At 32.8% G+C, this 72,089-nt stretch overlaps 1 long non-coding RNA gene across 1 annotated transcript; it reads left to right on the top strand.

Moving 5' to 3' along the window:
* The first annotated feature begins 28,271 nt into the window (after positions 1 to 28,271).
* LOC145255526 (uncharacterized) lies at positions 28,272 to 50,921 on the top strand. Its single transcript, XR_013863858.1, has 3 exons — positions 28,272 to 28,349; positions 39,347 to 39,436; positions 50,848 to 50,921. It is a non-coding gene; the product is annotated as an uncharacterized LOC145255526 (long non-coding RNA).
* The last annotated feature ends 21,168 nt before the right edge of the window (positions 50,922 to 72,089 follow it).

Below are 72,089 nucleotides of genomic sequence, written 5' to 3'. Positions count from 1 at the left end.
TATATATATATATATATATATATATTCTGCAAGACTCGATACCACACGACTAATTAATCTGTGTTCCTATTCATCTCAGGATTCTGATATATATATATATATACTAGCTGTACCCTGCCATGCGTTGCTGTGCCTCAATTTGGGGTAATGGAAAAATCTAATGAAAAGAGAAAATGTATGTTTCTTATATTCTTAGTACAGCAATCCACCCCAAAATGTAAAAAAAAAAAAAAAAGGCGAAAATGAAAAAAAATCGTACTCTTGCAGAATTGGATCCGGATCCTCGGGAGTTTCCGTCAATCATTGCTTGGGCTCGACCAACAATCAGTGGATTAAGCCAAACGTTACTAAAATGTTAAAACGCTAAATCGATTTTTTTTTTTTTTTGTATTGAAAAATGTGAGTTTTTAATTAATATTTGAGTGAGGGGGGGGTTACTATACACAGATTCGAAAAAACAAATAAATGAAAGCAAAGGTAAGGTAAATTACGTTTCTACCTAACTGGATAATTTTTTAGGATTTTCATTTAATGTAAAATGTTTAATCGGCTCGAAAAACACACAGTGTTTATCGATGTATTTAAAAAAGACAAATGGTTGCGGACTCTGTTGAATACGCTAAGTTTGGGAAAATCAGTTAAAAACTAAAAAAACCATACAAACAGTGTCAGAAATCCATCGAATATATGTTACCGTGACATAGGCTGACATATTCGGTGGGTTTATGACAGTATTTTGTATAGTTTTTAGTTTTAACTCATTTTCCCAAACTTAACATAATCAACAGTGTCTGCCACAATTTGTATTTTTCAAATACTACAATAAACACTGTTTTTCGAGCCGACTAAACGTTACATTAAATAAAACGGGTTTGTATTACTAAACACAGATACGAAAAAGTTGTCGAAAAATAAATATATAACACATTAATGTTATCAAAGGCAAGATAAGTTATTTTTCTACCTAACTGGATAAGAGTTTAGTGTTTTTATTTAGTGTAAAATGTTTAATCGTTTCGAAAACATGCAGTGTTTATCGGTATATTTGAAAAAATATAAATGGCGGCAGACTGTCTTGAACACGTTAAGTTTTGGAAAATGAGTTAAAACTAAAAAAACTATACAAAATACTGTCAGGAACTCACTCAATATATGTTACCGTGATATAGGCTGACATATATTCGGTGTTTTTTTTAACAGTATTTTCTATAGTTTCTTTTTTTAGTTTTAACTCATTTTCCCAAACTTAATGTGTTTAACACAGAGTCTGCCGCCATTTGTAATTTTCAAATGTAGCGGTAAACGATGTGTTTTACAAGCCGTATAAACATTTTACATTAAATAAAAACACTAAAAACTTATCCAGTTTGGTAGAAAAGTAACTTATCTTGCCTTTGATAGTATTTGTTATACATTTGTTTTTTGACAACTTTTTCGACTATGTGTAATACAAACCCAATAAAAACACTAAAAATTATCCAGTTAGGTAGAAAAGTAATTTATATTGTCTTTGAAAACATTTACTTGTTATATATTTGTTTTTGCTGACAACTTTTTCAAATCTTTGTGCAAGTACAAACGCAAAGGAGGTATTTTCTGTCTATTTTTATTTTTGTTACCGCGCTATTTTAAAATAGTTTTTCCAAGTTAAATTTAAATTTCACATTATCTTCTGTTTTTTTTGTATTTTTTTTACATTCCACCTCCACAATTTTCTTTAAATGGCTACTTTTAAAGGTTTTCGACTATGCTGAATAAGAAAATCTCATTTAAAATTTGCAGAGGCAAGTAGTGTTCGAGCTATAAAGACCTTATAATTCACTGGTGGCAATGAATAAACACTCCCAACCTACCCATGTTAAAAACGGCTTTCGGAATAAACACTCCTAACCTCCCCATGTTAAAAACGGATTTTGGAATAAATACCACCATTCTCCCTATATTAAAAACGGCTTTCGGAATAAACACCCCTAACATGTTAAAAACGGCTTTTGGAATAAATACCACCATTCTCCCCATGTTAAGAATGGCGTTCGGAATAACCCCCAACCTACCAATGTTAAAAATTGTGTAGGTTTACCTTTTTTTTTTTTTTAATAAATTGTTAGTTGAAAGCACAGAATAGTTACAAAGCACCATCCCCTCACCATGGTAAGAATGGCTGAAAAAATAAGGGTTTTCTTGGTACAAATTTTTCTGTATTTCACCTAATAATTTCTTTAATAAAGAAAAAGCATTCATATTTTCTTATATAAAAACAACTTCTGTAAAAACAAAAAGTGTACTTTCAATTTTGTCAAAAAAGGTTTTCTTGAAAGAAAAAAAAACAAAAAACTTTAACCTAACAATTTAAGGTAAAAAAAGAAAAACAAAACATTAATCGACTAACATATACGAATCGGACCTTATTGCCAAACAGACTCCGGCTACAATGTTGAACGCACCATTCACGTTGTTTTTTTTCCCCAAGTTAAATTCAACTTTCACAATATCTTTTTATATTTTTTTATAATTTCACGATATCTTTTTTTAAATAATAAATTGTTAGTTGAAAGCACAGAATAGTTATAAAACACCCTCCCCTCTCCATGGTAAGAATGACTGAAAAGAAAAATAAATAAATAAAAATAAAATGTGTTATTTCAGCACAATACCAAACCGCAAATTTTTTTCGAACTCCCCCTGTACTTTAACTTAACAATTTATAGTTTTAATAATAAAAAAGTTCATATTTTCTTGTATAGAAACAACTGTAAAAAAAAAAACGTGTACTACCAATTTTGTCAAAAAAAAAGATTTTTCGACTTTTATGTTTCAACTAAAAACGCACCTTCTTTAAATTAAAAAAACTGGGAAGATAAACAAATGAATTTAAAATTAAAAACAGGGGATTTTTTATTTACTTATCGAGTAAATAGAAAATGAAATATTGTAATTCGAATCATCAAATCGTAGTGCATGAAATGAATTGAAACAGGAGTTCAGTTCTACCAGAAAACAGTCCCGCAGAATCGGCTTACGAAAAATATTTTCATTTTATTTAATTTATAATTTGTGATTTGAATTTATTTTAATAACATAAAAACATTCCTCTACTCTAAGGATAGACTGTTTGAAAATTTCAATTAAATTGGTAATGTAGAAATATCGTTTTATTGATAACTAACGAACCAAGAATTAGATTTTTATATATATAGATATATATATTTGTTAAGATGGATGAAATCCGACGATATGAAAAATAGATATTTAATCTATTTTTCACACACACACACACACACACACACACACACACACACACACACACACACACACACACACACACACACACACATATCTTCTGTATAAATATAAATGTAAACGTATGTTTGTTATTAACCGATAGCCTAAATAACTACTGGTCCGATTGCTTCAACATTTTGGTATAGTATTTTCATCGCACCCCAGGGTGTTTTGATATATCTCTTTTTAATTATAGCGTTATACTTAATTTTTATTTAATAAATCAGGTAGATTTCTTTGTAACGATGTTGCCATTTTTTTTATATGGGGATATGTCACCGCCGCACTAGTCACGTGACATTGATAAGATATTAAACTTTCGCAACATTCGTTTAGGCTGTAGGATGAATATATACAGACAAGTTTTCACAAATAATAAATGACTGTAAAATATCAGTAAACCCTTTTTTTTATTATGTTTACTAAGTTTTATAGGTAGATTTGCCGTTTATTTGTACAAATATCCTTGAACCATGTAATCACTAAAAGGAACTCTTTCGATCAACACCAGTATCTCGCTTAATGTAAGCAGAATTTGTTTGCATTTATGCAAGTGAACAATATGAATATATTAGAAATGTTTCACAAATTTTAAATGGGTAAAATTCAATCACGTGATTATTGAAAATGTAATCATTTGATGAAAATTGTATTTAAATTAACCACGTGTGATCGCTTTTCTGTTATTTATTCTTCAAAAATGGATATTAGCAGCAAAGCGACCATTGTGGATCATGTTTTTACTATTCAAGAAATTAAAGACTTTAAATGGAATTTGATATTTGTTCAGTGACTAATGAGATTCCTATTCCAGTCACCTAAATTATTAAGGGTGAAATGAGTTTTGGAACTTATATCCAAACATAAATATTATTTTTACTTAAAAAATAACATTAAGACACTAAGTTATGATAAGTTTACTCGTGAAACCACCACAAACTTATATATCTACTTACGTTCTATTAGAAATTGAGCGACCCCTGAAAATCTTAAAATATTGAATTTTTGCCATTTAAAAAAATTGCAGAATCTGATAGAATGAGTTTCAAATCAATAATCTGCTGAATATATTGAAAAAACAAAAAAACAAAAAAAAAAAAAACAAAAAAAAAAAAACGAAAAGAACCTCTCCCAACCATATGGGCAATAATTTGATTTTGTGTTTCCCTTGAGTGTTTCCAATGAGAGGGATCGATTTACTAGAACGTTGTATTAGAAACTGAGCACCCGTTAAAAATCTTTAAATATTGAACTTTTTGCATTTTGATTAAATTCGTTAGTTTGCAATCGCTAATGATCCGCTCCCAAAATTGAAAAACAGATGAAATGTTACTTTTACAGAATTTGACCCGTTAATTATGGTTAAGGCTCGATCGGCAATTACTGGATTAAGCTGAACGTTGTTCAAATGTTGAAACACTAAATCGACATTTTTTTGTTTTTTGTATAAAAAATGTAATTTTTTAATTCATTTCTTGGATGATGGGGAGGGGGGTATTTTATTTTCTGTTTATTTTTAACATCTATTGACAAAAATAATTTGTCGATTTCTTGAAAAAGACTTTTTTGTATTTTCATCAATCAATTTCATCTTTTCTTATGAAATAAAACTTCTGTTTACAAGACAAAAATATAAAAAAAATGTTTACTGCCAATTTTCATCTTTTCCTGGGAGAAGACCCAAATTTTGTTGATAAAAAAAATGCAAAAAAATAAAATAAAAGTAAATAAAAAAATGCAACTTTTCTTGATATATATATATTTACAAATATATATATATATATATATATATATATATATATATATATATATATATATATATATATATATACACACATTAAATTTACAGTAGGCATTGTTATTTTTTATTTATTGTATTTTTTCCGGTTTGTTTGTTTTGAAATTCGCCTGCATCTGTTTCTTTGCTCGGCTTAATCCGGTGATTGCTGATCGAGCCCAAACCATAATTGACGGACAATCCTGAGGATCCGGGTCAAATTCTGCAAGAGTACCAAAAAAAAAAAAAAATAAAAAATATATATATGGGGAGTTCATTGTACAGGTCGGCCGATAAAAAGGGTGTTTCTTCATTATTGTAGCGAAATTCGATAGCCGAAAAGTTGATAGTTAATTAAAAACAACAATGATAACTAGTTACAATATTGATCAATTTTAACAAAAAGCAATGTTATCTACATAATTAAGTCTTCCATGGTTCAACGCAAAAATGATTTCGGCTATGTTCGTTTGTCACGTGACATATGACTTAAACACAAGGGAAATAGCCAAAAATTCTAATTTCTTAGAAAACTATTTTTTTTAATAATTAATTTGTACGAGCCTTTTTCAAGTCTCACACAAAACACACATTCATATTTCAAGCTGTCATATACATACGCGCACACAAACATACGCGCCCACGTCCACACATGTACACATATTCACGTTCGCGTACATACACTCACATTCACGTATATATACACACACGCTTACGTATACACATGTACTCACACACGCGAACACGAACACACACATGGACGACGTCACTTCCGCTTTCTAAGGAAATACACATGCGCAAAAGACACTCCAGAAGCGAGTATAAAACATGGAGACAAGTTGTTTCTAATCCTCTTTTTAGGACCAACTCTCAACTAGAGAGGTTGGGCGAACAAGCCGCCGCCGTTTCGGCGCGCACGCAAGCGCACCTCACGCCCACTTCCTACTATGTATGGGGCACGAGCTAATGACTGTATGTATACATTCTCCCTCTTTCTCTCTCCATCTACTACTGGCCACTAAGAACACCTTCGCGTAGCTGACTACTAACTGATGACAACTCTAATATCCTCTTCCTTGCCTACACGCTGGATTCTCATTTCCACTACAACACTCACTTCAATTCCCACGCGCGAACAAACAATAATGACCCAAACTTGAGATGAAAACACATTTCCTGTTCTTGCTACAACACCAGTCCTGCAACGGATATTGGTTACATACGCGCGGACATGTTATAACTAAAATGTTCATTTCTTTCAACAGCAAATAAACGACGTTTATCTTATCCATTACTTGAGTCTTTGTTTCCTTCAATTCCCATTCATTTCATTATTCTTTTGTAACGGGATTGGGGTATTTATATATCCTAGTCCCCTACAAATTTCTACCTGATCGTTTTTCGTAAAATTTAAATATCTTCATTATTGCGGCATGACAATTCAACAGATACTATTGTTTTCACTTGAAAAATCAATATTTCTCGCTACAATAACGAAGAAGCACTAAAATGTTTACGAATATTCCCATTAATTATATTCGAAAGTAATATTCTTTCTTCAAAAAAAAAAAGAAAAAAATGTGCGAAAATAAGCATATTTATTTGAATAATAAACAACAGTTTGCCAAACTATTACCTTTTTTTTTAAAACTCATCCTATAACATTTTTACATTCTTTTCTTCTTTCTGAATTATCATTAGTCTCCCATTTACTTTGTTGGTTTATTCTTTAAACAGTTTTCTTTTCAATTTTTCTATCGATTTATTTTGGATTAAACACTATACTTTCACATAAAAAGAAAATCGGCTAAATTTTTTCATTTATGAGATTTTACAGTGCGTACTCACATATATGCCGATAGTAAAATTCAACCGTTATGTTTTCCCCTCAGGAAGAATGGGCAGTGAACGTGCATTGAATGATTTAAACGGATATACCATTTTACACATCACAATTCGCTTGGCGTTTGCAATCACCATTAACAAGGCTCAGGGGCATTTTTTACATTTGTGTTACATCCACATCTTGATTGTTTCTCACATGGAGAAATATATGCTGCGTGTTCTACAGTCGGGAAAACAGACAACCCCTTCATCTGCACAGAAAAACGAACACCTCAAAATATTGTGTATCCACAAGTACTGAGAACATAAACATCAGAAACATATTTTTTTGTTTTTTGTATTTCATTCAAATAAACTGAGCCACAGTAACGCGTGGCCGGGTACAGCTAGTATATATATATATATATATATATATATATATATATATATATATATATATATATATATATATACATATACTGATGAGCTGTGAAACAGCGAAACAGTACTGTATATGGATTACTATATATATATATATATATATATATATATATATATATATATATATATATATATATATATATATATATATTTCTCTTCTTCAAAACCTCTGGCCTTGATGAAATGGAGACTAAAACTTGCTGCTATGGTTTCAATTGATCTGAAATAACAACAAGGAGAGACTTGCTTCCAAATATTTCTCATGTTATATTTCCCCTCTTTTGGAATTAGGGTACGATTATGAATATCTACAGTATTAAATAATCCTTATACACTGCGAAATTTACTTTATGTATGAAAACCAAAGAGGGGAGATATAACATATGAGAAATATTTGTAATCAAGTCTCAGATATTTTGTAATTCATATGTAAAACTAGGAAAACAAAAGGCCATGATTAAAACATTTATAAGGTGAAACTCTAATGATTCAAACTCGATAGATAACGACAAACTTCCACCCATTAATATGGGAGGGGAGATTATCATCAAAAGTGCCCTGAATTGTTAACTTAGCACCGGACTTACTACTTAGATATAAATAAGTCACTAGTACCCATTCCCCTCCCCCCGCTTTTTTTTAAATGGAGAGTAGATAATACAGTGGATGTGTTATCGGCAGCTCCAGTTACTCTCGCTTCTCCTATTTTGTCATTCAGTCCTAATTCAATGAGTGATTTTTCTGACAAAGGGTGAAGAAAAAGCTGCTTAAAGGTCGGTAGTACTTGATGACAAGTAGTCTGAGATGTCGGAAATTTTTCTGTCTCTGTCTGTCCTTGTGGCCATGTCACTAGTAAGGGTGCTGGAGGTAAACGTTTTGTCTGGGCTGACGTTATCCGCCTGATAGTCAGGGACCCGAACCTTGGATTAACCACTAAGGAGGCTGTCCAATCAGCAGGCGCAAAGTACTGGGACTGTTGTATTGCCATTTGGTGAGTGGATCTGGACCATGCAGGAGTCTCTGGTGGGGCCTCTCGATGCCATACTAGTGGGTAATTGTTGCGGCTTTACCTTTTCGTGTGCTACAAAAAAATTTTTTTTCCTGTCTTTTTCTCTCTTACTTTCCCTCTCTGTACTGCTCTAACCAAGTATACCGACCTATTCCACAAATCCCAAAACCTCAACATGAAATATCTCCAGAATAAAAACTCGATTAAACCTAGAAACCCATCTTCCAACGTAGACCCCTACTACCAGGTCTCCTTTTCCAACATCAGGGGTCTACGTTCCAACCTTCCAGAGGTTGAAACCCAATTACAGGAGACGAAACCGGACATATTATTTCTAAGTGAAACTGGAATAGGGTCGACCACTTCCGTAGATGAGTTCATAATTAATGGATACTCTAATTTAACAGCTAAATCTGACACCCAAGATCGCCATGGGCATGGAATATGTGCCTACATTAAGGATGGCTTCCCGTGTGGCAGGGATATCTCTAGAGAAGATCCTAATTTACCCTATATGTGCTTCAGGGTTGCACTTGCTAACACCACTGCATTTATATTTGCCCTCTATAGGCCCCACAACAGCGGAGTTACTATCTTTAAGAGCATATCTGAGAAAATAGACCACATACTGTCTTCACATCCCTCGGCTAACATCCACATCTGTGGTGACTTCAACGTCCATAACGTGGAATGGCTGACCCATTCAAATAAGACAGATGATGAGGGAAGATTTTGTCATGATTTTGCCATTGCTTATGACCTCACTCAGATTGTTCGCGAACCCACCCGTGTGCCCGATACACCCGGTCAATATGCAAGCCTCCTAGACCTTTTTCTCTCAACTTCCCCTCAGCTATGTTCATGTTCTGTTCATTCTCCTCTAGGATCCTCCGACCACACCGTCGTATCAGTTAAGATAAAAACGAAATGTAAGAAGCCCCCAGACGTACCCCTCCACGGTACTGTATACCGATACTCTATGGCTGACTGGGATAGTTTCCGTACATTCATATCTGATTTACCTCTGCACTCCATGTTTAAAAAGGAAGTGTCCTCTATAGTATCAGATCTGACCAAATGGTTAATTGTAGGCATAGACCAATTCATACCATCTAAAAAATTTCCAACAAAAACCTAACAGCCAGCCATGGTTCTCCCCAGAATGTGCTGCTGCTATCGCGCACAGAAATCACTTTTTCCATAGCTACCAACGTAATAGATGCACTGAGATTAAAGATGCTTTCAGGACTGCCAGCAACCACTGTAAAAGAGTAATAAAAAATGCAAGAGAGCTATATGCCCAGTCTGTTAAATCCAAGGTAGCTGATCAGCGGCTTGGTTCCCACCAGTTTTGGCAAATAACAAATAGGATCCTGAACAGAAGTGTGCGTTCTATCCCAACCATTATCAATGGACCAGAGGTCATCTCGTCAGCGTCAGACAAGGCCAAACTATTTGCAAAGAACTTTGCAGCTAATTCTACCCTATGCGACGAAGGCCATCAACTCCCCATATTTCCTCCTATAACACAGAACAAGCTAGGTAACATACAAATATCCGTGCATGAGGTCGCCAAGCTAATCAAGAACCTAGATTCCAGTAAAGCAACTGGCCCTGATGGCATCCCAATTATAGTGTTAAAAAAGCTTCAACCAGAACTTGCTCCCATACTTACGAAACTATTTAAGCGCTGCCTTAAGGAGAAGTGCTTTCCGACTCCCTGGAAGACCTCATCAGCTTGCCCTGTATTTAAGAATTCAGGTGATAAGTCATCTCCTTCTCAGTACAGACCAATAAGTCTCCTGTGTGTTATGAGTAAGTTGCTGGAATCCATATTAAATAGAGAAATAGTCAACCACATCAGCAGGAATAACCTTCTTAGTGACACACAATATGGTTTCCGCACTGCAAGATCTACCGCAGATGTGCTGACGGTTATATCTCACAGGATTAGTGAATCTCTTGACAAAGGCTGCCTTTTTAGGGCAATTGCTCTTGACATATAAAAGGCCTTCGACAAGGTATGGCATAAGGGTCTACTTCACAAGATTTCCAGCTACGGTATAACTGGAAATGTTTTCTCAATCATTAAATCATTTCTCTCCGATAGGCTCATAAGAGTAGTGGTAGATGGACAAAAATCGGAGGCCTGCAATATAAATGCTGGAGTCCCTCAGGGGTCAATCCTGGGCCCAACTCTCTTCCTGATCTACATCAATTACCTCCCTAAACACATACTTAAATCATTCGTTGACATCTATGCTGATGACATGACCATCTATGGCAACACATCAAAGGCTGTAAATGACAAAGTTCTCTCTGATTCTCTCTCCTCTGATCTCGAGCGCGTGGTTCAGTGGGGAAGATGTGGCTGGTTACCTTTAATGCATCTAAAACCAAACTCATATCCTTACATCATCAACGCTCTGATCCCCATCTGGCATCAATTGTGATGGATGGCTCTCGTCTGGGTGAGGCCCCGTGTTTTGACAAGCTTCTGGGTTTGACCTTTACTCCTGATCTGAAATGGAACACGTACATCAAGTCTGTTGCCTTGGTTGCTGGAAAGATGGTGGGATCCTTCTACCGCTCCAGAAGATATCTCACTACTGATGCAATTCTCTATCTATATAAAAGCCAAGTACGTCCAAGGATGGAATACTGTTGCCATATCTGGGCAGGAGCTGCAAAAAACAGCCTATCCTGCCTTGACAGAGTACAAAATAGACTTCGTGGCTTAGTGGGGGATGCCCTTTTCTCTACCCTGCAACCTCTCTCCCACAGAAGAGACGTTGCAAGCCTATCCTTGTTTTATCGTTATTTCCATGGCAGGTGCTCGTCTGAACTCCAATCTCTGGTCCCCCCTCGCCAATCTTTCATGAAAAACACCCGTCTAGCTAAATCCACTGTGAAAAATTTCTCCCACTCTATATCTGTGCCTAAATCAAAACGCGGATTCCATGAACAAAGCTTCTTTCTTAGAACTGCACGCCTGTGGAACCCTGTTCCGTCTGCCTGCTTCCCACCGGACTACAACTTGGATGTCTTCAAGTCCAATGTTAACAAATTCCTAATGAACCGTCCCCTTAAGTAAACACTTCATCAAATCTCCACACTAACGTACTGTACTTGCAATAACCCTTATCCCTGAGTGGCTTCCGGGCTTTGATAAGTGGTGATCACTGTGTAAAAAAAAAAAAAAAAATTCATGGCTGTAAAAAAAGTGCCAAAAATAGGCTCTGGATGATGGATGATCCCGTTTATGTGCGATCTTAAGGGCAAATGTCACATAACTCACTACACAATTCAGGACATTACCTTTCCAACGAGCCTTCATTTGTTAAATACTTCTCAATAGCCGTTGAGATTTTGGAACTTATGAAATTACCAATAAAAGTGGTATATATATATATATATATATATATATATATATATATATATATATATATATATATATATATATACACACACATGTCAGGTCATATCATATGCTACTGGTATCATGTAACCCAGTACTACGCGCCTCATGGTCGGGTCACCGGCGACTAAACTGGTATCCCCACCAGACTTGTTTGATGAGGAGGGTGGCTAGTCTCCCTGAAGGATTAAAAACAATACCTTTCAAAGGGCGAATGAACCCTTTTTCGGGGTCAACGGCCAACTAGCACTGTGTGTGTTTGTGTGTATGTATGTGTGTGTTGAAGTGGAGAGGACTTGTAGGAGAAGCAAATCTCTGATTTAAAAAACCATAAAGCGGGAGACCAGTACCCGCATTTAGCTGGTCTGCAGTTTAACTTGTTGCTGGCTATCTTGCTCTTGCTTGTTGCTGGATCTCAACATTTTGAACCGAGAGAGAGACTTAGCTGTCGTACAAAACTAACACTCTATAACATCATCTGATACTTCCTCAGGCATTTGTCTATAAAAGTGGTCCTGTGGCGATGGAAAAGTTGTGACGCGTGGAGGTTTGAAATGCTGGAAGCATGTAATAATTGATTTCAATGACCATCTTCAGTGTCATGCCTGCTTGAGCGTGGGAATTCACCGGTAGGACTTTAAAAAATCATTTTTCAGCTCATGGATTTAAGTGTCTGAGGGAGTGGTACTCGTCTGACAAGACGTTGCAATCATCAATCATATATATATATATATACCAATTTAATTTGTTGCTGAATGACTTATTTATCATTGCTTGTTTGCGTTTTCAAACGTCAGAAGGATATGTTTGTGTGTATCCACAGTCGGAGGTTAATTACTTATATAGTACGTCTGTTGAACATTGAAGAGAGAGAGAGAGAGAGAGAGAGAGAGAGAGAGAGAGAGAGAGAGAGAGAGAGAGAGAGAGACTTTACTTTCTGGGTGTCTAAGTTCACTGACGATATATAAAGGAATTTCAGCGTGTGTCTTCTAATCTTCTAGGGTGGGTATTGAAGAGTGCAGATGTGTTGCAGGTGTCAACTGGAAGAACTTCGATTTCAGTTTACCAAACCACTGTTTTATAGGAGCCTCTAATTTCGCATCGACCTGTTATTACTTTTGGAGTTCGAAACGATTTCGATTGGTTGAAAATACTTTGATTTAACACATTCTTGTGAAAACTAACTTGCTTTAGGAAGTGACGAAGAGAACGAATCCCAACGAAATGGAAAAACAGGGTAGGAATTAAAAGCATTTTTTTTTGCATTCATCCGAATCGCACTTCGTTGTAAACATCCGACGCCAGACTGCCATGAAATAAGTGAAAAGGAAAGAAGAAAGAGTAAGCCGAAGAAAGGCGTTTGTCTTACACATTAATTTTTAGTGTACAACACATTTTCATCACACCAAGCAGTGTACATATTTTTCTTAACTATGAAATAATACAAAAGTTTAAATGTCAATTTTATTCATAAATTTCATATAGAAAAAAAAAACCCCCAAAGCAAAAAAACAAAAAAAAAAAAAACACGACACGTGTACATTACTGCTTTACTGGGCAATTTTTTGTTTTCGTTTTTGAAGAACTACTTTGAGGGAGAAACAATTCATTAGGACCTTATGTAAAAGTTTTAAAGTTTCGCATAATTTTTACTTAAAAGCGAAAGAAATAATACGCCATGAAACATTAATTATCTGAACATTTATTGAATTAAAATAAAATACGGAAAGATTCGTTTTTTCAACAAAAAGTCACGCGCATTCCAATAATGACTGTTCCAAACTATTTATAAATTTTAACTCATACGTTTCATATAATGAAAGCTTTCATTCATTTAAGAATTTTCTTAATTTTTAATTCAATAAATGTTTCGTGTGTGTGTGTGTGTGTCATTGTATTACAAATAACTAAAGTGTATTTGTAAAACAAATACACTAAAGTGTATTTGTTTTAAACTAAAAGTAACGCGAAAGTGACATTTCTGATAAAGTTTTTTTTAATAATTCCCTCCTCTTCAAAGAGTTCTTCAGAAATAAAAGCAAAAAATGTCCACTCCCCCCAACCCCATAAAACAACAACAGCAACAACAGAAAAAAAAAACAGTAATGTACTAATGCCAAAAAATACTTATATAGGGTCTAGAAAGTGTGGGGCGCGAGTTCCTTAAGTTTTTAATTTTTTTTCCCGGGCAACTCCCCTGTACAGACCTTATTAGTCAATTATAAAGTTAAAGCTTCATAACAACGAATTTGAACGTGATTATAGAATTGAACTTTCATCTTTACGTAAAAATTTAAAATTAATAATAATTACATAGAAGAGACTTATAAGGCTATCACAATGCGAGGAATGGAATGTAGTCGGTGTTGAGAAAGAAAGACGAAAACTAGTGATAATTTCCAAATCAATATATATATATATATATATATATATATATATATATATATATATATAGATAGATAGATAGATAGATAGATAGATAGATAGATATATTCAATTGTGTTATGTATCTATATGTCTTACTTTAAAAGATCTATCGTTTGTGACAATAATTCATGGTATATTTCGGGGAAGTCCCTTTGTCAAATGTTTCCTCGCATTATGATAACCTTCTAAATCTCTTCTATATATCTATCTCACACAATGCTTCAAGCAAACTACATCCCATTTTAAATAATAATTACGTTTAATTCTGTTATGCATTTTCATGGAAAATGCGAAAAAACATTAAAGTGTAAATACCCTCGGGCAACGCCGGGTCGAGTTTGCTAGTTTTTACTAAAAATATTAAAATTCACGCATTGTACGATCTGTAAAATTCTTGTTTTTATTATTTCTCATTTTGTTTGTTTCGTGATATTATTTTAACCGTGCCAATAAACAGAGTAAAATGATGAGATAATTTTAAATATTTTATAATGCAGCTTTTGTTTCGGCTTTGAACAAATAATAGCGAGATAAAAGTCGTTTTCAAATGTTTGAAACCATTTTATGATTATTTTCTCCACGGGAGATCGAAAAATATAGCTTTAGTCTATTTGAAGACATGATGTAGCAGAAAAAATATGTTAACAGTAGCAGAAAGATTTAATTCAATCTTGAATTTGAAAAGGAAATGAAGAATTTGCGAAAAAAAAATTGAGAAAACCGAACGAAATCATTTAAGGCACGATGAACAATCGTGGAATTTGTTTAAACAAAACAGTTATGTAATCAATAATGTTAGGATGATTAATTGGAATCGAAACTTTTTGGGTATCAGAATCGGAATATTTGTGGTTATTTTCCGATACCAAAAACGAAATCGAAATCTGTAACTATCAGAATTGGGAATTCCCGAATCGAGGTAACAGAATCGGTAATTATGTCAGAATCGGGAAAACATTGGAATCGTCTCATCAATAGTAATCACTTATTATGTGTCTGTGTTTGTCGTATCTACGTGACTCATGCATTATTATCAATTTTAAATCTGAAGAAGAAGAAGAAGAAGAATTTGCGAAAAATAAAGTCAGAAAATTGAACAAAATTATTTAAGACACGAGGAACAATGGTGGAATCTTTTCAAGCCTAAATTGTGTAAAATACTTCTCGTGTGTCTGTGTTTGTCGCATGTACGTGATTTAAGCATTATTATTTTTTTTAAAATATTTACTATTAAGTCATTATTTTTTGAAATATGAAAGCATGTAATATCGTGCAGTAATACAACGAAATTAAAAAAATTCTTTTAGAAATAGTTCAACGTAATGAAATGAGGCGAGGTAAAAAGTTCATTACTATGTTAAGAATAAGACATTATCTGATTGTTGCCACGTACGCAAATTACTTGTATGTAAGTATATGCAAACATTTTAGTATTACACCGTTTCAGAGAACCCCACGTTATGGGTTATTCTGAAGGTGGACTTAAATAGCATTACATCGCTACAAACCTCGGCATTACAATTTCTAATGTGAATCTAATGATTGTCAAAATAAATAAACAAAACAAAAATAAATAAAAATAAAGCGACATGCCTATGTCGATCAGAACTCTCTCACAATAGCTTTCGTAATTATATATATATATATATATATATATATATATATATATATATATATATATATATATATATATATATATAAAGTGAGACTGTATGTGTGTATGAGAAAAATTGTCAACCTAAACGAATTTTTGATCTACAGACTTGAAAATTGGTATAAGAGGTATTTAGACACGCGGAAAAAAAATTAATCGGAAAAAAGAGCTGCCCAAGGGTCAAAATTAAAAAATTGATACATAGAGGGGGTCATCGAATTTTTATCTGTTTGTCAACTGTATTTCGAATGCGCATGCGTGAATCATTCAAATGACAGATTCCTTATGTTAAGAATAAGTAAATTTCAGAACACATTTTAAAGATCGTGTCAAGTTGGCCCAATGGTTATCGTACTTGATTCACTGTCTTTAGGTTTTGGTTTCAATCTTAGCTCGAGCACTATTTTTTCTTAACAGTGAACTGTTTAGAAAAACATAATATACGCATGCACATGTCTTGTGTGAATTAAAATATAATATTTATGCGTATTTTACAACCCGGCAACGCCGGGCAGTCTGCTAGTTGATAATAAAGGTGTCTATCGATTCCGGTCTCTTTAGGATTTAAATCGGAGAATCAAGTACAAATCTTTATTGGATTTACATTATTTTTTTGTAGAGGAACACAAGAATGAAAGAATGAATTATTTCACGTCTGAGTTGATAAGGGTGTAAAAAAAGAATGTCTAAATTAAGAGGTCATGTACTGTCTGCCAAGCTTTAGCCCCTGTCGCACCGCCGCAGTGTTGCACTTTTGTTCTTGTTTCATTCTCCAATAAATTTACTACACTTTTATCCTCTAAACGTAAATACCTCTGACCCATCTGAGTAGAAGCAAAACCACACCACTTCACTGCAGAAGTCTTCAGATACCATCTTTTATTGTAATAATAACTGGAATTTCCTGTAGTCACTTGCCTTTGCAAATCCCTCCCCACATCTTTACTCCCGCAGCCGTAAAAGCGCGCAGAAATTTAAATATAATGTAAACAGACATCTTGCTGCCAAACTCCCCACCCAGGTTGTCTCATATAAACCTGGCCCTTAACCTGTTAAACTTCAGTGGCAATGCTCCTCGTTTCGGCTGAACAAAAGTATCCTCTCACCAAAATTAGTAAATATTTATGTTTTTATACGAAAACAATTTACGTTTCGACAATTACCTACTAACATATAAAAGTACGCTTGTCTGTGTGTGTGAGTTCCTTCCCTATAGACTTGAAAACGGCTAGGCCGATTTTTATGAAATTTCATACGAAGGTACTTCATGTGCCTGGCAGTGTTTTTAGATGGGTTTTGTATCTAAATGTCTCCGATTAGTATCGATAATCGATATACGAAATAATCCGATGAAACAAGGAACAGGCGATTTCGACCGACGTTAACACCTTACGGCTTAACATCACAAGTGCACGTGACGTTTTATTATTACACAAGTCGAAAGGCTCTACATATAAAATCAACAGTATATTCTTGGATATGATAGAGGTATGTTCGAAATTAGAATTGTTTAAATCACAATTGCCCCTTTGATACTTTTTCATTTAACCTTAAATTCAAGTCATTATCATAGCACAAGCAGTAAAGCCAGGCATATAAAACTCAACAGTAGGTTTTTTATATAACATGGGCCTGTTCGAAATAAATGTTTTTATTAAGAGCATAATTGAAGCATGATACTTGTCTTTTGCACTTTAAACTGTAATTCAAGTCAATATATATGAAAATAATTTGTGTGTGTGTGTGTGTGTGCGTGCGTGTAAACATCAATACGAAAAGTGTCTATATTTATATTTTTTCTCTAATTATTTCTTATTTGGTAGGAATACAAAATGTCTTTTGAAAAAAAAAACAAATTTTTTTTTTTCTAAAAGAACATAATTTTCGATCATACCTTCCGTCTTCTTTAGAGATATGTGAGAAGTGATGGTAAGAGAAGCTGATATAGCCAATAAGATGGTGCCGTTTAAGCTTTGAGGTGTTCAGCAACTTAGTTGGTATAGTTGACCATTCTCCAACCTCTGTGTGAGTCATAAAAGTTGGTGCACACACACACACACACACACACACACACACACACACACACACACACACACACACACACACACACACGCACACACACACGCACGCACACACATATGCAGACACATACATGTATATATACTAGATATCCGTCTATCGATTTAAGTGAATATCACGAAATATTACTGATGATGCTGTGACTTGCACGTAACATTTTTGTGGCAAGCGGTGCGCCATCTTCAACCACACCTCCCCTTAGTCGGCACTATTAAATACCAGTGGTAAATAGAAATTTCAGGACGATTGAAAACAATGCCGAGATAAATGGATAGCACATACATTGCCTGCTATTCACAAATGGTTACCCATCTGATACTAGCCGGGCTCATCATTGCTTAACTTTGGTGATCTGACGAGAACCAAGATTATGCCATAGATGCATCCACATTCATACACACATACACATATACACACATATGCATACACATACGTAGGGGGAGAGAGACAGGAGGGAGCTACAGAGAAAGAAAAAATAAAAGTTATTCACTAGACCCAAAAAGTATTTATAGGGGGTGGAGTCACAAAATGTAGACGTATTAGCGACAATTTGTGACAACTAATTGCCAGCCTGGATTTTTGGAGTGACTGGGGGGTATTTGCTCTCTGGACGAAATTAAGATATGGAGGAAGCTGAGAAAATGAAATGGCCCGAAATGAAGGGTTGCTAGTGGTAAAAAGAACAATATTTCCTCCTTCCCCTTGGGTACACACCCGTCCTCCTTGCAGAAAAATGTTTATGGCCAACATTTTTGTAGCATTTGATTGATTCCAAATCCTTGTCAGGTCCTGAGATGTGCGTATTGAGTCTCAGAATAATTTTTTTCATATTTATGTCTTTGTTGCTGTGTGCTGAAACTAGAGGTTAGGAGGATGCATTTAATGTTGTCTTCGATGTGATTCGGGAGATTATAATGCATAGCCACTAGATGCTGTGTTGACTTTTTCGTAATGATGTGTTTGTGGTTATTAAGACGTAGGCGGAACTCCACAACTGTTTCCCCAACATAGTTGTCCTTCGTTCATTTGGTGCAATATATTAGGTAGGGTTATCGTAGTTGGGAGGATAAGTTTAAGTTGGACTTTGGCGTCTGGGGGGGGTGAATGTGTCATTGGTGTTGATGTATTGACATATTTTACATTTAGGTCTATTGTATGTTTTGTTTCTTTGAAGTACGTGGGTGTTATATATTTTTGTGGGTGTCAGTACGGAAAATTAGGGAACTGTCGTTTTGCACTATTGGTGTTTATTGTATATTGTGTTGAGGATAGTGTTCTATTGCAACTGTTTGAGTGATTTGTGTAGTTCTTTTGACGTTATTGTTAAATTTAAATATCATTAGTGTTGTGGAGTACAAATCACCCCTATTTGAGAACTAAGTGGAATCAACCAGTCCTATGAATACCACTGGTTTCAGAGACAAAATGGAGACATTCATACCATGTTTAACCGCATGCTACGAACACATTCCTCTCATACCACTTTAGTGGCTCCTGTATTCTTTATGATAAATACATATTATATTTTATACACGTTACACTACTTGTGGTTTCTTTCATTTGTAACGCGTCTAAAACAACTGGCTGACGAGGACGATTCAAGAACTTCCCGGATCAATCTACAATAATTGCTAACAACTGAATGAAGAATATTCGGGTAACGAATTCAATCTAAAAAACAGCCATTGGAAGACAGCATTTAACGACCAAAAGAATTCAAGAAAAAGAACACACACGGATATTCGAAATAATTTTTCCTACACTCGAGGGAAATTCGAAGATTCAAAAGTATTTATTTTTCAAAAGTTCGGTGAAGAACGGGAAAAAGTACTTGTCTAGGTTTGGAAAAAAACCCAACACCCGAGCGTAAAAATCCACAAATACGGGATGAAGAACACTTCGGAAAAGGACAACAATTCTTGCGAAAAAGGATTTAACAAAGACGTCGTCAAAAAAGCCTTATCTTTTTGTTAAAATAGCTACTCAAATATAAACTACGAGCTGAAACAGAACCCATGAGACGAATTGCGTGGAGAATTATTACTACTGAATTAACGAGACCAAGTTTTCAGTAAGTACAACCCCCCCCCCAAAAAAAAACCCCAAACTTTGTCGTTCTAAAAAGCATGTCTTGCTAATACGTCTTATGATTAAAAAGCATTAGCGTTGGAAAAAGAAAAAACTCCTGGAAAGATAAATGATAGCATATTTTAGTTTATTGGTTAAAGCGAGTATTCGCACAAATAAAAAATTATTACTACTACTGAATTAACGAGATCAAGTGTTCAGTAAGTACAAAAAACAAACTTTGTAGCATTATTTACCCTTCTCCACACACACACACACACACACACACACACACACACACACACACACACACACACACACACACACACACACACACACACGGGAGCGTTTCAGACCTAAATGAATTATCTTTTTCTTGATGATTCTAAAGGTCACTACGGTCAATGGTAAAAAAAGCGATGCATAGGGAAATCAACCTCTTTGTTTAGCCAGACTGGCAGCTGACAATACCTAGCAACACCTTTTCCTTCTTTTACCGTCTAATGAAGACACTCACCACACACTCGCACGCGCATGATATGATATGTAAGACACCCTTTCAACTTACACGCATACACCCGCACACATCTTTCTTTGACTTTATTTGACACGATATGGTGAATGTAACTGTGTGAATCCATTGCACAGGCCGTGACCATTCTGTGGCTCGTTGTGCTGGGCCAAAATTACTACTCAATTTAGAAACCGATCGCAATGTCAGCAGTGTGGTCCCAGTCAGTGTTATAGCAGAAGAATTATTCCTCCAAATGAAATCGTTATTCCTGTTTAAACAAATAACACTGTTTTATTCTTTTAGAGGTTACAATGGTGTTCGTTTTTGAACAACAAGCTGGCAGTTGGATACCTTTTACCCGGTTAAATCAAAACATAGGATCTAGAACCCATCTTGCTTGCAGAGATATAGAGACTCAACTCTGACCCACACCCCAGAAAATTAAACTGCGCCTGTGACGCCCAGAAGGCCAAGACTAATTGCCCTCTCCTGCACATTAGCCGGAATATATGTACTTTTGACAAGAAATATTAGATTCCGCTTTTTTTTTCTCAGTCATCCTCATTTGGCCAACGAGGAAGACCATTCAGATATCTACTGAAGATAATGGCCAGCCAGCGACGACTCGAAATGGTCAATCTGCCATTAAATCTATGAATATTATTTTTCCTATGTATCTCCTCCAGATTGAAACCCCGTTTGAGGAGACACTAACATTTTTGTTAAAGAGAAAACAATTTTGGGAATGCCAAAATTAAAATCAGAGCCATGTTCAATTTCATCTGTCTCCTGGCTGAGCGTCTCACCTGTAATAAGACTGGCACCTGCATACACCTGCATACACCTGCATACACCCAAAACACGACTAAATACCATGCAGCCAGTACATGTTTATATTATGATAAAAACAATCTCAAAACAAACCCTGTTGGATTTGTGAAAAATAAATGTGTTTTCACACTTCATTGTTTACAAGTTCTTACTTTGTTTTTATTGGTGCTTTTATTTCAACATATGCGTCTCTGGCAATCGGCGACGTCAAGCACCTCCAAACCACCTTACAGTTTTCTATAAAAAATCTAATTCATTTTTTTAATGCTAATAAAATATTATACTAATGTGAATCTGTTTTGTTGTGGTTGCCTTTTCTAATGCATGGAGTCCCAGATCATGTGACGGCAAAGAGATAAACCATTAATAAATTAAGCCAGGTGTTCACGTATATAAAAGCAGTCGACTTCCTCTTTTCCCTTCTCTTTCTTTTTTTGTTTTCGATTTAATCACAGGAGTTTATGGAGATTGGGGACGGTGTAAAATTGAGAATTACTCCTACTTTGCTAAAACTAATTTCCATGACACGAGGTCAGTTTTTTCACTAAAACAAACCAGTTCTGTCGATGTGCTGCTACACATCTTAGTGCGTCTTTTCAATTATTCACCATTAGAAAAATAGAGAGATGTGCCCATTTTAGTGGATCACGTGTAAGCGCAAAACAAATTCACTTATATCTATTACTAGTGCAGATTTGATATATGTCTGTCTAAAGATGAAACTTCAATTTCGACATTGACCCACGGCCTATTTATTTCTACGCAGTGTAATATCTATTCTACTATCAGGGTGATCCGACGTTGCCAGGGTTGATAAAATGATCAACGTATGTTTTCACACTTCCATATTTTTATTACCACCGAAATCGGTGAAATCGTCCATTTTGCAATCAAATTGATTAATTCCCTGCTTTAGTTGGGGACCCATCGTGGTGCACCTGGAAGAAGCTTCACATGCCTCTCACAGTGACTTAGTTCACAATACATTGTAGTCTATATTGCAATGTAGAGAACCTACTGTGGATTTTATAAAAATATTTATATACATAATGGCTTGAATTAAAGTTTAAAATGTAAAAGTCAAATATTATTCCCAATATTCATAAATGACCTCCCTGATAAAATTGTTTCGGAGATGGGTATATTTGCCGATGACACCACTCTCTATAACAGTTATGAGGGGAAAACAAATGAACACATATTCAACGAAATGGCAGAAACACTAGAGGATGACCTCCAATCTGTAGTGGAATGGGGAGAAAAATGGATGGTCACATTCAATGCTGCCAAGACTAAGCTTGTTTCCTTCAATAACTACAAGAAACCTTCTCTACCACCAATAGCAATGGCCAAGAACACATTGCCTGAAAGTACTTCGTTTAAATTCCTCGGCCTAACGTTTACAGGGAATATGAACTAGAATAGATACATTGAGAGCATTGCCAAGGCTGCTGCAAGGAAGGTTGGCTCCCTCTACCGTGCTAGAAAACTACTTACGCCTGAAATTATCCTGTACCTCTATAAGGCCACCATTCGCCCATGTATGGAGTACTGTTGTCACATCTGGGCTGGTGTATCTGCTGCTTGTCTCTCGCTCCTGGACAGGGTTCAAAAGAGAGTCGCCAACCTGATAGGTCCTGAACTGTCATCTAGGCTTCAGCCTCTGTCTCATCGGCGAGATGTTGCATCCCTCTGCCTGTTCTACAAATACTTTAATGATGAATGCTCTGACGAACTGCAAACACTTGCACCTCCTCGACGTAACTAGCCCCGACACACCCGACAAGCTACTAAGTCTCATCCCTTTACAGTAGAGATCCCTAGGTGCAAGAAAGCCTTTTACTCCAATAGTTTCTTCCCCAGAACTGCAGGTCTTTGGAACTCCCTTCCGAAATTCAGCTTTCCCAACTGCACTGATATGCAGAAGTTCAAGTGTAATGTTAACAAACATCTTTCTACTCATTTCCCGTCATAATGACCCTGCTAATTAAGTCCCTGATAGTAGCCCCCTGCTTCAAAGTTGCACTGTGCCTTGTTTGGGGTGAAAATTGAATAATAATAAAAAAATAATGCCTCAACTGTGCTTTAAACGGAAACATTCATTTCGAACGTCTCTTTCATATCAAAGAATTTACTGTTGATTTTATATGTCGAGTTTTTCGGCTTGTGTGGTAATAAAACTTCTGAAATGCGCTTGTGATGTTAGGCTGTGCAAGGTGTTAACTTTGGTCAAAATCGACTGTTTCTTCTTTCATCGGATTTTTCGATTATTGATTACTTATCGAAGACATTCCCATCTGCCAGGTATATAAAATATCTTCGTGTGAAATTCCATAAAAATGGGCCCAGCTATTTTCAAGTCCATAGGAAACACTCGCACAATACACACACATGCACACAGAGACAAAGTTCCTTTTATATAATAGTAGAGATACAAATTGCACCATCTTTCAATGTTCAATTTAACGTGCAGGGACCCTGATGTCATGATACATCTTCACAGCGTTTTCTTTGCGAGTAATGTAGTATATGTTCGCTCATCATGCGACCATCCTCCCAGAGATAATCTTCTCCTTTTTGGTTCTGTTGTCATGGTATCATTATCCCAGGCATTACCTTCTTCTTGTATGTGAAGTGGGGTAGTGTCAGCAAGAATTTGTCGCACTCAGCTGTCGTTGGCAAACTAAAAACTTACATTATATATAATATGCCTCTCGATTGCATATTATTGCGAGTTTTTATAATCTTTATATCTTGCTTTGTTTATCTATTTTTGTGTGTGTAAGGACAATTAAGAAATTGATCATTCTCATAGGGGTATCGCCCCGCTTTCCTTTCCATGTACGCATATATACCTGAAACAAAAACAAGAGTAAGCGTCACCCACTCCTCACCTCTCTGTTATGCTGTCTTATGGGCGATGGGTAAGTTGTAACAAAACTTCATAATAAAATGAATGCCTGTGTGCGCGTGTATGTGTGTTCGAAATCATATTGTTAGCAATACATTGGGTTCCTGATCGGGGCCTCTGGAACTTTGACAGCTAACTTCCGGTAATCGTTGACGTCATGTTGAGCTAAGCATGACACAAAGAATAGTAAATGCCTATACGGGAGCAGGAGGAGGAGGATGACGAGGAGGAGGAGGAGGAGGAGGGGTAGGAGGAGCCACGTTTTGCCCGCCAGGATTTTCACACCAGTCGTCAAGGAACCGGAAAGCGAGGGAATGACGTTTTCAAGACTCGAACTGCCGACCTCCAAGATTTTGCCGCTCGATGTGACAAACCTTAACGATTTGTATTCAATTTTCTTTAACAGAGACTCCCCTCCCTACTCCCTGTTATTTATATCTCGATGCATCCTTGCACCTCTGAGAAGGAATTTGTCCGTCGGTTTTTAATACTTTACTTGTATCGCTAAATGTGTTCGAAATTATGTTGTAAGCAATGACAGAAGAGATACGACAAAGTATCGCTATAAGAAGCGCTGTCCGTAGAACATTCGGTTACGCTTGCATCTAGAGTAATATTTTCGTTTGTCTGTCACGCTTAAATTTCAAATAGCATTTTCGACACTCTGTAATACCCAAGATTCAAATAAAATATCTCTTGGAATGTCACGGTTAAGTTTTTAATTTAATCATTATTTTAAAATTAAGTAAATTAGGTGAATTTCTCCTACGTGTGCTCATTCGGCGTTTCCCAGAAGTCTTTTTATTTTTATTTTTTTGTTTTTCTCTTTTTAAATCACATAAATACTTTCGACTTTGTTTCAATACTTAAATTTACAAAAAACTAGCTGTCCCTTTACGGCGTAGCCCGATTCTCTTATTTTAATGAAGAGTTTAAGCGATTAAAATAAGATTTTTCTGTTTGCCAGAAAAAGCGTTTTTTGGTTGTGAAGAGATTTAAAAATAACCGTGCGTCTTCGCGACGATGTATTTTTTACCGCGGTCTAAAAATAAGAATTAATGTTAATAACTAACAAACAAGCAAGAAAAAAAAAATGTTGCATCCGCTTAAAAAATAAAATGTCTACTAGTTATTTATATCGCGATTTAAAAATAAAAATTAATGCAAACGAAGTTTTAAACGGAAATCAAAATCGGAATTTAAGTAGGCTGACCGTATGCGTTGAGAAACAGCCTTCGTAAGAAGAAAGCCTGTTCACTGAATCGCGTTTATCTGTTGACGTCAGATTGTTTAGTTCTATTAGGGACGAGCAGATAATCAAGGAAACAATTGTCACACGCTACACATAAACATATGATTGCAATAATTTATATCTGAAATTATTTCATCTTTGATTTCGTAATAATTAAATTCTTTAAAAAGAATGCTAATGGTTTTGTTCATATCGTTTTCAAGATGAAAGTCTAATCGTGATTTCGAAGGTAAATCTATAAAAAAATAAGCTGGTAGATAAAAATTCAAGATGCTTGAAAAATCTGTCTTCATAGAAAAATCTTAAATAAGAAACAAATACTTTATTTTCTCTCATTATTTAATCATTTTTGTTTTGAATTATTTATCATTCGTTATTTATTCATTTAATTACTCTTTGTTCTTTAAATTCATAAATGCACTTGCGGCTAATTATTACTGTTGTTAACAAAAAAAAAAAAAAAGGTTGCAAAAACAAAACAAACAAACAAACAAACAAAAACAAATACACAACAAATAAGTATTACCAAAAGCAAGATACGTTCTACCTAGATGAATTCATTTGTTTTATTTTAAAGAGTGTTTTTGTCCAAAATAAACATTCTTTTAAGGTAGAACAAGAAACAATCACAACATCGCTGCCAATAAGTCATGCCTCGCTCAATCGCTCAAAAGTCAAAAATTAAACAAAATTCTGGTAAAACATTAACTTTTACGCACGATTGTTACACTTTTTGTGATGTGCTTCTTTTTAAAATTTTTGATTTTTTGAACGATTATCAAGATTACTTGAACATGACTTACTGGTAGTCATTTTTTACCATTCTAACTGAACAGAGTGAGCAGGCAATTTCTTTGGAAAAAATACGCTTTAAAATAAGTTAAAGCATAAATAAACTTATCCAGGTGGTAAAAGAGTAACTTCTCTTCCCTTTGGTAGCATTTATTTGTTACACATGTATATATATATATATATATATATATATATATATATATATATATATATATATATATATATATATATATATATATATATATATATATATATATTTGTTTTCACTCTTTCTCAGTTTTGTTAACTTCAGTACAAAACACCCACTTGGTTTTCTGGCTAGGATCAAAATAAAGGCAATATCAACTCCCCAACTCCACCCTTACTTCTTTTTCTCACACTTTAGTCCTATTAACATTTAGAAATCAGCCTGTTTGTTTTCTGTCTCAAACAAACCGGAAAACAGTGGACGATCTCTTCTTTAAAATGGGTTTGAAGAGCCTTACTAACCGGATTTATTTTGCTCCCCCCCCATCACCATATCAATAGATCTTGCGTGCTTGACGTCATTTTTCAGCAGCTAAGCTTTCTTCTTATGAAAGTCGTGGTTGAGTCCACACTGTTTTCGATATGCACATTCTAAAGTTTAAACGTCAAATAACTGACGTTGATAAATTTACAAAAATCATGCCAAAGACCATGTTAATTGCTAAGAAGTTTACATAGATTAGGTTCATAGCTAAAAATAAAATTATATACGTTACGTAAACGTTACTATTGACGATGTATTTGTGTCAAAAAATTTAGCATTTAATATTTAGTAGGATATATAAGCATGTTAGTTACCGTAAATATTGGTTGTGAGTAGAATAAGAAGTCTGACAAAAAAAAAAAAAAAGAAAGTAAAAAACAAACAAACAAAAACAAAAGCAAAAACAGAAAACAAGCAAAACAAAACAAAAAACAAAAGCAACTCCCCTCTCCTGAAAACAAGATGCCTGACTCCCTATTACTTTACTGACGGTGCATAATTACGAGAACTTAAAATGCTCCAATAGGGACTGCCAAAAGTCACCACAGAATTATCTCCCCATATGTAAAATGATGTAACTTTATTATAAATTAATATTATTAATATAACTTTTGTACTTTTTAAAAGAAGAAGGGCAAAATAAACTAGTAATAATTTTAAAAAATGTGTTTTCATCGAACGAAAATAATGAAATTGCGAGACGAAAATCGTTGTTTACGTAATTGGCGCTTTAAAATAAGGTTCCCATGTAGTAGACATTCCGAACGTGAAAACATACCCATGTTTAATAAATCTAGCAAAAATCAACTAATGGTTAGATTTTCGTGAAATTTTCGATACTTATCCATTTTAGAATGAAATTACATATAAAATACAGTTTCTGTAAAATATATCAGGGGAAATAGGTTTTTAGTGCGTGTCCCCCCCCATATTTATTTTTTTTCGAAATTCGAAGAAAATATATTTAAATCTATCGAAATTTCTATTTATTATGAAACATAAGAGTTCAAATAAGTAAAAAATATTTATTTTTTTAAGTTTAAATACACATATTGAATAAAAACTTACATTGAAGTTGCAATTAAAAAATTGATATAAATTTAATATTATTATGTTTTTTTAAATAGCGTTTTTTCTAATTAATATATACTATAATCAGCTGAATTGCCAAGAAAAAGTAATCTCTTAAAAATTAACTGATTTGTAAAAGATTAAAATTCCATCATTTCAAAATTTCCACTATACCATAGATTTTTTTAATTAATTGTGTATTTTTTTTTAATATAAAATATAAAATTTACATGGCTCTTGCCAGCTATTTTATGGCCAGATTAAAACCGATTCAAAATTAATATTGCGTTAAAATCCAGTTTTTGTACATGGACTGCGATATTCTTGTATGCCTTTTTTAAGAAATAAAATACGGAAGCTGGCACGGATCTAAATAAACTGGTTGAAAACATTCACTTCCGCCATTGCGTTCGCCGTTCCAAAACTTCACAGCTTAACTCGATTATTCTGTCAGTGTTTACTAAAAAGTAACAAAATTATCTATTAAAAGTAAGTTGTTAAATTATTTTTTATAACCTTTTTCTTGTTTTACGTTTAATTTTAAAGTTTATTAAGCTTTTTTTTTTTTCCAATTTTAGATACTTTAAAAACTCAACTTATTTCGTTAACGTTTGCTTTTAATTTTAGTAGTAATGAAGTGGTCAAGTTCTTTATTGAAAAAAAAGCAAAAACGAATACTTGTTTATTGTATTTAATAATGTAATTCATGTTTATTTGTATTTAATAATTTAACTGGGGTTGTTTTACTATACATGGAGACACGAAAAAGTTGAAAAAAAAATATAACAAATAAATGTTATCAAAAGTTACATTTCTATCTAAATGGATGGGGAATATCCAACTTCCTAAAAAAGGGGAACTCTGGACCGGAAGAAAAAATTAAATTGCCTCAGTCTAGAAGGATTTCTACTTCATTGATGCTGTACCTCTCATTATTTATTTAGGTTTAAAAAAAAGACAAAAACGGCTTTAAAATATCTGTAGAAGTAAAAATATATGGGTTTACACAGATTTGAAAAAGTTGTCAAAAAAAAAATATATATAAAAAATGTCATCAAATGCAAGATAAGTTACTTTTCTACCTAACTGGATACTTTTATAGTGTTTTTATTTAATGTAAAATGTTTAATCGGTTCGAAAAAACACCCTAGTAATGTTGAAGGTTGTCAGCGAACAAGAAAAGATGGCCTCGATGTCTTTGTTTTATTTCTTATTTTGAAGTGAATATCGAGTCTTTTTCGAACCGAATAAACATTTTACATTAAATAAAAACATAAAAAACCTTACCCAGTTATGTAGAAAAATGACTTATCTTGCCTTTGATAACATTTATTTGTTATATTTTTGTTATTTGACAACATTTTCGAATCAATGTGTATAATAAAATCCTGGCTTAAGGTAGTTACCTGTCTAGCCGCACTGATGAGCTGCGAAACAGTGCTGTATGTGAATGACTATAGTCTTATTTGTAGTATCCGAATTTTACTGGGTTTTTATAATTCAGTACCCGTTCATATACCAATAAATTTTAAGCCAAAAAAGAGATGACATACACTGTAGGCTACAAAATTATCATATTTATCATATTCCATAATTGAGCATTCATATATATATATATATATATATATATATATATATATATATATATATATATATATATATATATATATTTGGAGAGGCACCAAACTGGTAAAAGGGAAAATTATTTCCAAGTAGCATTCATGGAGGGAAAATACTCTTCCGTATAAATAATTTAAATCGTTCCAAAGTATCGAAAACTTAAATAAACAAATAACAGGTGTAGTGAACTTAACAAAGTATTTTATTGTCGTTTTTGCTCTTCCGTAGATGCCAAAAAAGTCACGTAACATTTTATTTTTGTGTTATGTTTTCTACCCCCACTGAAAAAAAACCCAGATTTTACTTGATTATTTCTAACGATAATGATGAATTTTTTTTACATTTCGATAACTTAATCTAAACTATTTGAATGTAAAATAAATTCCTATTAAATTACAGTAGTAAATACTAGTTAAAAAAATCGTTCGCCGTGGCTCGCATCAAGCACATCAATTGATAAGGTTACCAGATCATGTATGTGCACATTTTGGAAAAGTTCACATAAAAATGGTAGTCCCTAAGCTTCAATTATATATAAAATTTATTAACGCAAAGACATTATGGGTGAACCAAGTTAAATTGTTTTTGACTAATTTACCAACTGTATTTCCAGTAAAATAATTTAATGGGATTTCTTAATATGAAAGACACTTTTAGATTATTGCTCTTTGCATTGGTAATTTAGTTTGTTGATATCTTCCGAAATTAAGACAAAATTAATTCAAGGTGACAACGTTAAAAAAAAAAAATGATATACAATGTACGTGTTGGTCTTGTTGAAACAATACGAACGAAATCCTTTCTGCTCAAACCTGCATATAAAAAAAGAAAAAAATTAAACAAAAATAAAAAAGATGATAAAAGAACCATGAAAAATATTTTTGGGAAAATCAAAACATTCCTTTATGCGTAACGCCAATAAGATAAAACAATGGACAGAAAAGGGACATTTTCATAAGATGTTTTAAAATGAATGAACTATAAAATTCTGATAAATTATATCAATGGTTTTAAGCAATTGTTTGATAAAATAATTGCTTAATTAATTTAGAGATAATGTTAATACTAGTTCATCGCTTGAGAAGATGATCGTGATGATGCAGTTGCTTTGTAAGTCCGGAGATAGCTCGTCAGTACGATCCGAGCACTCTGTCGTTTCAAATAGCAAATTTGCTCTCGCGTTCCTCAACGCGTGAAATACAGCAATGACTCCCTCTTGTGGCTTGCAGTATACCAGGAACATCTGTTTTCGGCGAGGTTTTCTCACGAATCGCTATATAAACCAAATAGTCCAAGGAGACCTCCAAGCTGTTTTTGAACCGTTTATGTTACGGTTCTTTTGCCTTTGGCTAGCTCATAATAAAGGAGTTGTTTTGGGAGTCTTTAATTTGAATCTTCCTAAAAGATCTGCCTAACGAATTTAATACATTATATATATATATATATATATATATATATATATATATATATATATATATATATATATTTGATTGTTTTTGTTTTACGGCATATCAACCCTTTTCGGGTTATTTAATGCCGAATCCAGTGATTTTGAAGAAAAACTTTTTAATAGAATATATTTGTTGTTTTCAAGTCGGTTTCTATTTAACCCATAGTTGGGACCCTAACGGGTACTACCATTCCGGTTCATAGTGGACCTGGGAACAACGGTAATTAAAGGATGGCTCCACACTCCCCAAAGCCCGCAAGCTGGGGCCTCACTATTGTTATATTGTTATAGTTTAAGGTCATATCCAGGACTATATATATATATATATATATATATATATATATATATATATATATATATATATATATATATATATATATGAAAACTATTCATGTGTGCAAAAAACGTTTTCGCGTAAAGAGTTCATGAAATGTTGAAAAAGAAATGAAAAAAGTAAATTAAAAATTAAAGACTAAAAATCCAAATGAAAAGATATGGAGTGTTAAGAGTCAATGTTCTCATACGAAAAAGACAGATTTATATTGTTGACAAATAGATCCAAATTAAAAATCCAAAATGTGTGTAATCCAATACTGTAGAAAGATCACGTTTGCAGACAGCCGAGGAAAAAAGATTATTTCGAATCGTAAAAGTAGCGTCACCGGCGTAATACATGCTTCTATGGCTACTTGTGACTAGTTTTCATATAATGCAGTTCTAATTTATGTCAATACCAGCAAATTCATAACCTCGTTATAATATTCGTTTGCTCATATCTTTCTTCTTCTTTCTATATATATATATATATATATATATATATATATATATATATATATATATATATGTAAGTGAACGTGTCTGTCTGTGTATGTGTGTATGTGTCTGTGTACATTTCCCTACGCAATTACTCTGACAATTTTAAGTCTACAGACTCGAAATTTGATATACAGGGTACTGAGATTTGGGAAAATCTTTAGGATCGGTTTTCAAACCAGAAATTTGGCTGTTAAGGGGACAAAACTCAACGATTTGACCTTTAGAACTCTACCAAACTCCTCCGACAATTTTGGGTTTAAACACTTTAAATTTTAGATACAGGTTCCTTGGACATGGATCTAACTTAATACCTCGATGTGAGCCAAAACAATAAATTTAAAGGGGTCATAATAGGGGTCGAATTAAAAAAAAATTGACTTAAAATACTTTTCAGTGTTTAAGCTTAACCATATTACTTTTCATGCTCGCATTTTTCTATTGTAATACTATATATGTATACAATGTATAGATATAAACACAATATATATATATATATATATATATATATATATATATATATATATATATATATATATATATTAGTGTTGGGACAGTTAAACGGAATTTGAAGTCGGAAAAATCGGACTTTTTGCCTATTTTCCGATGCTAAAAACGATTCGTTTAATTATCTTTTATTTGATTTTGTTTGAAACGAAATCTTCCACTGTTAGTAGTAATAATAAAATAATAAATGTTTATTGATTTTAAATTACCAGTAAAACTAAAATCTCTAGACGATCTCCAACGAGCTAGTTTCTTGTACCAACTTTATAGTTACATATTTAAACATTTATAAAGAATCGGAATCGGTAATTGTATCGGAATTGGGAATTAACTACGAAATCGGGAAAAATATTGGAATCGTCCCATCACTAACACACACACACGCATACGCATACGCACACACACACACACACACACACACACACACACACACACACACACACACACACACACACACACACACACACACACACACACACACACACACATATATATAAATTTTGGTTAAATTTGGTAGTTTGCAATCGCTAATAATCTGCTCAAAAAATTGAAAAAAAGAACGAAATTACAACAAATGACACTCTTACAGACTTTGCCCCGAATCCTCAGGATTTTCCATCAATTATGGCTCGGGATAGACCGGCAATCACTAGATTAAGCTGAGCATTGTTCAAACGTTGAAACGCTTAATCGACATTCTTCTTGCTGCTTTTTTTTTTTTGCATAAAAATGTAATTTTTAAATTATTTTTGGAATCACCGGAGGATTTTTTTTGTTTATTTTTTAACGTCTATTGATAAAAAATAATTTTTTAATTTTGTTAAAAAAACTTTTCTGTACATTCACCACACAATTTACGAAAATTTATGAAAAGAAGCATTCATCTTTTCTCATTAAAAAACAACTTCTATTTACAAAAATAAAAACTTTCACTGCCAATTTTCTTAAAAAAATGTAAGTTTGCTTGAAAGAAATGTACTTACACCTAACAATTTACTAGAAAAAAACATTAGCTTTTATTGATAAAATAGCATCACAAATAAAAAAATGAAACAAAATAAAAATAAATAAACAATACAAAGTGCAAATTTTCTTTAGAGAAAAAAAAAATATATATGTATATATACATATATATATATGAAATAAAATGGAGGTGGAAGGACCTGGATACTCAACGTTTCGCCCGATTTATGCGGGCTTCTTCAAGAGGGATGGTCATTGACACACACATATATATATATATATATACATATATATATACATGCATACATATATATATACATATATATATACATACATACATATATATATACATACATATATATACATACATATATATATACATATATATATATACATATATATATACATATATATATACATATATATATATATATATATATATATATATATATATATATATATATATATATATATATTCAGTAAATTTACAGTAGGTTTTTGCTATTTTTTATTAATGGTATTACTATTTTTTCCCGGTTTGTTTTTTTTTAAATTCGTCTGCGTCTGTTACTTTGCTCGATTTAATCCGGTGACTGCCGATCGAGCTCAACCATAATTGGTGGAAAATCCCGAGTATCCGGGTCGAATTCTGCAAGAATACCAAAAAACATATGCGAGATGTTCATTGTACAGGTCGGCCGATAAAAAGGGTGTTTCTTCGTTATTGTAGCAAAATCCGCCAGCTTAAAAGTTGATTTTTAATTAAAAAAACAAGACAATAATAACTACTTACATTTTTATCAATTTCAACAATAAGCAATGTTATTCACCTAATTGTCATGTCAAAATTAATCAAGTCTTCCATGATTCAACGAAAAAAATGGTTTCGGTTATATTTGTTTTGTCACATGACATGTTACGTAAACACAAGGGAAATATCTAAACATTCTAATTTCTTCGAAAACTAGTTTTTTAATAATAAATTTCTACCTGATCGTTTTTTATAAGTTTTGGATATTTTCATTATTGCGACATTGCAATTCAGTAGATACTGTTAGTTTTACTTGAAAATCAATATTTCGATTTCCGAATTTCGCTACAATAACGAAGAAGCACTAAAATGTTTACAAATATTCCCATCAATTATATTTGAAAGCAATATTTTTCTCCAAAAAATGTGCGAAAATAAGGATATTTATTTGAATAAAAAACAACAGTTTGCCAAACTATTTCTCTTTTTCTTAAATTATCCTACATTTTTACATTCTTTTCTCCTTTATTTTCTAGATTCTGAATTATCATCGGTTTCCCACTTTGTTGTTTTATTCTTTAAACAGTTTTCTTATCAATATTTCAATCGATTTATTTTTAATAAAACACTAAACTTTTTGTTATACCGGCCTTCCTTGAACAGAGGAATTTACACCGATTAGCACTATAAATAGCGCTAGTAATTCCAACACCGATGAGAGAGATGCGACTGCACTTCCACTGCTAGCCGAGTGCTCAGCAGATATACACGCTTTCCTATCTCTGTACATTATTGTTAATACACTTGTTCCTTAACCGAACCTCAACTTGATTATTTTCACTGTTGTTCCACGACACAACAGATTGGCGACAAGGAATCGAAACGACCATCACTGCAAAAGTGATTGGAATAAAGATTCGTAAAATATTTACGGCAGAACACCTTCGTCATTTCAACAGATATTTTGATACGCAAGGATTTACAACGAATTAATTACTACAATAGTAATTTGGCGACGGGAAAAAACTTGCTACCAAAATCTACAGCGAAAAACGCGAATGTTTTCAATTATTTAATAATTGAACACACTTACCAAGTGTTTTAGAAAGGGAAAAAGGTTTCATTTTTTTTCTTCACCAGAAGCCATTTTTCATACGGTAAGAATTTTCTTCTGCAAAGTTAAATGTCCAAAACCAACTAGCAGATACTGGGTAAACTTATCGTTATTTCGATAACATCTGTGATTTTTTTTTTTTGGGGGGGGGAACACACTTGACTTTGCCAAGAGAAAAAGAGACAGACAGTGAAAAATAATTATTCGCGTACGTAATTTGTGCTTAGCAAAACACGTAAAGAATCAAGTCATTTTTTGCAAAAGGCAAAGAGGGTAAATAAATAAATAAAAGTTTCCCATACGAATTCGTCGGATATTTAAAGCGACGGATTTTATTTTTGCTACGTAAAAACGCGTGCAAATAAAAAAAAAATGTTAAACAAATGTTATTCGCTGGATTGTTTCTAGTAAGACTAGAAATATAGCGTTCAACAAATTAAGTTACAAAAGGACCATGTTGGAGGTGTGGAAATAAACATTGATACAATAAGTGTCCTTACAAATTCAAACAATGTGACAACTGCCACCAGAAAGGGATAAAGCATCGCATTGTAGAACAAAATCTGGTAGAAAGACATCCATTAAACTTAAGAAAATTGGACTTGAGAAACAGAATATCCGGAAATATGTACAGGTTAAAATGTTTAAAAAGAAAGTAAGGCTAAAGCTTGATAGTGGGTCTGACATTTCCATTATTAATGCACAGACATGGAAGAGGCTTGGTAGACCCACTATGATTAAATCACATAAAACGGCGAGAAACGTCAGTGGCGAAAAAATTACCTTCGAAGGAGAATTATTGACGAATATTGTTTTCCAGAATAGGGCCGAAAAAGCAAGAATTTTTGTCATGCGAAAATCAAACAACCTCTTTGGAACTGATTTGTTCGAAAAGCTTAGACAATGGGATCTGCCTTTAAGCTCATTTTGCCAAAAAGTTGAAGATTCGAATGTGGAGGCAGAAAAACTTAAGAGGGAGTTAAAAGTGAATTTCCCAGACGTATTTTCAGGCGGTTTGGGAAGTTGTAGAAAAGCGGTAGCAAAATTTGACGTAAAAGTAAATGAACAGCCAGTGTTCAGAAAGAAAAATGTTCCATACGCCGCTATAGAACAGATAGACGGTGAATTAGAAAATCTCGAAAACATGGGTGTCATCGGAAAAATTGATCTCAGTGAGTGGGCTGCACCAACGGTTTACATCATAAAGAAAAGTAAGGAGATTCGGATTTGCCCCGACTTCGCGACAGGCTTAAACAGGGCATTACAAGATCACCATTATCCTCTTCCGATCCCTGAAAAGATATTTGCAAAACTGAGTAGAGGGAAATATTTTACTAAAATCGACCTCAGTGACGCGTACTTACAAGTTCCAGTCGATGAGGAGTGTTCAAAGCTGCTATGTATTAATACCATAAGGGATTGTACAAGTTTAACAGACTTCCTTTTGAGGTCAAAGTCGCCTCTGCGATTTTTCAGCAAATTATGGACATTATGTTAAATGGGTTGGATTTCGCAGTAGGGTACCGGGACTATGTGTTAATGAAAAGCACTAGCAAAGAACAACACAAAGCTCATGTAAACCAAGTATTCAAAAGGATCCAGGATTATGGATTTAAAGTAAAACAGGAAAAATGTACATTTTCATGGCGAAAATAAAATACTTGGGGCAAATCATCGTTAAACATGGAAGAAGGCTGGATCCAGATAGATCGAGTGCAATAAAGAATATGCCTGCTCCAGAAAATATTGCGTCTTTACAAAGTTTCTTAGGTTTGGCAAATTACTACAATGTATTTGTGCCAAATATGCATAAAGCAAGGTCGCCGTTAAATGAACTGTTAAGGAAAGACCAAAAATGGGTCTGGACGCAAGAGTGCGAAGAAGCATTTCAGGAAATTAAAGAGACTTTAATGGTCTGACTTGTTTCTGGCACATTATAATCTCAAGCGTAAATATCAAGAATAAATAAGCCTTATGCGCTCTTTCGTTTATTGGCAAAACATAGATAAGGATATAGAAGGAAAAATCAGGGAGTGTAGAGGATTCGTATTAGCTATGAAAGCTCCACCGACTCAATTCGGATCGTTGGCAAAACCGGACCGACCTTGGTCTAGGATTCATTTAGATTTTGCAGGACCGTTAGATGGTTTCTACTATCTCATTGTCATAGACAGCCTATCTAAATGGCCGGAAGTATTAAAATGTAAGAATCCCACATGCGCGGTAACTATCAACTTCCTGTATAAACTATTCGCTAGGTTTGGTGTAGTAGACTGCATTGAACGAAATTTGCGTCTACCGAATTTTAACATTTTTGCGAGGATCATCTAATCGAGCGTATAACCATTATTCCATACCACCCAAGAAGTAATGGACAAGCAGAGAAATTCGTTGACACATTCAAGAGAGCTCTGAAAAAAGCTAGTGAGTCGCCGACGGATAAGTCAATCGAACAGTTTTTACAAGTCTACAGTCACTTCGAATGCAGACATCGAAATGTCGAAGACACCTGCTGAGGTTATGTTCGGACGCAATGTTAGATCGATTTTTCACAAGTTGTTACCAAACCAGGATAGGCCTAACCTAAAAAAAAAAAAACGATAAAAAAAAAACGACAAAAAACGTATAAAGTTGGCGAAAAAGTCTTCTACTAGATTCACAAAAATAATAAGACTTTCTGGGAGTGCTCAGTGCGTGCTCACATACATGTCTATCGTGTTTTCGCCTCTCTCAACCTCAGGAAGAACGGGCAGAGATCGTGCATTGAATGATTTAAACGGATATATCATTTTAATTTAAGATATTGCAATTTACAATTCGCTTTGCGTTTGCAGTAACAATTAACAAGGCTCAAGGACCATTTTTACATCTACACCCTGATTGCTTCTCACATGGACGAGTATATGTTGCGTGTTTTACAGTTGGCAAATTAGACAATTTCTACATCTGCACAGAAAAATGAACACCTCAAAATATTGTTTATTCACAAGTATTGAGAACATAAACATAAGAAACATACATTTTGTGTTTTTTTCTTTTTTGTGTTCCATTTAAACAAACCGAGATACAGCAACGCGTGGCCGGGTACAGATATATATTATATATATGTATATTCTTGAATTGAAATGCGTCACAAACAAAATACTATATGTATACTCTCTCTCTCTATCTATCTATCTATCTATATATATATATATATATATATATATATATACATATATATATATGGCAGTGTAATTTGGTTTCCTAGAAGTACATCCACTGACACAACATGTGGCTGCCAAAAAGTGTTCAATGAGTTAACAGAGCAGGTATATTTAAAACATAGAATTTTCGAGAGAAATTTTTGGCCTTGGCTTAGGTCTCGTTAAAACGGGTGATTACAGAAAGATGTATGCAAATATGTAGCCATTAATGTTTGTATAAATAAATTATATATATATGTATATATATACATGTAGTATATATATATATATATATATATAATTTATTTATACAAACATTAATGGCTACATATTTGCATACATGTTTCTGTAATCACCCGTTTAAGCAAAGGCCAAAAATTTCTTTCGAAAATTCTATATTTTAAATATACCTGTATAGTATAGAATATGTCTATATGTGTGTGTAGATATATGTGTAAAAGATAAAATTCAAGAAATAAAAATGAAACAAATCGAATTCAAATAAATAATGTAAGTATAAACAAGCAATAAAACTTACCAAATTAAGATAAAAATCACAATTATTTTTTTGTTCTCAAGACATGATGTCTTTGGAGAAATACACGTAACATTAAAATATTTGGAAATACTTAACGAAAACTTATATTTGACACAAATTCTCATGTAAAAATTATTTGTTAAAATTTAAAACATACATCATGAAATTTTCAATTTTCTCCGATGGAATAGAGCATTTTTTTTTTTTTTACAATTAATACGTATTTTAGTCACCTTATTTTTTTACAGTAAAAGTGTGTTAATACATAAACAAACAAAAAAATTAACGGATGTAAATATATTTCAGCAAAACAAATGAAGTTAAAATTGTTGTGCTCGAAGATAAGGTATTGCTTTTAACATACCGCATAGCAGTTTTTTCGTTCGCAAGATATGACGTTTTTTTCCGAAAAATACACGTCACTTTAAAATATTTGAAAATACTCAATGAAAAATTATCTTATTAACTGAAAAAAACTCTTAAGTAAAAATTATTTGCTTTTATAGTTTTAAAAACAAAAATTCAACTTTCTCTTCATATTTCAGAAATATGTGAAAATGTGTGGATTTAGCAGAGAAGCCACCAAATGAAAAACTGGACAAATTCAAATACATAACAAATAATTGTTACCAATGGTAAGATAAGTTACTCTTCTACCCACCTAGATAAGTTTTGTGTGTTTTAACATATTTTAACGCTTTTATTCGGTTCGAAAAGCACTAGTTTTGAGTTGGTAAGTTAAACCGACAACAAATGACCTACTGCGAGACTTTCGATTGTCTTAACTGTTGCCTACTAACCGCTACCCTATGGTCTAAACATGACTTCATAGTTAACCGGCCTTGTCTGTCGGTGGTGATGGCTCTCCAGACTTCTGACTATCAACAACTACTTTTTAAACGTATCAGAGAGAAAGGGTTTGATGGCTGAGAAATAATTTTCAGATATTCCATAACTAACAAGCTTGTGGAGCAAACACTATTAAAAACTTTTGATATATTAAGAGCTATAGCTTTAGGAATTAAGCCCCCCCCCGTCAATAGATTCACTGATTCTGTGTAATATTACAGCTGTTAAACTTGCATAACGAAATCTATATTGTTTGTCACTGAGTAGATTATTTTGAAAATCTGACAACTTCTTGATTCACCACAGATTTCAAAAACTCACGATGCACAGGAGACTGAATGGTCCGTATTGATACGCAGAAAACCTTTCTCCAGTATTTTTTACAAACGGATGTAACTTTTCAAGGCTATGGAGAACCATTTCCTTTAAGCAACGATTGAACAACAAATAGAAGTTTATTTCGGTTGCAGTTTCTTAATAATTATGATTGGAATGTCTTGCTGGTGTCGATGTTCTCGATAAGTTTGGTAACAACCCGGATGGATGTCACTCAAGATGTTTAGAGTCATAGGCGGAAATACAGAGTAGAATTTAATACAAAGTTTTTTTGTGTTCAAAACGCTTGGCTTAATCAGATGCAGAGGAGATGATTTCTGATCTATTAATTATGGTTGAAATGGAGGTCTTATGTCTGTTCAAAGCACTATTTGCTATTCATCAAAATTCGTGGCAATTTAACATCTGCTCGACTTCTCTAGATTTGATTGATTCATATATGACTCTTTCCCATTATGTTGAATACGATACACGACACATTAAAAAAATAGAATGTAGAAGAATTTCCGATATAAAAGATTTGAGGTTGTTCGAGTCAGCTATCACTGCAATAGACAGTGGCATGAGAGATCTTACTGAACTTTGTTTTGATCTTAATTGAGACAACTGAGTGATCAGAAGATCCGAGTGTGGACAAAAAATGGATAAACACTATTCAGGACAAATTGTCAGGAAAAGATCAAGGATAATTGTGAAATGTCCATCAGTATTGCTGATAAAATATAAGTATTTTTTAAATTTCATATAGTGTCGCCGTTAGGTCAAACCTAAAACTCGTACTATAATACACTTTCTTTGGCCTTTTGAATGGAAATATGTCGAAAGCAAGCTTTTGGAGATAAGTCCTCTAACCGGATATATCCTGAGACTACAGTTAGATAAGTATATTTCAATTTGAAATAAGGTGAGTCTGCCTTCGCGCCGGAAATCCAGAGAATTGGAAATGTCATAAACTCCCACAAAAGATTTTAAAGATCGATCCTCAATAATCGAATATATTCTGGAACTAGATTAACTAGAGTATATAGATAAGTATGTTTAATTTTGAACAAAGTTGTTATAATATTGTGGAGGGGGTTCGCGCTGGAGGTACATAGAATGGGAATATGTGACTCCGTTTAAGCATGACATATATATATATATATATATATATATATATATATATATATATATATATATATATATATATATATATATATATACAGCGGATGAATGATACAACTGCTGTTTTCCGCGGGTTTTGTTAGTACAGAATCAAAATAATACAAAACAAAATCACAAATTTGAGAAATGTAATTAGATTTCGTAAAAGAATAAAATCGTGACAGAATAATTGTTTCTAAAATTGAACTTTTATGTTTGTCTCGTCGTCGACGTTCGTAGCAATCATTAACATTAAGGCCTTTTTTATATGGCGGATATCAGCCTTGCTGAAGTTGTTTGATCACGCGATGACTAATCAGACAACAGGGTGTAGTAATTTCAACCGGGCCTTTTAAAGACTTCACTAAGAAACCTGAAAGGTTCGTAGAGCAATCAGAAAGCTTCCAGCAGACACACAGAAAGATGTAGTCATTCTTTCCTGCCATCCGTCGCGTGGACCGTATAAATACGGCTATATTCCTTTTGAAGATATGCTGCTTAAAAAAGAACTTTCAAAACCTGATACTTACTAACTTTAATTCCTTTCAATTCATTGTCGTATTTTCTGGCAACCTACACCAACCAGTGTATGCCAGATAAAGAAATTCATATAAATTGTTATTTATTTAAATGCTATGTTTTCCTTTCTTTAACGTTACAGATTATTATAGGAGATAGTCTAATAATTTGTGTGAAGATCAGCCCCTTATAGGTTAAGGTGATACTGATGTTGGGAGAACGTCATCTACAAATAGCCAGATCATCGTAGCATTTTGGCTAGGAGCAAAGTGTAGTATCTGGTCTGATTCTACACTGTCATTTGTCAGTGAGGAAGAAGTCCTTCTAGAATGATGCAATTTTTATTTTTATCCATGGGAGATGGATTTTCTCCACATTAAAAACCGACCCGGTGTTTAACTTTACCCTGATGGGGAAACAAGTAAATATGAACACTATTAGCTATTTAACGCAACCATGTCTTTTTAAAAATGTTCTTCTTCTTTGGAGAATTCGCCCCAGACAAGGTATGAAGCCACTTTAAGCGATACGAAAAGGAAGAAAGATGCTTCAGTTGCACAATAAGAAAACGGAAATAGGTAGAATCACTTCAAAACAAGGCAATCTTTTAATTTACAGATAAATTCAGAGGAAAACAAATCGAATCTAGAGCTGAAACATTAGCATGGCAAATTACGAACGCATTCATCTACGTCGAAAATAACCCAAACAACACACATCGATATGCAACAGGTCCTTGCGACTACGCCGACATTTAGCGAACGTTGATGAAGAAGCCTCTCAAGGAGCTACCCTTGAGTACGGTTTTTTTTGTACTATCACCTGAAAAAGGGCAGATCATAAAAGCACTATGACCTCGCCTTGTATCAAGGATACATAACTACCTTCGTTATGTGTCAGTTAGCAAACAAACTAAACCTGAAAAAAGATCCCACCACCAGCGTTCAATCCCATGGACTCCAAACAGGCTAGCCAAAAGATAAACTCTCCAATAGGGAAGGAAAGAGTTACACGGCTGACTGACAATAAAGCTTATGAAGAGAATGCCAGAAGCTGACACGATCCGCCATATAAACATCATATAATGCAAGCAGGAGAGGGAAATATTACCAGAGTAAAGATGAAACGGTGGCGGGAATAAAACAAAAGATATAAAATTAAAAAAAAATATATTAAAAAATTATATTTTAATAGATGTAGAAATCGTTTTATTCTTCAAATGTTCGGCTAATAATAATTTCTTTCCGTGCAAAAGGACGCCGTAATCTGCCACTAATTATGGAAACCTCTCATTCTTAACATTCCGCTCTGGCCCGAGGCATAAAACTATAGAGAATAAACAGAAAGCCTAAAACAACAAAAGCAAGAAAGAATAATTGCACTTATTTTTCTCAGAGAAAAAGCTAATTAAAAGAGGAGAATCGTTGAATATAAAACTAGGTGCCTGCAACTAGCGACGTAGGCTTACTTCGATAGTTTTTTGTGATGTCGTGACGTGTGCGTCAAACGAGGCACGCGTACACACAGCGATACAGCGCACACAGATACACATACTCACACACACACACACTTCTTTTCTACAAACGAATCAACAAAAAGAAATAACTATTACAGCGGAGAGAATTGTTCTGCCATAACCAAGAAAAAAAGTTACATTCTTATAATGAGATTTCCTACTTCAAAAACACGTGTTCAAACATGTAACGGAATTCTAGGCATCTATAAGCACACGACGACGCGCATTAGTTTGATGTTTGATTTCCCGTTCTCATTTCAATTCTTAATAAAATACGTTTGTAGATAAATTGCCACTTGAATCGAAATCATAAAAGTGAAGGCAAAAATGTGATATAGTATAGGATTTTACGAAGAAGCGAAAACAGGTACCGCGTTTAGTACTTGTCTACTAAGAATACTTTCAGGTATTTATGGATAAGCAATGGGTATATAAGTGGAACAATGAAAGTACATATTAATCAGAACAAGTTCTATATACAAAATAACGTTATTGTATATCTTTATTTGATTGTCATCACGTGTAAGGCAATAAATATAGAATAAAAATTTTCTTACTAAGTGTATGTAAGTGGTCCCAAAGTATTTGCTGTGGCGCATAGTAATTTCGACGTTCTAAACTTTTGCAGTCTAACCCGCATATTTTTATCCCGGGTCTCCCAAATCAACAGACATTAGACCATTTCTGTAATGACCTGGTCTCTGTTGATTTTGCTGTGGCCATTTTAGTTCTGTGCAGGTTTAAGAGGTCCACCCTCCCAGGCATTGCATTCTCTCTTTGAGGATGGGTTAGTTTATTGCTAATCGCCTTGTTAGATAATAACAGGGTTAAAAATTAAATTAATATCTATCTATCTATCTATCTATCTATCTATATCTATCTATCTATCCAGTGATATTGTTAAAATAGTTTATATTGGAAGTTTAGAAAATTAATTGGTCTGGAAGGTAACAATGAGTTCTAACTGAAGTTGTTTACATAAATTAGCTAAGTTTAAAATAAACAAAATGATCTTCAGAGGTCACACGTTAGGAGACGTGTGTTTCTGATGATGACTTAACGGAACTGACAGGTCAAGAGGTCAAGAAGAGTAGATTAGGGAGTTTGAGTTTGGTAACCAAAGTGAGCAGACGTGTTTCAAAGCTGGGAAGAGGGGCTGGAAGGAAAAAGCATGTAGAGACGCAATGCAGATTCCTTATGAAGACCACCGAGGCAGCTGAACTAAATTTATATTTTAAAAATATAAAATGTTGTTCTGTGGTTTTACAAAAGAGGAAAAAAAAGGAGTCTCAATCGGTTATGGTGTTCATCGTTGCATGTTTCATGACAGAGCCCAGCAATGAAGACATAACTTCTGGATAAAGAAACGGTATGAAGCATGTAATCTGATTCTTCTTCTCATAGCATATGATGCCTTTATGTAAATACGAACTGCAATATATCCTCATGGCTATAATATACAACATGACCCAGTTAATACGTCGATATCATCTTCGTCTCTATACAACAGCCTGATGCGCCCTGACTGGGAAATGCCAACGGAACTACCCAGACACCTTTTGCAGGTCAGTTCCCCTCCTCTGGGGCGCTGCCTTCTCAATCCCACTTTTCGATCCTGATGTCTAAGTTCTTGCAGTGGGAGAGAACTAGAGAAATCTGCATATCTGAAGGGAATGTGTCAGGATCGACAGCATAAATATGCGATATTTTACGAAAGTTTTATAAGTTTGTGTTAAATAGTTGTCCACGGGGAATATTTTCAAGCAGTTACGGATAATTAATTTTTGGAAAAATGATCATCTTTGGTTGTAGAAACTGCTATTCAGTCCTCATATAGATGCAAATAAAGTTAAAACACACAGAGGTTGAATTATCTACTAAATACAATCCTCGAGTTTTTTCGGTTTCTCCGAACAAAGGCTTTTTATTTCAGTACAAATTGAATGAGGATAATGCATCCTACAAGTAAACCCTGACACAATATTCAGAGTAACATGGTATTTACATAACTCAAATAAGATCCTCTCAACACAGCTATACATTGGCTCACACGACAAATGGTGCACCTTCTAATGACGTTATCTCAATTAACAGCAATTAGCTAAATACTGCACCTGTAACAAAGCGCGTATGCAAATGCATACAAAATGCGAAATGACGTCTCTGTAAGGAAAAAGACTATAAGAGAGAGAGAGAGAGAGAGAGAGAGAGAGAGAGAGAGAGAGAGAGAGAGAGAGAGAGAGAGACGCGGGTGACTTCATTGACGTAACGAGAAGTGGCGGGAGAATTAAGAAATAAATGTCGTTACAAAAAAAAGGAGTCCAGTTATTACTTGTCCTATGTTCCTTGCGACGTACTCTGCTACAACGTGTTGGGTCTACGTGTGTAACGTGTGTAACGTTACATACCAGAGCAGATTTTTTTTTGTCGTGAAGTCCATCTAAAATGAGAAAATACTACAACTCTAACATAATTAAGTAGTCAATTGGGGAAAGGAAAAATAGGGTTCTTCACTACTTTACTACCTCTACGTTTAAGAGGAGAGTGGAGATTCTTAATTGAACATTCTCTGGTATTTGTGCATCTCAAGTATTAGCCACAGAAAGCGCCCCTTTTTATTTACCAGAACTTACTGAAGTAAAATGTATATTAATTTCTAATTATCAAACACTTATTAATGAAAGTATCCGACAAAATGAGATTAGATCTACAATTCCTTTCTAAATGAATTACTCGAGCATAAAAAAGTTGAAAGTATATAAAATAGTTGAATTAATGGAAAGCAATTTAAAAAAAAAAGCAGAATACTTTTGTACCATCCGATAAAGATGTTTCGATTTTAAAGAAGTTGAAAGCGAATAAGAATTAAGTTTGGCGTTAGTTAGCTCGTAAGTCACGATAATTGTGTCTCTTGGAACAGTTGCTGCTTCAAAACGAGATATTTTCGCGAACCTTTCGCAAACATATCACGGCTTTCATGCTGGCGGACACGGAGATTGTCGCAACCCGTAGCGCGAAAATTGTCGCGTTGTTGAGTGGTAGATCTTTGGCGAATTCTATTCATTGAAGAATTGAGTTTCTCGATCAATAGCAACTGTGTGTCGTTTAAGTATCGATTTAAGATTATTGCGTTGCCAAAGTAAAACCAAAGTTCGTCGTCAATCTGAGTATGCGAAAGGAAAAGTAAAATTTAAACTAAAAAATGAGTTCTTCTTTATCATAAAGGTCAGAGTAAAAGATTAAAAAAAAAATTCTTTGGGGGAAAAAAGTAACACCGTGTTCTTTACAGCAGGAGATCGGATACATTTTTTCAGCGTTTTTAAGCGTGATTAAAAATACTTTTGCGTATTTGTTCGTAGGTAACAGTTATTTTCACCAGTTTAATCAATGTAAATAACGTGGTATTTCCTGTTTGTTTGGTTGATGGTTGTTTATAAAATCAGCCTAGAATATGGAGAAGAACCGTATGTATCCTGAAACTACACTACCCATCGTACTTGAATAAGTACATATCATTTTGATCAACAGGCTATAAGATGATCGTGGGATCTATTTTCGCGTTTGGCATACTAAAAAGTAAACACAATGTTTAACGTTGTTTTATTTATTATTTCCAAATTATGTGAATTTAATAAAAACCCTAACCCTAACCCTAACTTGAATAAACAGTTTCGAGCTTGGAAAAAAAGTGCACATGCGTACTCATCTATAACGCTGTATTTACTGTCTCTCTTTTTATTGCCAACAACTCCTCCTTGGATTTTGGAGAAAAACACCTATAATCGTATGCACTTTGAAACTTTATTACTCCGAGGACTTGGATAAATATATCTCATTTTGATCAGAGGAATTAAAATTCTATCGTAATATTTGCATTTTATTTATTTAAATATATTTTTAACTTGCAAATATAGAATGAAAAACAAAGAGTAGAAATGATAATATGGAATAGAAGTACACGCAGGTCTTCAGTAATTCACCAGAAATGGCGGACTATTAATTTACATTTACCAAAAATATTCCAATTATTATCCTTTTACTTACACACCAATAAAAATTGAATATATCTTCGGCTTCAATCACCCAAATAAAATATTATGACATGTTATGAATGGGTTTCTAAATAATACAGTTATTATTTCAGCACAGTTCGTAAACTGCAGAAGTACATATACTATATTGCATATTAAAGCTTTTAATCAACGTTTGTTTTCATATTTAATCACATAAAATAATTCTAATCACTTTTGTCAGCTTTTTTGCACACTTTTCTTCCATTGCTATTTCTTTCGACCCAAATCAGGTAGAATAATATGGTAGGGCGGAGTAGGGATCTGCATTTTTTAATAGAGAATACAACAATATATATATATATATATATATATATATATATATATATATATATATATATATATATATATATATATATATATATATATAAGCATGGGTGGCCGGCGTTGCCCAGGTGTTTGGAGGTGTGTGTTGAAAAAAAAAAGAAAAAAAAAAAGGGTGGTACCGCGAAAGAGGAAAATAACGGGGGAAAAACGTGACGTCTTTGCTGTTACGACCACAGTCAAACCGGAAGTGACATAGGTTTAAATTAAGGCTAGACAAGCGAAAAGAGGGGATGACTTTCGAAAATATCGGCGAAAAAAGCGACCCCTCCCTGTAGAAAAGTGCCCAGTTGAGGGTGAAGTAATTAATGTTTTTAGCCAAATTTTCGGTCTGAAGGGTCGAGCTCCAAAACGATACTGATCTTGTTAAAATCCGTCGCCTCTGTCGAAAGTTTTAGGCAGACATGCAAACATACATACATTTATATATTTGTAGCTCAAATTTTCGATCCAAACCGATTAAAAAGCCTGCCATATCTCTGAATACCCTTTATGTAAAATTTCGAATGTTTAGACCAGAAATTGCCTGAGTAATTTGGTAGAGACCGCAGAGCTAATTTTTTTAAAAACTTTGACCCCAATTATAACCTCTTAAATTTATTGTTTTCGGCTCAAATCACGTTATTAAGTTAGATCCATGTCCGAGGAACCTATATCTAAAATTTACATGATTTAGACCCCAAATTGGCAGAGGAGTTTGGTAGAGTTCTCAAAGGTCAAATCGTTGAATTTTGACCCATTAAAAGCCAAATTTCTGGCCAAAAATAGATTACAAAGATTTTCCCAAATCTCCATACCCTGTATATCAAATTTCGAGTCTGTAGACTAAAAATTGACAGAGTTATTGTGTAGGGAAATGTACACAGACAGACAGACAGACAGACAGACACATTCACTTATATCTATCTATCTATCTATCTATCTATCTATCTATAAAAGTGAACGTGTTTGTGTGTCTGTGTGTCTGTGTACATTTCCCTACGCAATAACTCTGTTAATTTTTAGTCTACAGACTCGAAATTTGATATACAGGGTACTGAGATTTGGGAAAATCTATGTGATCGGTTTTCAGCCAGAAATTTCGCGATTAAGGACGATTTGATCTTTGAGAACTCTACTCAACTCCTCCGACAATTTTGCGTCTACACACTTGAAATTTTAGATATAGGTTCCTTGGACATCGATCTAACTTAATAACTCAATTTGAGCCCAAAACAATAAATGTTAAGGGGTCATAATAGGGGTCGAAGTTTAAAAAATTGGCCGCTTTTTTTTTGCTCAACATACACCTCCAAACACCTGGGCAACGCCGAGCACTCATGCTATATCTATAAAAGTGAAAATGTCTTTCTGTTTTTTCTCTATGGTAGTTAAGGAAAACTATTATAGAGAAGGACATTACTTTACATATTCACACTTTTTAATATATACATATTCACATCATCTTATGAACAGTACATAATGCCCGAGCAAAGCTGGGCGGAACTGCTAGTATATCTATAAATGTGAATGTGTCTCTGTGGGGTCTGTGTGTGTGTGTTTCTGTGTAATTGTGTACATTTCCATACGCAATATCTCTGTCAATTTTAAGTCTACAGACTCGAAATTTGATATACAGGGTACTGAGATTTGGGAAAATCTTTGTGATCGGTTTTCGGCCAGAAATTTGGCTGCTAAGAGGTCAAAGTTCAACGATTTAACCTTTGAGAACTCTACCAAACTCCTCCGACAATTTTGGGTCTAAACACTTGGAATTTTAGATATACGCTCTTTGGACATGGATATAACTTAATAACTCAATTTGAGCCCAAAACAATAAATGTTAAGGGGTCATAATAGGGATCAAAGTTGAAAAAATTGACCGCTTTTTATCTTTGCTCAACATACACCTCCAAATACCCGGGCAACGCCGGGCACCCATGCTAGTATATATATAAAAGTGAACGTGTCTGTGTGTGTGTCTGTGTGTCTGTGTGAAACATCATTAGCTAAAGTACTTGGATAAGTATATTTCATTTTGATCAAAGAAGGGTACATAAAAAAAGGTCTGTGTTCGCGTTTGACCTTCATGAAATGGAAATATTTTATTGATGACGTCACAATTATTGTAAAAAAAAAGAAGAAAACTATTAATAAGGGACTCAGGGCTTGGAACGAAAGTGGACAGGGGGTTAATGGACTACAAGAAAACGAGAAAATTCCGAAAGTGCATCGAAAATAGAAATTTATGTCAATTAATGCTAGTTTCCTTTCACCCCCTCCCCCATCAATTCTACAACCGTCTTTCGATTTTTTTTACTAATACATCACTACTTATCAACGCTACAAAACCACTCGTGGATAAGAGTTAATGTGATGAACTGAGCGACAGTGGAATGATGATGAATACTATGAAATACTATCATAGAAAAGATTGGAAATTTCCCCATATCATCTGACCTAGAGAACAGCGATTCTTCCCCCTTTTTCAGAAACAGCGTTCATAGAATACCGAAAGTAAAGCCTCTATATTTACCTCGCCTCCACAATTGAATATTATAAAATGTAAAAATTCAAAATAAAAATGGAAATGTGACGCTATAAGTTAGAAACAAAATCACATATGGTGTTTCTTGCTCAATCCTGGACAACGCTGGATCTTAATGTTTGTGCTGACAATTAAAAATCATATATATATAATTTCATGGTTGATATTTGTAGTTTGTTATAATGTATATTTAATTATTAATGATGGACTATATTTCATCATTTTCAGTTAGGAATTTGGTTATTATTTTCAAATTTTGTTTTGTTTGTTTTTATTTATTTATTTATTTTTTTAAAAACGACATACCTTTTGAATGATTATAAAGAAGGAGTTTTGCAGGTTTGAAGCTATGAAATAAAGTCTCTCATTGAAAACTAAATATTATTATAATAAATTACCAATATCCACTTTCAACATATTCTTTTAATGATTATTAGTATGTAATGACGGCGTTGTATGAAGTTAAACAAAAAACCCTATGCCTTTTGTTCCCAGTTCATAAGAGATTAGTATCTTTATGACTTATGCTGTAGAACTACGAGGACTGCAAATTACCTCGATGACGGTTTCTCGTGCAGAAAGTTATTATTTGTGTAGATAACACGTAGCAGAAAATTTCGTACCATTTCGCCTTTCTCATTATTATGAAAACTAAAATAAAATAAATAAACATACCATTGAAGTTCAGTAAATCTTTCACGTATTTTAATATTCTTCTCAACATACATTGTACATCATAATATCCCTAGTTTTTTTTCACAGGGAACGGAAGTGCTGTCACGAAATCGATCCTTCCCGACTCAGAAAGAAAGAGAAAGATCTGATCAGCTTATTTGGTAAGTATCATTGGTTACCCCTTCTCTGTGACGTAATACATCGCCAAGTAGTGTAAATCGGAACGGCAGAAATTTCTACTTTCTTACATAATTTTAATTTCGTGTCAAAATTTCCGATTTTAAGCTTACTTTTACAACCTGCATCTAAATACTGCTACAATGAAAACTGTATATTAACAATGAAAGACTTATTTGCGTTGATTTTTTTTAATTGAATGTTTCCATTTCTATTGCAACCCATAAACGTAAGAATTAGAATAATCCAAAACAATTTTTAAAAAATGTTGAGTTTATCTAGAACAATAGGAAACACCAGAGTTGCTCGAGATTGAATGTAAACCACTACTATGTACCTTTTCGCTATATTAAAAACATTTTTTTACATAGGAGTTACCACCTACCAAGGCCCAGAGGCCACTCGAGGATAAGGGTTAAAGAGTTTATTTAATAGAAACTCCTTGCGTACAATTCTTTCAGCCTCCAGTAGTCAAATTACACACACACACACACACACACACACACACATATACATATGTACAGAGAAAGAAAGAAAGAATGAAAGAGAGAGATTAAGCAAAATTGGTTTTAATTAAATGGACATGGTAATTCGATGGACACTCACCGTTTAAGTAGATGCTAAAATAAAATCAAATAAAAGCTGCGAATAATTATGAAGAGCAAAGTATTTACTATCATGAAATCATCCATTAAATTAGGTGGAAGATATTTGCTCGTTCGTGTAATTAGCAGTGGAGTAGTGATTACACTTGAGCTGTTAATTCGTTTTTTATCATCCCCAATGAGAAGCGTATTCTTAAAATTAGAGAGTGGAAAAAAAGGTTATTTCAGTGAGAAGAATCATTTAAGAACAATGAATAAAGGGAGATAAGTTATTTTCCGTGAGAAGTGAATTGCTCTTATTAAAGGCGGGAAGAGTTTATTATCATATTTATATATAACTAGCAAAAGTACCCATCGTTGACAGGGTTCAAAAACAGCCGACAGAAAATTGACTCTGATTTATGAAAGTATGATAGGTTATGAAAAGGAAGGGTTGTAATGAGATAGCTTCGAATTTGGGGGTATCAAAACCAAAGCAAAATATGATGAAAGTAAAAATAAAATAGATAAACCCCATAATTTATTATACCATACCTGTTCATACTGAAACACTTATCACAATATTATGTGGATCTATATAATAAAACCTTGTTAAACTTTGTGACATATTTCCATTCTATAGAGGTCAGGCGCGAACGAACACCCCATAATTTTATTATACCACATTTCTTCAAACTGAAACATAATTATCAAAGTATACTTACGCAGATAGATATGAAAAGTCTTTATTAAAGTTTGTGCATATTTCCATTCTATGGAGGTCAGGCGCGAACGCAGACCCCACAATTTTATTATACCATCCCTATTTAAGTTAAAACATACTTATCAAAGTATTATTATGTACATCTATATCAAAAACGCTTGTAAACGTTTTTTTTTTAATTTTTAAATTTTTTATTTCCATACTTTGTGGACCAGGTGCGAACGCATACCCCAAAATTTTAATGAACCGCTGTACTGCCAGATCAAACATACCTATTCTTGTGTCTCGATACATCTTCTATCATTATATGTGATCAGTTTTCTATAATAGTTAACCATATAGGAGCCTATTTGTGACCAGACACACACACATACACACAGATACATTCAGCTTTATAGTATAAAATAAGATTAAAGATAAGATTATAAACTCATTCCTACAATTGATAAGGTGTAAAGAAGTTATTACAAATGGAGTTATAATTCATATGATAGGTGAAGAGGTTATCATGTATAGAAAGCTCATGAATTAGGAGTGAGAAGTTATTGCATGTGATAAGTTTATTCATATTTTAGAAGATTAGGATTATACGAACTGTGAAGACGTTCATGAAATAAGTCAGGTTTAAAATTTGTTGGTGTGAGATTTTAAATCAAATAATTAAGGACTAAAAAGTTATTAGCAATGAGAAACTTATAGAATTAGGTTGAAATAATGTACTTCCTAATAGGAGCTGCGATTTATAAGGGAGAGAATGTAGTCTACATATGAGGTGATCATTAATATAATTACAAGCAGAGAAGCAAGAAACCTTTATACTTAAAGAATGGAAAAGTAATTTCCTGTCAGCAACCGATTCATATATTTATTGGGAGAGATAGTTATTACTCATAAAAAGGAAATTCATATTTTTCTGGGCCGTGAAGTTTAATCTTATAAACAAGGAACATAAATAAGTTATTAAATGTGAGATCATGATAAATACAATTAAAGAGTGATGGCATTTTTTACTTATAAGAAGTCAATTCTTACACTTGGGGAGGATTACTTATAACTAGGACTGTGACAACAGCATATTCTTTCATTGTTTTGGCTCTCGAGTGTGTATCTGTTGATATCTTATATGCTTTTATATAGAGTGATGTGGTTATCGGTTGATTAATCGTGTCTAATTGTGTCGGATATATACTCGATAGTCAAAACAATGGTAAGAATATGCTGTTGTCATAGCCCTACTGTGAAAACCTGAAGAATAATTAAGGTGCTAAAATGTTTTACATGTGATAAACTCATTTCTATCAATAACGGGAGAAAAGCAGAATTTATCCGTGGAAGAAATAGTTTAATAATCTTAAGAAGCTCATTTATGGCTAAAAAAAAACCCTTAAAAAAACTCGAGGAGAGCGTAAAAATAGATGGTCTTCACAGGAGAAACCCTTTCTAGCAAGATTTTCTGCTCTTAAATTCTGACGCTCTAAGAGATCGGACCACATACAAGTCACGACTTTCGAATATCCACTCGCTATGCGTATTAGTACATCCTATGATAGGTAGGACTGGTTCAGTTGCACACACGCACACATATATACACACACTTATGAAACAAAGAAATTACAGAAAAACATACACACATGCACGCACCCCACACACAATATGCTTCCCCTACATACATATACATTCATACATACACACACATATATTATTTCAGCATATATTTATATATTAAGAGGATAGCGTACGTGTTATTTATTTTGTGTGTTAAGCTTATATCCGAGTGACTGTCGTTTAATTATTATGGACTGTCATTTCTTGTAATAAATAATTTTACCAAGAATTCTTCATAACTTTTGCTTTCGGTTTCGATTATAGACGAAAGAACTCAAGTTATATAATATAATAATATATATTTTTTTTCTATATGTTTTTGTTTCGGTTTTGATTCAAGCTGATGCACCCAAGTCATATGAATATATATTTTTTTATTTTTGAAATCGCAACTTTATAATATATAAAAATCGATAGAACATTAACTCTATAATAATATATACGAAATCTGCAAGAATTAAAATATCATATTCAAGCATACTTTACGAGCGGGCTATGCCGGGCGTCCCTGCTAGGATAAATACTTTTACAGTTTTAACAAAAGAGCTACAATAATATCAGAGCGTCTCCATTTACGATGAACATATACAGAATGCCAAGATCAATAGATTACTCGTGAATGAGTCCTATGTGGAATTTCCACAGGTCCAGCTAGTATTCAATTAATGGTAAATAATAAAATAATTCAATTTGTAATTATCACAGGTAAATTGAGACAAGAAAAACGCGCACGAAAATTTGTTTTTATCATAATTACAATTATTATGCGAAGCACCTCTTCCAACTATTAGTAATAATTGTCATGGGGTTTATATATTTAATTTGCATTTTTATTTTTAACAAGATTTTAAAATCGAAATTATTAATATACATCAGTACGATCAGTACAGAGTGGCGATTGGCTGTCAAAATAACGCCTTCGTTAGGCATACAGTAAGTGTAAATTCTCCTGTACAAACGAAATTTGTTATAATCAAAAACCGCAATTCGCTATGATTTTAGCCTCAGGAGTCCTGTCTTATGACATGATTACAATGTACAAAACAATCTTTGAATTTCCGATATTTACGGATTTGGTTAAAACTAAAAGCAATATATATATATATATATATATATATATATATATATATATATATATATATATATATATATATATATATATATATACTAGCAGGGAGATCCGATGTTGCCCGGTATTGAATAATGATCAATGAATATTTCGCACTCCTATATGTTTATTGTAACCCGTGAAATCGCCCCGGAGGAAGCATCCCATGCCTTCATACAGTAACTTAGTTCAAAACGTATGTTATTCTACATTCACACTAGAGAACCAACTGTTTCTTTTATAAAATTATTTTATATAAACTTTTTTCCATGTCATGAAAAAAAGGAGTAAATAAATAAATAAAAACAAAACAAAAACACTTAAATTTTCAAGTTTTATAAAATTCCTTGCAGCTAATGAAACAAAAAAATTAAGAAATTTACGTGCAGACCACGTCATGCAAAAAAAAAACAAACAAAAAACAAAAACAAACAAAAAAAAACACGCTTACAACTTACCCACAGTAGAATTTTCAGGGCCCGTTGTTCTATCATTGTTGCCAAGCGACATGGAAAAAATGGCTTTACCGATGATAGATAAATTAAATTAACTGTTTTTATTATAAATTATCGGTAATTATCACAGGTATTCTGAGACAAAACTTAACTAAGATCACTCCCAGACTTATACACTAAAGTTCTGTAAATTTTTAAAGAAAATCTTTTCAGCCATTTCGGAGTCTATAAGGAACAAACTCACACATACAGACAAAGTTGCATTTATATAATTGTAGAGATATATACATACATGTATATATATATATACATATGGACATACACATATACACATGCATATATATACATATATATATATACATACCTACGCACACACATATATGTTTTTGTTTTTACATAAACAGTTAGGTATCGCTGCATATTCATGAGTATGTTTCAGTCAACTAATTATAACTAACTAGAGATTTGCTTTTACAAAAGCCCAATTAGGACTGAATTTTGGTAAAAGCAACATCACGTGATGATGTCTCTAGTTAGTTATAACTAGTTGACTGAAACATACTCAAGAATATGTAGCGATACCTTAATGTTTATGTAAAAACAAATAATAAGTATATTTTTGCTCTGCTTTAATATCGAACACTCCTATATAAATCCTGTTAAATTCATTGGATGAATTATGTTAACCTGGAATATATATATATATATATATATATATATATATATATATATATATATATATATAAATTCTAAAAATGAACTGATCTCTTTCTGTAAACAAATTTAATAATGGCATTTTTTAAATTACATAGTTATTACTTTTACCTTTTATATAGATATATAAATTTTTTTCTGTAACTTTTTCGTTTTTTCTACACACTTCTTAATACTTTATAATTTAATAATCCTTTATTTATTTATTATTTCTTCTTTGCATGGTCGGTGTTTTATCTGGAATTTCTGCTTTATTCTTTAAACTTTCCTATCTATCTAATATATCAATCTACCCACACTTTCATATCTTGTATGTATATTTACTTATATTTTACTATATGCATTTACTTATTTTTTTTTCTTTCTTTTTCCTGAATTTGCAGATACCGGCCATCCTCTCCCCTTAAATAATTTTAATTTTTTTATTTTATATTTTATTTTTATTTTTATTTATTTATTTACTTTATGTAAAAAATTTTTATTTTTATTTATTTATTTATTGTTTATTTATTATTTATTTTCTATTTATTTATTAATTAATTTATTTATTTTCCATTTAGTGTCTTCTAATAACTCTTGCTGACATTTTTTAAGTGATGACATGTACATTTCAGTTGACCTATATTATTTTGCCCTATATATTTTTTTCGCGCCTTTAACATTTCCTGTCTGGGTCATTTTGACATTTGTTTCTCTATTTTATATTTAATTCTATCACTATTTAATTTTTCTTCCCTGATCTTTCTTATTTATATTTATGTCTCGGCAGTAGAGTGAAAAGCATATCTTATTTTTCTTTTATTAATATTATTGGATTTTTTTCCTTTTTTCCCTTGTACACATTTTTGTGAATTATTCCATGGATTTCTGCCTTTGGATTATTTTGGACCATCTTCCATTTACGGGATTTCCTTGGGTTTTACTTGTGCAAATGGAAATTCAATTAACTTTCTTGAAGTTATATATTTGGATTTTACCGTCACTGGATTATTTATCTTCCACCAGACTATCCATTCACGTGTAATCACCTTTTTCTTCACCATATTCCCTCTGTTTCACTTTTTTGTTATCAAGTATGACAAGTATGATCTTTGACTTACTTTGCATGCAAAATCCGATCCCACATTTTGCTAATTCCTACCCTCTGATGAGAAGGAAAGTATTTCTTCGAAACTCCGCGGATTAAGGACTATCCACTTATCTAGTGTTTCCTTTTCAGATTAAATATGTTTTTAACTCATTTCAAAGTGTTTTTAACATGTTTTATTAACTGTTTGCTCGTATATATATATGTATTATGTTAACCTGGAATATATATATATATATATATATATATATATATATATATATATATATATATATATATATATATATATATATAAAAAATAAATGACAAAAGTCTATATTCTAAATTTCAAGATGTTATCCATCTGTTGTTTTTTTTACGCCATCTTTTGATGGCGTAAAAAATGGAAAAATGATTGCAACTTTTCTACTAGTTTTCGGATTTTGTAATCATGCCCGTATACCTTTATTTTCTTTTAAAATTGATAGGTGCTTTTTCTTCTGATTAATGAAGGGTAACATTAATTCAAAAATTGAGATAATAAGTACATGCATGATTTTGCGCGAAGAAACAGGTGCTGTCAACGTATTTAAGGAAACAGATGATAAGCTTGTCAACATCTTGACTTTTGTCATTTATTTGTTATATGCTATGTAGTTACATCGAGCTACATAAATGAAAGAATTGGTATGAATAAAAGGTGGAATATAAATGAATAAACACATCCCCTCTCATATATATATATATATATATATATATATATATATATATATATATATATATATATATATATATGTATGTATGTATATATATATATGTATATATATATATATATATTGTTTTATCGTTATTTTCATGGCAGGTGCTCGTCTGAACTCAAATCCCTGGTCCCCCCTCGCCAATCTTTCACGAAAAACACCCGCCTCGCTGAATCCACTGTGAAAAATTTCCCCCACTCTATATCTGTGCCTAAATCAAAACGCGGATTCCATGAACAAAGCTTCTTTCTTAGAACTGCACGCCTGTGGAACTCTGTTCCGTCTGCCTGCTTCCCTCCGGACTACAACTTGGATGTCTTCAAGTCTAATGTTAACAAATTCCTAATGAACCGCCCCCTTAAGTAAACACTTCATCAAATCTCCACACTAAGGTAATGTACTTGCAATAACCCTTATCCCTGAGTGGCTTCCGGGCCTTGATAAGTGGTGATCACTGTGTAATATATATATATATATATATATATATATATATATATATATATATATATATATATATATATATATATATATATATATTCTAGCGACTATTAAAATTATTACCAGTCATTTCCCGGATGAAGAGTTTAGAGAAAAATAATTTAACGTATAGGCGAAAAACACACAATTTAGTATTGGTATTACAAATAATGAATAGACGAATGTGTAAGGCTCAAGTTGATTATCGAATTACCGACTATTGCTTAAAGGCGTAAGATAAATCGATGCTAATAAACTTACCATTCACATCCAGTCTTCAGAAGTAATAAAGGTCTGATTTGAGGCCATAATTATATTAGTTCATGTGTAGAAACTAACACTAAAGTTGCTTGTATAAATTCATTAAAACATTTTAATTGGTTACTTCAAATCGAGTTATTAATAATTAAATTATTATAACTAATATTATGATATAAAAATAAAATTATTATTATGATATAAAATTAGTATTATGATATAAAATTATTATTATGATATAAAAATAAAATTAAAAACTAAATAATTTAATATCTTCCATATTATATATCACAATAAAATACCAGGTTGAGAAACTGGCGCGGTCTATCCTTCTCTTGAGGGTAGATGGGACTATCTTAAGCCATGGTAGGCACCTCATCTAGTGATGGCGTCACGATAAAAATACCTTTGATAGACCTGGCGAAGCATCAAGTATTCAGCTACCGACAAGATTAGAATTACACTAAAAACTCGTGTAGTGAGTTCAATCTCGGCAACGGTCGCGCTGAATGGATGGAATAAATAATACACTTATTACTCGTCGATGCATACGGTCACAAGAAGACGGAACAAATCACTATATAGCTAACGCCACTATCATTCAACAGGTTAATGACGTAAGAATAGAAGAGCGCGTCAGTGTAATCGCCAACATTGCTCGGCAGCTCCAAGTATGCCACTAGCTCTGAGGTGCACATTTAGAATTTGTTCTTTAAAAATTTAATTTTATAAGAAGAGATACTGAATCAACAGTAATTTAAATTTTATCATTTCAGCTTTTAAGAAATTCAAAGTTTTCTTGTCCGATTTATGGATTAGGAGAGTATACATGGATCACAATTATACTGAGAAACATTTAAACGTTTCCTTCAGGAAGCCTTTACATCTAACATATAAAATTATCGGATTTTCAGTCAAAAAGTCAAAAGTTCTTGCGACCTACTTATACTTGATTCGAACTAGTTATTCATTTACCTTTTTTATTTCCTTTCACTTATATAGCGTTTGTTGTTAAAGAGATATAAGCTCTTTTCATATATATATATATATATATATATATATATATATATATATATATATATATATATATATATATATAATGCCATTAAAAAAGAAAGTCCACACTTGTAATTTTTTAAAAACTGCAAATTTAAGCTAAATTTAATGTAACCGTTTAAACAACCTATACCTCATTTGATTCGCCTTTTATTCCTTTAAAATTTTACCTGTTCATATTTGACTTTTAATTGAAATATTCTAGTGTTTACGTCAATTTACAAAAATAACTTCAAATTTATGAGGCAAAAAAAAGTCCGCAGTAACAAATTCGCTTAAAACCAGCTTAAATTATCGCCCCTAAATCAGTTTAAAATATCCACCAACAGGCAACAAAGTATCTCTAATCGTAATTGTTGTTGTTCCAGGTTATACAACGTAACATTTAGTCCATATGCTACGACTTTCTCTTAGTGAACATCAAGAACTCATTAATCTCCACCTTTCTTGTTTATCCAATCGAGAAATCAGCCGCAGATTGAAATGTGATGAAAAAACGGCACGAAAGACTGCAAAAGACTGTTCGTGATGCCCGTAAATCTGGTCGTATTAGAGTTACGTCTAACAGGGAAGACAATGCTATCAAGACCGCAGCCTAAGAAAGATTTAAAACGGCTCCCCAAATCCAATTTAATTTGCGAGGATATGTTGCAAGACGCAAGCCAATGATTTCTGTAAAGAACAGAAAGCGCCGCCTGGACTTCGTCAGATGAAATCAAGATCATGACTCTTCATATTGGTCAAAAGTGCTTTTTAGCGACGAAAGCAAGTTCAATAGGGTATGCAGTGATGGTAGGCAGTACGTCCGTCGGAGGAAAGACGAAGAATTTAATCCTAAGTACTCAGTTTCAAGGCTGCAAGGTTCAGTTTTGGTGTGGGGCATTATTAGTATCAATGGTCGAGGGCCTAGAGTTCACTTGCAAGGTCGAATTAATTCGACCAAGTACATTAATATGTTGACTGAACATTTTATACCCTCCTTTGGTCGGAATTTGGATGATAATCCCATCTTCATGCAGGATAATGCTCTCATCCACACAGCTGATAATGTCAAGATGTTCCTGGAAGAGCATGATATTCCGTCTTTGGATTTGTCTGCACAATCTCTAGACCTCAATCCTATCGAAAATATATGGCATTACATCAAGCAACAGCTACGCAATCATAAATATCAAATTTGGAAGAACTTTGGACAAAAACTAAAGAAAAGTGGGATTCCCTTTCCCCCCGGAGAATTGCTGCAGTCTAATTCAAGGAATTCCCAAAAGATTGCAGACTGTCAAATTTCAGAAGGTTTATGCTACTAAATATTAACTATTTCATTGTGTTCCTGTAGTATTTGTGTTGCATTAATGTCCTAAAGTTACATTTAAATAACAATTATCCATTGTGCGGACTTTCTTTTTGTTTCCTCAATTTGAAGTTATTTTTTTTAAATTGACGTAAACTCTAGAATATTTCAATAAAAAATCAAATATGAACCGGTAAAATTATAGAAGAATAAAAGGCGAATCAAATAAGGTATATTTTGTTTAAACAGTTACATTAAATTTAGCTTAAATTTGCAGTTTTTGAAAAAAATACGAGTGCGGATTTTCTTTTAGCCGCCATAATATATATATATATATATATATATATATATATATATATATATATATATATATATATATATATATATGAATGAGTCGCCTCTATTTTTATGGGGCGTATTTGTTTATTTTTAATACCAAATATTATTACGTGCATAAAATGTATACCATGGGCATGCATGTTTCTAGCTTTCAGCCGTCATCAGCATGGGTTCCGATAGAATTCATGATACCAGCATCCGCAGTCTGGTGTTCCAAAAAATGAGCTACAATAATTTACCATTTGAATGCAGTTTTTTATTTTATCGCTTTTCAATTTAAGATTTGTTGTTGGAATTTTGGAGCGATATTAAGAACATTGAAATCCTGTTATTTTTATTTTTTTTCCTCTAAACAGTTTTTAAAAAATAGTTATAAGCTTTTTTGATATTCAAATATATATTAATATATATATATATATATATATATATATATATATATATATATATATATATATATACATGTGTGTGTGTGTGTGTGTGTGTGTGTATATATGAATTAATCGCCCCTTCATATTTATGAGACGTATTTATTTATTTATTTTTTTTTAAAATATTATTACGGGCATAAAATGTATACCCGTGGACATGCATGTTTCTAGCATATATATGGCGGTGGCAACTATGAAGCTGATTGGCTAACTAGAACATTCAATAGCATATGCGTATAGAAAAATGTGCGATACCACAACTTTTCGCATAAGCCTGACGATTCTCACGAGAATGAAACGTGGAATATTCTGTGTAGCTTAATTGCCCATATATTTTCATAACTTACTATACACACACACACACACACACACACACACACACACACACACACACACACACACACACACACACACACACATATATATATAATTATTAAAACGTTTCAGCTTTATAAAATTTTGATATTTTTATGGGCCTAAATTTATTTTGTTTGGTTTTTGTAACATGAAATATTTCCCCTCTCATATTTAATAAAAATTACTTTTAAAATATAAGTTAATTTAAAATTGAATACGTATCGAAAATTATATGAAAATCTGACCATTAGTTGATTTAGCTAGATTTTTTAAGCACGAGTATGTAATGATATTCAAAATAATCATTGCATAAGAAAGTTGTTTTAAAGCGTCAATAAAGTAAACAGGAATTTAGATTCGCATTTTCAATATTTTCGTACGCTGTAAAAAATTAAAAAAACATTACTAGTTTATCTTAAGCTCCTTCTTTTAAATCGTACAAAAGTTATGATAATAATTTACATCGTATTACATATAGGGGTAAATCTTTGTCTCGCGTTGGTGGTGCATATATAACATGTATATAAATAAATATTACGTTTTTATTATTGATATTTTTCTTGACAATCGACCACACTGTTAGGGTTCTCTCTATCTACCCTCCTGCCCTCTCTCTCTCTCTCTCTCTCTCTCTCTCTCTTTCTCTCTCTCTCTCTCTCTCTCACACACACACACACACATTCACACACACACATACACGGACATATTAAACTTCATAAAATTTGACAAGAACAATTGTATTAATTTAACCGTTAAAATATTCCAGATGCATATAATGAGTCTAAAAAGGCAACTTGTTAGCTGAGGCGACGAAATACTTATTCAAGTTTTGGTACAGAATGCTAGAATAATTGAACGCGCAGAAGATGGTTTACAAAATTTAGAAATTATAATTTCGTCCTTGAAGATGATCAGCATGTCCAGTTGATTTTGATAAGATCCTTGTTGCATCATTTAAAGGAAACGCTACACTATCAGTTGACGCCCTGGCAATAAAGTTTTCCTCAAATCATGAAATCATAGAAATGTGTATCACCTTCAGCAACTTGAAAAGGTTCATACGCTTGGGAAAGTGGTGTCTCATGAATTGTTTGAAAACAACCATAAATGGATAGTTGAGATTCGGAAGACAGTGGAATTTTAATGTATTTTTCTCCTAATTTAAATTTTCCAAAAATTTAATATGTTCTAAATTATATATCTAATACATTTATATGTTAACAATTGAACAGTAATAATATGACAAATAAATATTTGATTATAACGAGTGATTCTTTTTCTTTATATTATTGCAGCATATTTTTTACAGTAAAAATTTAATTCGCTTTAATTTCTTTACGAAAATAATTATTCCAACAAGGAATTGTATTATAAATAAAATAATCAATAGAAATATGAGCTATATTCTTTATACTTTAAACCATTTTTTGTTCTTCTGGTTATTTACACACACACACACACGCACACACACACACACGCGCGCACACACACACACACACACACACACACACACACACACACACACACACACACACACACACACACACACACACACACACACACACACTCTCTCTTTCTCTCTCTCTCACTATCTCTGTCTCTGTATATCCCCCTCTCTCTCTCTCTCTCTCTCTCTCTCTCTCTCTCTCTCTCTCTCTATATATATATATATATATATATATATATATATATATATGTATGTATATATAGTCTTGGAAGTTTTTAACCTTTAAAACTATACAAAAAAATATTTTTTATCATTCGTTAGAAAACCATCTAGTCAGTAAGTCATTTAATCACCTGCAATCACTGCATCAACTCGCTCTCGAATTTACTATAATACCAATAATTTATTTTTCAAGGGATCATCAGTTGTTTACCATGAAACACTGTTTCGTGGATTTAAAAACAAAACAGTATATTACATCATGGCTCCCCAGCAGTGTTGATCAAACACCACCACCCTTAATCTTAGGAAGAAGACATGTTTCAAACATTTGATCCAGTTTTCTATTCTTAATTGCAATTACTAACCTTTTCATACTATAAAAATGAATTTCTTACCTGTGCGATTCGTCAATTTCCACATTTAAAATGGATACATTTTTTTAATTTTTTTAAATTTATCAGTCTTGTATTTATAAGATTAGGATGAATCCATTTAACTACTTATCACCCCCACTATGATTAGTATTTAGTATATTTACATTCTTATTTAAAATTAGATATATAAAGGTTAAAAATATTTTTACATATATACATTTTTTTTAATGTAATTATAAATACATTTTATACATTGCTAATATAGTTTTGGATTTCCTTTATTAATATAGTCTGGTTTATCTTAAACGATTCAAAAGCATCAGGATAACGAACAAATGCTTTATTTAACTGTTTTAATATTTTATTTTTATCCCCACCTTGTTTTATCATCCTTATTACTAAACTAGAAACTGGTGGTATAAAGTCTGTTAGTTTTAAAGTAACGCGAGCTATTCTCAAAAACTCTGACATAATGGTTCCATAAAACATAAAAATAGGGCAGGTGCTATCTTTATGGGGCATACGTACTATTTTAAAGGGGAAAGCGTTTCTTTTATCAAATATTTTATAAAGAAAAATCCCATCCTCAATTTTTATATCTAAATCCAGAAATGTAGCCTGTTGTCCTCTATGTTCACAATTCAATTTTAATTCGTTTGGATATATAAGATGTTTATTTTTTTCGAATTCATCATTATCGTTTATACATATAAGGTCATCTATAAATCTCCTACATCCATGAAAGTTATATGTTTTAGATATATCTGTTTTTAATAGTGATGACATATATATATACTCGAGTCTATATAAATACAAATTTGCCCAAAATGGTGCAAGATCCATATAGATAGATAGATAGATAGATAGATATAGATATAGATATATTGATTTAAACATGTAAACAAAAATAGCATTAATGAATCTTGAGCTATACCATCTATTTAAAACTCGTGTGATATATAACTATTATTTAGCGTAGTTATTATTTAGTTCTACTATTATTTAGTTCCACTGCATTTTTTAAAATAAACTTTTAGAGAATCGAAAATCAGACAGAATTTATGGGATGATAGAAAGCCGATATGTTTGATGAATTGAGGCGTTAAATTATTTTTCGAATCCTTTACAGAAACAGGAAGGTTTTCGTTTAACTTAGTTCGTGACTTGCATGTAAAATAATCAAATGTTAACAAAAAAAAAAAAAAAAAAAAATGTGCGCGTATGCAAACTCGCCATTTTCATACGCAGATTGACGTTTGTATATAAATAAATAGGTATGTGACTGAACGTACAAACAATATTTGATAAAAAAAAATTCGATTTCATCAAGAATATTTATAATATTTACAATATTTGGATTTCTTTTGTTACATACTGAAAAAGAAAAAAAGAAGAAAGCAAAGGAAAAAAGAAGGCGTAGGATGGCAAGAAAAAGGCAAAAGTAGGAGGAAACAAAAGAACTCCCAAAAGAGAATGGATAGAAAAAGAAGGGGAAGAATATAAATGATGTAATAACTAGAGTTGTGACAACAGCATATTCTTTTCCTTGTTTTGACTCTTGAGTATATATCTGTTAATATCTTATATTTTCTATGTAGATTTATGTGGTTCTTGGTTGATTGACTGTGTCTTAGTGTGTCGGATATATACTTAATAGCCAAAAGAATGAAAATAATATTCTGTTGTCGCAGCCCTAGTAATAAAACGATGAAGAAGAAAGAAAAGGGGATAATGAAAAGAAAGAGAAAGCGGAGAACAAGATGAAGGAGAAAACACAAAAACAGAGAAGAATAAGAAGAATAAGAATAAGAAGAAGAAGAAGAAGAAGAAGAAGAAGAAGACGAAATAAAGGAATAAAATAGAGAAAATGGAGGGGATATTAAAAAGGCATAAAAAAGAGAAGATGAAAAAAACGTCGAAAACATGACGTTGAAGGGGAAGAAAAAAGAAAAAGAAGTGTGAAAAGAATAAAGACAAGATCAAATAGAAAATAAAAATAAAAAAATAATGAATGGAAGAAAGAGAAGTAAAAAAAGAAGACCAAGAAGAAAGAAAGGAAATGAGACGAGAAGATTGAAAAGAAAATTGCAAAAGAAAAGAAAAATGGGACACAAAATGAAGATGAAGAACAAAATGAAAAGAAGAAGAATGAGAAAAAAGAGGTAATCCAAACATGAAGAAGAAGAAGAAGAAGAAAAAGAAGAAGAAAAAGAAAAGGATATGACGAAGAGAAAGAAAGTGGAGGAAGGGGAAAAGAAGGAGGAGAATAAGCCGAAGAAAGAGAAGAAGCAAAAGATGGAAAAGTAGATAACGAGAAAGAAAATAAGGTGGAAGATATCGAAGAAGAACACGAAAGAGTTTATGAAGAAAAAAAAGAAGAAGTAAAAGATGATGAAAAAAAAGCAAAAATAAATGTAAAAGGAAGAAAAAGAAAAGATGTGAAAGAAAATCATGAGAAGAAGAAGAAAAAGAAGAAGAAGAAGTAGAAGAAGAAGAAAAAGAAGAAGAAAAGTCGAAGAGAAAGACAAGAGGAAGTAGAGGATGAAGAAGGAGACGAAGCCCCCCCCCCCAAGGTGAAAATGAGGAAAAAAGGGAATAGAAGGCGATTAAAAAAAAGAAAAGAAAAAGATTAATGCGGATAAATAGAAAATCAAAGAGAAAGAGACAGCGAAGAAAAATATGTAAAGGAAGGAGGAGAATAAGAAATAGAGGACAAAATGAAAGAGAAAATAAAAAGTACATTTTAAAAAGGAAAAAGAATGGTAGAAGAAGAAAAACAGGAGAATAAGAGACGAAAAAAAGAGAAGACTAAGAAGAGAAACAAAGAAAAGAATAAGGATGGTAAGGGCGGGGGAAAGAAGAAATAGCGAAGAAGATGGAATAGAAAAAGACGACAAAGAGGACAACAATGCAAAGAAAAGAAAAGAAGAAATAGGAGAAACAATAATAAAAAGATCATTTAAATGAATTGTAGAATTCTAGATATCCAACAGAGAAGAAAGAACAGAGAAAGAATTAAGAAAATAAAACAGAAGTAAATGAAAACAAATAAAAGAAAAAAAAAAAAAAGGTTTCGTTTTAATGTGTCTTGTCGGATATGAAGAGTGTAAAATCGAGACACGCAATATCCGAAGTGGCAGAGGATCTTATTAGACTCACATTGAGTCCGGAAATTAAAACGCAGTAAATAAAAAATAAACTGACAAATTGATTAAAATGTAAAAACATCGTTTCTGTTTGACAAAGCATTCCACGTTCTAACGACTTAAATGGTATTAAAGAATATCTTCAAGGCTCTTTTAAAGAATCCGACATTTAGTCGATTTGAACAATAAATATTCCATTATGTCTGGACAATAAACGGCCACCGTTGAAATAAATACGTACACCACGCCCACGTTAATACTCTCATTTATATACCCATAGGAAACTCAATGGATAAAAAAATAGGGTTAAAAAAATTATCTACAGTGATACTTCTATCTATGACCATCCCTATAATAGCCAAAAGATCAAACATTGAGTTGTTGTGTCCATAAGTATTCCACGGAATAATGTTTGTGATTAATGATCAGCTTTGAGAATTGAAAAAACTCTTTCTTTAATAGTTTTTCTCTTAAATGTTATTCGCATCAAATATATAATCTATATAATAAAACAAAGTCAATTTTACCCCTGCATCTACAGTTTTAGTAGGAAAACAGCCGAAATTTTCTAAAGAAATCATTCACACTCACCACTTACAGCACATCCTAACGCGTGTTTTCCAAAACAATGCGCATATTTCATCTCCGTTTAAACATATTACATTTCGAACAGCTTCTCCCAAATGTGCAGTGCCACGAAACAGTAGTAAACCTTACTCTCTATCCAGTTAGTTCTCTCACTTTCCCCATATCACCGTGTTATTTTCTTTATAGGTATAATCATTTTAGGCTATTGTTTAGTACCTCATTGTTAACTCATACTATTTCCTATGTACTACACTAGATCGTAAAACTAAATAATAAAATCTCTATGATTTTCTCTTACATTCTATCTGCCTTCCAGATTGTATTCACAGAATAACGGAATGGTTTCATTTCAGCAGCCTGACAATTAAAATACCTCGAATAGCTTTTCAGAATACTAGAATGAATTACTGAACAACTCAAATAGCATTCACAATAGCGTCTTAGCATGATGCCTACGCCTATCGTAAGTAGGTTATTTATTTTTTAAATTAAGCATTTCTTCCCAATAAAACAAACGACAACACTGATACTTAAGTGTAATCGACGTAGTAGCTGCCTTCAATAAGTTTCCAGTTTATTTTTTTTTTGTACAGGCATTTTAAATTTTCAAAGACATTTGAAAATTCAGAATATTATTGCTATACATCTTATTAAAAATTCAGAATATTATTGCTATACATCTTATGAGATGACTTACCATTTTTTATGATTTCAAGTTCAAATTGCAGGAATTGGAATGCACCCTACTAAACCCTGACTGTCACAATTGCAATCACAAAAATGCAATATGAACGTGAGGACCCTTAAGTGAACGATATGCAATAAAATTCTAAACTTGGGAAAATACCATAAAAATGTATGAAATGCTTCAGACTGCTTTCAAACCATCTTGAATGAATCGAGCACAAGTTAGATTTAAGCAAGGCAGGGAGTCTGAGAGGTGTGGGAGGAGTAAGAAAGTCCAAACACCAGAGTGGATGGCCAAATAAAGAATTTCATGGATAAGAACCGTCGTGTGACTATAGAGACAATAAGTGCAGTTTGATGTCAGTGTAGGAACTGTTACACAATTATTCGCAAGGAACTAAGGATGCGGAAGATTTGCGCGAAGTTTGTCCCACGGCTACCCAGAGAAGATCAGACTATTTGACTAAGATGAGCATCAAGATGTTTCCCAACTCCTCCCATTTTATCTGAGCAATGTCCTTAAACAATTATCCTTTAAGTAATCTTTTTTGTTAAAATAAAATATGAAAATCGTATACAGAATCGCTGATTACTTTCTTTTCATTGCGATTTCTTTCTTAACTAAAATGAAACAATTTTCTTTTTTATTATACAGAAACAGAAAAAAACTTCTTAAAGATAATCTCTGTTTACTACCCCGTCCCCTAAATATTTACTACCATGACAAAGTAATAACTCCATCATTTTTGGTCCCCCGACAAAAGGAGGGTGCACCTGTAAATTCACCTTTGTTCGTTCGTCCGTCCGTTCGTCTGGTCGCACTTTTCTCAATGACTACGCTTTGGAATTCTTTTTAAATTTTGCACAAACATTAAACATGATATGAGTAAAAAATGTAACAGAACGTATTTTCCGGGAAAACTCCGGTTGCCCTCCTAGGGGTGTCTTTCGGATTAAAATGGCTAAAATTGACACTTTTGTGCTTATTAAAAAAAAAAAAAAAAATGATGCCTTGGATTGTTATAAAACTTTCTGAAAAGCTGTAACTAACTGATTTCTATATAATTTTATTTGTCTATACTTCGCAATTGCTCCTTGGGTTCTTTTAGGGCTAATAAAAACCCTCTGCTTTTGGGACTATTTTACCATATTTGTCCAAAATTTTCTGTGTATATCTGTTTACTAGTTTTTCATAGTACTGAACTCAAATTTAAATATGTTAAGACCTCGGGGACTTTTGGTGCTAAATGGGGTGGGGAATGATGGACTTAGTCATTTCTTTTTTTGCATGGTGCAGAACTCAAATTTACATATGTTAAGTCCTAAAACTGCACCATTTGTTCGTTTTCACCAGAATTTGACGTCCCCTGGGGACTTTTGGGGCTAAATGAGGGGGCAAATGTTGAAGTTAGTCATTTTTTAATCCCTTGTTCGTGTACAATCACGAGGGACCATGCATACTTCACTTGTTGAATTATGAATTCTTTCCAAACTAATAAAACTCAACTTTATTACACGAAATACAAAGTAGCATTTTACGAGATAATTTCTTAATATTTTAAAGACTTTGTTAAACTAAAGACACAAAACAAATTAAAACGTTTAAAACCTTTTTACAAATGTTTTTACTTAAAACAAGCAAACAAAATTGATTAATAATTACTGAATCTATGTTCTTTAAATACTCACTATTCCATCACGGAATCGAATCAATGACTTCACAAATAATAATCTGAGATGACACAACCTTCGAAACTAATTGGTCTCAATCTCAATTTTTGTTGCTGTTTTATAAGCCAAAGTGTTTTTCTTCCTAACTAGGACATGAGACAAAAAAGTCAGCAACTCAACTAGTTTACTTTACAATGCTGATAGTTCTAGGAAGATCATAGGAAGAATTTTCAGTTGTGAGAAAATAAAATCCTAAAAAGTGGAGATGCAAGTTTTTTATGCAATAAAAATCTTTCTATTTGTTTTATATAAGGGCGGGGCGTCATAGATATACTGTTGGTAGATCTGATTAAGCCTGTGATTTTTCCCCATTCAATTTACCACTATAGATCAGTAGACACAAGCAAAGTAATATGAACGAGATAGGTGTATACAGGAAAATTGTTTCGTTCTGTTAAATAATAAAGGTATTTGTGAAAATACGGTTACTAATAATAATGTAACATCAACAAAAAATGACAGAAAATTCTGAAGATATGTTTCTAAGGTTGGGAAGTCAGTGTCTCCGCAGAATCGTTTCAGTTTAGGCATGGAGTTTCTTGAATCAATCTACTTTCCCCTGCAACGTCGGGGCACGGGTCGTCTAGTACAAAATATAATAAAAAATAAATATCCAGTATAATAATTTACTATACATTTTTCATAATTTTTGTGGTATCTTTATTTTTATTCAATTTTTCGGATTATATAATAAATATATCATTACTTTTTAGCAAACCACCGAAAGACTGTTTCGCTGTATCACCTTTACAGTGCGGCTACACGAGCAATTGTCTAAATCTGAGATGGAAACTCGACCACCTAGGTGACAGTCGACGCTTCTAATCCCGACGCTATATGGATGCTACTAAGAAGGTGAGAGAAATTACGATGATAAACATTATCAAACGCTGTAAGCTCCATTTGTTTGCACAAAAAGCATTGCATTATACGCTAGTATATATAGTTCAATTTATAGCTTTAAAATGTTTAATTTAACATTTATTTCACTTTGAAAGCACCCTTTTCAACCGTTGCTTACATATTTACAAAACAAAACAAAACAAGGAAACAAACAAAAATATAAAAGAAACAGTTGGGCATAAATGAATATTAGATTAAATAAAACTATTTCACTTAATTATGCATCTTGTGTAAAAAAAACATGAAGACCAAGCATCAATCACATTGGCATTTATTTATTAAATAAAAATACTTCTTTCATTATTTTGAAAATCCGTTCGGAAATTTATGTAATTCTTTATTTAGAAATGAAGTGTTTGCTGCTTAAGTAAAGGAATTTTCTTTTATATTTTCTTTCATAGGGTTCCAAACGTTGAGCCTTCCTAATTTAGAGTCTTTGAAAAGAGACAAACAATAATAAGAGATCATTTTAATCTAATTAAATTTATTTCCGCTGGGATTCTGTATTATATCATGAATTAAATTTGGAATATAAGTTTGTGAATAAACTGTAAAATGTCAAAATTCTATTTTACTGTGAACTACGTTTTCTTCATTATTAATTAAAAGCCACTAAAACAGTCGTTCACATTGTTTTAAATTCTTATGTCAATTTTTCTAGTTATTTTTATGTTTTCGTAAAAGTTTTATACCATAATCTTTATTTAGATTTTCTTACTTTATATCGACGACGTTGTTGTTTATTAAAAAATACAATCTTCGCTTATTCAATTAAGAAGAAACATGTTACTGAAACATTGACGTGTTTCTTCTGACTTGTTGAAAATATTTTAA

This window comes from Euprymna scolopes, chromosome 31, assembly GCF_053919585.1.
Source record: "Euprymna scolopes isolate OS-2025 chromosome 31, ASM5391958v1, whole genome shotgun sequence".
Classification (NCBI taxonomy): Eukaryota; Metazoa; Mollusca; class Cephalopoda; order Sepiida; family Sepiolidae; genus Euprymna; species Euprymna scolopes.
Note: the sequence above shows the minus strand (reverse complement) of the source record. Positions and strands in the feature narration are given on the sequence as shown.